This window comes from Pongo pygmaeus, chromosome 15 (assembly GCF_028885625.2).
Source record: "Pongo pygmaeus isolate AG05252 chromosome 15, NHGRI_mPonPyg2-v2.0_pri, whole genome shotgun sequence".
In the NCBI taxonomy this organism is placed as follows: Eukaryota; Metazoa; Chordata; class Mammalia; order Primates; family Hominidae; genus Pongo; species Pongo pygmaeus.
This window is the reverse complement of record NC_072388.2, coordinates 53,161,272-53,232,770: the sequence shown is the minus strand read 5'-3', so window position 1 is coordinate 53,232,770 and position 71,499 is coordinate 53,161,272. Positions and strand designations below refer to the sequence as shown.

General features: G+C 39.9%; 1 protein-coding gene across 4 annotated transcripts; it reads right to left on the bottom strand.

Annotated features, from left to right (window-relative positions):
• Positions 1-20,149: 20,149 nt before the first annotated feature.
• Positions 20,150-49,513, bottom strand: CGRRF1 (cell growth regulator with ring finger domain 1). Of its 4 annotated transcripts, none has more exons than XM_054449313.2 (7): positions 49,192-49,324; positions 40,242-40,338; positions 36,698-36,837; positions 29,194-29,371; positions 28,907-29,054; positions 21,803-21,910; positions 20,150-21,569 (listed from the first exon to the last, which is right to left on the bottom strand). In XM_054449313.2, the coding sequence occupies exons 3-7, from the start codon at positions 36,759-36,761 to the stop codon at positions 21,252-21,254; spliced, it is 816 nt and encodes a 271-aa protein (XP_054305288.1). In that variant the 5' UTR covers positions 36,762-36,837; positions 40,242-40,338; positions 49,192-49,324; the 3' UTR covers positions 20,150-21,251. The 4 variants fall into 4 exon arrangements, with proteins under 4 accessions (XP_054305288.1, XP_063507674.1, XP_054305287.1 ...); XM_063651604.1 differs by lacking the exon at positions 49,192-49,324 and adding an exon at positions 43,916-44,001; XM_054449312.2 differs by lacking the exon at positions 40,242-40,338 and having other exon boundaries at positions 49,192-49,513.
• Positions 49,514-71,499: the final 21,986 nt, after the last annotated feature.

Here is a 71,499-nt window from a genome sequence, read left to right as displayed (position 1 = left end):
CTAAGATCTAGCGTGCTTCCCGAAAAGTGGGCCCAGCTGTGGGAAAGTACTGTCTATATTAAAAATATTAAATAATTGGTGGGTCGCAGTGTCTCACGCCTGTAATCCCAGCACTTTGGGAGGCCGAGGCGGGTGGATCACGAGGTCAGGAGATGGAGACCATCCTGGCTAACACGGTGAAACCCCGTCTCTACTAAAAATACAAGAAAAATTAGCTGGGCGTGGTGGTGGGCACCTGTTGTCCCAGCTGCTAGGGAGGCTGAGGCAGGAGAATGGCGTGAACCTGGGAGGCGGAGCTTGCAGTGAGCTGAGATCACGCCACAGCACTCCAGCCCGGGCAACAAAGTGAAACCCTGTCTAAAAAATAAATAAATAAATAAATACATACATACATACATACATACATAATTGTAATGCCTGCCCTCTTAAGCTTGTTAAGAGGTTTGAAAATAACTGACACATTACTTGGGACATAGTAGGTACTTAATAAGCATTAATTTTCCTTTTTGTTCAACACAAATTTGAGTGTGTTGATTTGGCTAATGTGCAGTGTGGCTCTGCCTCACACAGAGAGATGCTTTATTCACTCTTCGAAGACATGGTCTCTCAAAGCCATGTCATAAGGCCTATGAGAGGATTGCCAGGGCTCGAATCAGGATTCGAGGGGATGAAGAGAGAGAGGGGAGGAAGGAACTGCAGAACTGGTGACAGATGGCATGTGGGAAGGCTAAATCAGGAGTCAGGTCTGCTAAGATAGCAACAGTGAAAGGCAAGCTGGGAAGGCCTAGGAGCTGTGGCTTAGGGAGACTAAACTTGAGTTCAGATCTCATCATAAGGAGCTCAGAAATATCTTGGCGTTGGCAGGGGCACACATTCAAACAGAAAGTCAGCATTCTGTTAGCCCGGGGCAGAGTAGTAATTGCCTGCACGAATTTTCTGATTCTCTAACACCTTTTTACACTAGTGGGGTCATGGCCTGATAATCCAAACCCAAATCACAGCTGCTGGCCAGCACAGGAGAAGCCAGGCCAGAGTGAGCCTCAGGTGAAACTTTGGGACCCTTGGAGAATCTGTTTTCATTTTTCACTAAAGTTCTTACTATTTTGAGGATAGTTTTCAAATTGTCTTCAGTCTCTCAATTTAGAGAATTTTTCCAGAAAAAAAGACTCCTTGAACCCGATTTTAAGTAAATAGAATGCCAGTACCCAAAGGCCATGAACAATTGTGATTTTTTTTTTTTTTTAGATGGAGTTTCACTCTTTTTGCCCAGACTGGAGTGCAATGGCACGATCTCAGCTCACTGCACCCTCCACCTCCCAGATTCAAGTGATTCTCCTGCCTCAGCCTCCCGTGTAGCTGGGATTACAGATGTGTGCCCCCAGGCCCAGCTAATTTTGTATTTTTAGTAGAGACGGGGTTTCACTGTGTTGGTCAGTCTGGTCTTGAACTCCTGACCTCAGGTGATCCATCTGCCTTGGCCTCCCAAAGTGCTGGGATTACAAGCATGAGCTACCCTGCCCAGCCCCGAGCAATTGTGATTCTTATTCTTTAGGAGTCACATTGGAATGTGAATTGGAGAAGCATGCGGAATCCATGAAGAAAAATACATGTTTCATTGTGCTCAAATACACATAACATGAAAGTTACCCTTTTTGCCATTCTTAAATATACATTCCAGTGGCATTAAGTATATTCACAGTGTTGTACAATCATCACTGCAATTCACTTCCAGAACTTTTTCATCATCCCAAACTGAAACTGTATATCTGTTAAGCAGTAACTCCCCATTCTCCCTCCTCCCAGCCCCTGACAACCATCATTCTACTTTCTGTCTCTATTAATTTGAATGCTCTAGGTACCTCATGTAAGTGAAATATAATACTTGTTATTTTGTGACTGGCTTCTTATTTCACTTCTCATAAAGTCTTCAAGGTTCATCTATCTTGTAACATGTATCAGTACCTCATTTCTTTTTCTCATTTTTTGAGACAAGGTCTTGCTCTGTCACCCAGACCGGAGTGCAGTGGTACAATCATGGTTCACTGAAGCCTCGACCTCCCTGGCTCAAGCAATCCTCCCACCTCAGTCTCCCAAGTAACTGGGACTACAGGTGCATACTACTACACTCAGCTAATTTTTTTATTTTTATTTTTTGTAGAGACGGGGTCTCACTATGTTGCCCAGGCTGTCTCAAACTCCTGGCCTCAAGAAATCCTCCCACTTTAGCCTCCCAAAGTTCTGGGATGACAGGTGTAAGCCACTGTGCCTGGCCATCTTTTTTTTTTTTTTTTTCCTTTTTTAAAGAGATGGATTCTCACTGTGTTGACCAGGCTGGAATCAACTCCCGGACTCAAGTAATTCTCCCACCTCAGCATCCTAAGTAGCTGGGATTACAGGTGTGAGCCACCACACCTGGCTCCTTTTGTTGTTGTTACTGTTGTTGTCTCTAGCACTTGGCCCAGTGAGTGGCACATAGAAGACACTCAATAAACTCAATTAAGTAAATGAAGACATGTTCACCTCCATGCAGTAATAAGCAGTGTCTGGCTGCAGGGAGTACTTCAGTCCTTTTTAAAGCAGAGTAATATTCCATGAAGAAAACTTTTGAGGCAGCTTTCTCTGGAATGGAGTCAGATGACAGGGGTTAACTAACTTTTTGGACTTACTTTAGTCAGGGACCCTGTATTTTTGACTGATTTTTAAATCAAAATTTAAATAATCAAAATAACTCAAACCAATTAACTGACACAGTTATTCAAATACAATGTAAACATAAAATCAACCACAATTTCAAACAGAAATGCAGATGGGTTCTCACTTTTTAAAAATAAGCAAATGTGTGAAGTATTAATTATAGGGTGTTTTTTACAGTAGAAAGTCTTATAAAGTATCATAGATAAATTTTCAAGTAAATACATTCAGAAAGTTAAATATAAGCATTGCAAAACCACTCCTATTTAGAGGATTTATACAGGTCAGGATTACAAAAGTGGGACTTCAGATCTTGTGCAGAGATAACCTGCTCCCAGGCTGACATGAGAGAAACAAAATAAAAGTTGCTTATACTGGAAGTCATCAAATACCTATTCTTACCTTGGTTATTGATCCCAGAATTGCTTATATCTTTTTCAACTGAAGGTGAAATGGAAATGTATCCACAGGTTGAAATAGTTCAAATGCAAACAAGTACCAATCTGAGATCATGTTTTTATAACCTAAACAAAGACCAGAATCCCCTTCCCCGAGATTTTTTTAAAAGCAACTTCTGTATGATGAGAGCATCCCACAATAGCTGGCACCATCAGGTTTCTCCTAACCAGGCACTACTGTTGCAAGGGACACATGAGATTTGATATTGTTTAACTCCCCATTTCCACATCCTTGGGATGTTCCCAGTCAGGACATTTATAAGAAACTGACTGAATGCAAATTTAAATTTTATTCCAGGATTTCTCGGAGCCTTTCTTATGCTAATGTTTGTCGTGACTCTTCCGAAGAGTACACTGTGTGACCGTTCTTAAGCTGACTTGAGTACAGAATCTACATTTCACAGGTCTTCTTGCAGTACTGTTGTCACTTGGGATATATTTTGGGAAATGCTGAGTCTGATAATAGGTTATAGCAAAGCAATAAAAATGATGAAAGAATTTGGAAATTGTACCTACAGTTTGATGTTTAAAAACCATGTATTTTTCAGGCAATGTAGGAAAGTGACTAGTTTTTAGAGCACAAGCTTCAGGCAAAACAAAACTGGATTCAAATCCCAACTCTGCCACTTTGTAGCTTTGTAATATGAGCTAATTATTTAACCTTATTTGGTTTCAATTTTCTGTCTACTTTAGGAAATTGTGCCAGAATTATAGGAGATAATATCTAATTATAGCGATTGAAATCCAGCCAGGAGACAAAAAACACACCAATTATTTTATCAGAGATTAACACAAAGAGTTGTTAACTGAAAAATCAAAAGGAAAACACTAAGGTATAACGCTAGTAGCAATTGCAGGAAACGGCTACCATCCACAGAGCTAGGGAAACAGAGTGAAGTTGGAATTACAAAAATGTAGAAGTTTGGAGGAGCCCGACAGATCTGAAACACTGAAACCTCTGAGAAGGGGGTGCTGCTGGGCCTGGGGCTGGGTCCTGGGTGGGGGTGAGGAGGCAGGTTTGGAAAATGTTGGAAAAACTGCAACCTGGATTCAACTGCTGCTCCTGGAATCAACCACTACTGTCAAGGTACAGAAGTGAGGCTGGGGTGATGCTCACAGGAATGAGAAGCAAACAGGAAGCTCATGGGAAACAAACAGGAAAGAGCAAATCCCTTCTTCCTCCTATCTATCTTCCAGTCTCCCTCCATTGCTGTGATTTGCAAAGCCTCATGGGGGCAGCTGGGAAAGCATACATGTGGTTTGCAGAGGCCTAGTCCCAGCATCACTAAGCAAAGTATAGAAGGGTGGGTTTGGGGCTGACAGGTGGGTTTGGAACTGCACTACTGGCACAAATACAAAGAGCTCAGAGCAGAGAAAACATATGATGGCTGTTCCCCCTCCTCCTAATCTGACTCGTTAACTCAGTCTTATGCCTGGTACATATCTGCAGAATTCTAGAGGACCTAGCTGTGATAAACACAGAAGAAATTAAATGCCTGGAGGTTCAACTAGTTAAATAAACAAAGTAGGCTTAACATTGCATCTCACATTTAAAATGTCTGAAACTGAACACTTGATTCCTCCAAATACGTTTCTTCCTCAGTCTTTTAAAAGTGCAACTCAGAAAAGGTCACTTCCCAGCTTCAACTCTGATGTCTTCCTACTGCATAGAAGACAATGTCGACTCCCACCCACAGCCAGTAAGGCCTGTACTCTCTCCAACTCCATCCGTGTTGCTCCTCTTTGTTTATTCAGTTCCAGTCACACAGGCCTCTTTTCTGTTCCTCTAACACCTCAAGTTCTTTTCCACTTTGGGCCACTGTACTTCATGTTCCTTCCACCCAAAATGCTACAGACAGGCTCTCGACAAAGCTGGGTTTCTGTTAACCCTGAGGGCTGAGCTCAACTGAAGGCTTTCCGGAGATACCTTCCCTGACACTGTCCTATCTACAACTACTCCCTAACTTGTCTGTTTCCTTCATGGTACCTTCATGATATTTTTTGCTTTTTGTTTATTGTTAGTCTCCCCTCACCCTTACCCATCCATGTGAGTTGCTCGAGGGCCAGGACCTCTAGTATCTTGTTCATCCTCTCTCTAGCACCAAGGACAGCAGCTCATTCAAAGTAGACCTCCTAAGTATTTTCTGAATGAACTAATGAGTGCTTGAATGAATGAATGGTGTTCTCAGGAGAGAGGCACAAACATGACTAAGACAGTCTTGCCTCCAGGGAGCAACACTCCAACAGAAAAAGTGTACATGTGCTCCAAGATTCACCGACTGTTATTATTCACCTTACCCAAGTCAGAAGCATAAGAATTATCCTAAGCCACTCCTCTCCATTATCAAAAATCAAGTCCTTCGGCCCTTACTGTTCCTCAACTGTATTACTATAGTGGCATCTTAATCCTAATTTTCCTACCTCTAGTATCCCCCAATTCAAACGCTAAATTATCCTCCAAATTTGTATATTTATTTCTAAGTATTCCCCCAATTCAAACACTAAACTATCCTCCAAATTTGTACATTTATTGATAAGTGATTGACATGTCCTAATGCTAATCGAATATTAGTAAAATTTAATTTTCTACGTAGCTAAAAATAAATATGAGTTCTAATACTTTTCCCACACATCACTTTGTAGACTGTTACACTTCAAACCACTTCCCATACTGATATTTTAAAAATACAAATCTGATCATATTGCTATATTTAAAATTACTGCAGTGATTCCTCAATACTTTTAAGATACATTCATTCATTTCACAAGTATTTGTTAAACGGTAAACTCTGTACAAAGCAATGGGAATACATGGAGAAACAAGTCAGCTCCTGTCCTAAGTAGTTTCTAGTCTACTGAGAGACAGAGAGAAGTAAACAAGCAAATAACACACAATGTGGTAAATGCTAAGATGGGCTTAAGCCTGTTATGTTGGCCAGGCACAGTGGCTCACGCCTATAATCCCAGCACTTAGGGAGGCCAAGGCAGGAGGATCACTTGAGGCCGGGAGTCTAAGACCATCCTGGGCAGCACAGCGAGACTCTCTCTCTACTGAAAAAAAAAAAAAAAATTAAAATAGCCAGGTGGCCGGGCGTGGTAGCTCACATCTGTAATCCCAGAACTTTGGGAGGCCAAGGCATGTGGATCACCTGAGGTCAGGAGTTCAAGACCAACCTGGCCAACATGGTGAAACCCCATCTCTACTAAAAATACAAAAATTAGCCGGGCATGGTAGTACGTGCCTGTAATTCCAGCTACTCGGGAGGCCGAGGCAGGAAAATCGCTTGAACTCGGGAGGTGGAGCTTGCAGTGAACCAAGATTGCGCCATTGCACTCCAGCCTAGGCAACAAAGTGAGACTCTGTCTCAAAAAAAAAAAAAAAAAAAAGCCAAGCATGGTAGCACATGCATGTAGTCCTAGCTACTCAAGAGGCTGAGGCCGAATGATCACTTGAGCCCAGGAATTCGAGGCTGCAGTGAACCATGACCACGACACTGCACTCCAGCCTCAGTGACAGAGCAAGACCTTGTCTCTAAAAAAAGAAAAAAAACAAATAAAAACCATGGTATGTTATGGGACATGGAAATGGTGCAGGCTAGCTGGAGTGGGGAGTGTGAAAGGGGAAAACAGAGGTAACAAGGCTGCAAACGTTAAACAGAGGCAAAATCAGGAAGGGGCTTGATAAGATTTCAACTTTTCTCCTGACAGTAAATGGGAGTCATTGAAGGGTTTTAATCAGAAGTAACTTGATTAGTTTTTTATAAAGAGCTACCTGGTTGGATGTGGAGAATGAATGGGTAAGATGGGAGGACTCAAACAGGAGGCCAAGAGACTGTTAGGAGATGGCTACAAAGTCATCTAATGGTGGTAGTGAGAAGCCTAGCATGGAGGTGGGAAGAGAGGCAGGGGTAAAGACAAGATTTGAAAGATATTTAGAAGAGGGTACAAAACAGGAGTGATAAGAAATGACAGCCATGTTTCTGGTTTGGCCAACAGGGCTGGGGATGGTATCATTCATCAAGATGAGGAACTCAGGAAGCAAAACAGACTTATGGGGAACGTGCTGAGTTGAGCTTTGGACATGTTGAGGTTGAGGAACCAGTGAGACAGAGTGGAGATACATGGGTCTAGGGTTCAAAAGAAAGTTCTAGCCTGAAGATAGAGAGTTTAGGAATTGCCAACATGGGAATGGATGGAATCAGCCAAAGGATGGGTGGTAAGAAGAGATTGCTCAGGCCTGAGCACTGAGGTACACCTACCTTTAAAGAACCAGGCTGAGGAAGGTGTAATGGAGACTAGGAGTGTGGAGTAAGTCAGGTTTAGCAGGCAGGGAAAGGGGACAGACACAGAAACTAGTAATACAGCAGTGGAATCAAGATTTGCTGACTGATCGAATATTGGGGGAGAGACGAGGGGCCAGAAGAAGGGGAATGTGGGATTCTGGGAAAATAGCAATGTCACTAACTCAGTAGGGGAAAGTGAGAGAGAAACAGGTTTTGTAGGAAGATGTGTTCTACTTTGGACATGGTGGAGGGGCCTGTGGGAAACATGAGTGGAAACATCCATTAGCCACTTAGCAATGAAAGTTGCAAACTCAGCAGAAAGACCAAAAATAGATAAATTGATTTGAGAAGAATCAGTCTACAAGTAAGGGCTGATTGCAATAAATAAGAGAGAGCATAGACGGGGCACTCTTTGAAAATAGCAGGTCTATGCTTGACTCCTCAGTGTCTATTCCATGCACTGCCAGATACACTGTGGAAATGGTGCTTAACAAGACATTGGTCCCATCAATGATGCATGGGGCCTGTAGAGACCCAGGGAAAGATGCAGTTCATGGCAGTGATATCTGTAGACCACCTGCTTCAGGTGGTGGCTCACATCTGTAATCCCAGCACTTTGGGAGGCTGAGGCGGGTAGATCACCTGAGGTTGGGAGTTCGAGATCAGCCTGACCAACAGGAAGAAACCCCGTCTTTACTAAAAATACAAAATTAGCTGGCATGGTGATGTATGCCTGTAATCCCAGCTACTCTACTTGGGAGGCTGAGGCAGGAGAATCACTTGAACCTGAGAGGTGGTGGTTGCGGTGAGCCGAGATCGCGCCATTGCACTTCAGCCTGGGCAACAAGAGTGAAACTCCATCTAAAAAAAAAAAAAAAAAGAATCATCTGAAGGCTTGTTAGAGAGGTGATTCCTGGGCCAGATCCTAGACCTATTAAATCAGTATTTTAAGACAGATAGATCTGGGGATCTGCATTTTCACCTCTCCCCTAAAAGCAGTTCTTAAGCACCATTGAAATGCAGCGGAACATGGTGACTCAGAAGCCAGAACAAGTAACTTTCTAGGAGGAGAAAAATAGTTATGTGTAGAATCCTTCAAAGTGGGGCCATGAAGAATGAGGAGCAAGGAAAGGTCATGGCATGGGGTAAACAGGAGCTTAATGGGCACTCTTGGGAAATCACTTTAAGTCAATAATCAGAATATAAAAGATGAGGCATAATTAATCGTGAATAAGAAACAAGAAAACAAAAATGACCATAGTGTAGGGTTCAGAGGGTCCCAGACGTAGTAGTATTAGAATTACCTGGGGAACTTCTGACTCAATATGTCTAAGATCTGAGTTGTGATTCTGCTAAGTAGCAGCACTGGGGAATCATTGTTGTAGACTTTCTCAAGATGTCTGGAACTAAGAGAAATAGCAATAGGATGGAAGCTAAATAGGAGTTATAGGGTGGAATGAGAAACAGGGCTGGGGTGGGGGAGTTCTTTAGTACTGGTAATATCTAGCATAATTTGAGGCAGAAGGAAATAAACTGAAGATACAAGAGAAAGGAGATATGCTAGTATTCTTTTGTTCTCTCAAAGACATCACTACTGCAATTACTCCTAGTATCCCAGCATTATCATTTTTTCCCTCTCCACTGATTTGTTTTCATGGGCATTCAAACATGCTGTTTTCTCTCATCTTAAAACTAAACACTGGTAAACCCATATTGACAGTTACCACACTATTTCCGTGTTTCTCCTTGTAACAAAATTCTCAAGAGTTGATTCTATTTGCTGCTTCCCATTCCTCTCTGCCCATACTCACTTGACTTCATTCCAAATGGGTTTTCACCACAGACAGAACCAAAATTGGGCTTATCCAGGCCACATGTGACCTCTGCATTGCTGAATCCAATGGCCAATTCTCATATCTCACATAATCTAATGGTATCATTTGACATAGATCACTCTCTCCTCTCTGAAATACATTATTCACTTGATGTCTAAGAAACTAAATAGTGGTGGCTTTAAAATATGGGTGAAAATTCATTTGTACTTCTTCAATCAAGAGGTGGAGTCTGTATCTGCTTTCCTTGAATCTGCATGGGCTTGTGACTGCTTGACTAACAGGGTACAATAGAAATGATACTATGTGACTTCCAAGGGTGGCTCATTAAAGGACATGCCCCTTAAGATCAGGCACAAGACAAGGATGTCCACTCTGCCCATGTCTATTCAACATTGACATGTGTACATGACATATAAGGGTAATGGAGACTAGGAGGAAAGGGTTAGACAGGAAGTTCTAGCCAGGCAAATTAGGCAAGAAAAACAAATAAAAGGCATTCAAACTGGAAAGGAAAAAGTAAAATTAATTCTGCTTGCATATGACATGATCTTGTATGTAAGTCTAAGGAATCCACTAAAAAACTATTAAAACTAATAAACAAGTCCTAAAATTTGAAGAGTACAATATCAATATCCAAAAATCAATAATCAAAAATCAAGTTATTTCTATATGCCAGTAATGAATAATTTGAAAATGAAATTAAAACAATTCTATTTACAATAGCATCAAAAAGAATAAAATGCTTTGAAATAAATAAATTTAATAAAACGAGTACAACTTTCACACTGAAAACTTTAAAACATTATTTTAAAAAATTAAAGAAGACCTAAATAAACAAAAAGATATCCCATATTCATAGATTGGAAGACTTAATATTGTTAATATGGCAATATTCCCCAAATTGATCTAAAGGTTCAGTGTAATTGCTATCAAAATCCCAGTTGGCTTTTTTTTTTTTTTTTTTTTTTTGGCAGATGTTGACAAGCTGATCCTAAAATTCATACTAAAATTCAAGGGACCCAGCATAGCCAAAACAATCTTAAAAAAGAACAAAGTTGGAGGACTTTTCCTTGCCAATTTTGAAACTTACCACAAAGCTTCTATAAGTGAGAAACTACAGTACTAGCATAAACATAGCCATATAGATCAATAGAATAGAATTGAGAGTCCAGAAATAAACCTTCAAATTTATAGTCAATTCAACAAGGGTACCAAGACAATTCAATAAAGAAAGAGTAGTCTTTTCAACAGACAGTACTGGGATAACTAGATATCCAAATGTAAAAGAATGAAGTGGAATTCACTTTATCACACTGAATATAAAAATTAACTCAAAATTGATCAAAATGTAAAAGCTAAGACTATAAAACCCTTATAAAAAATATAGGTGTAAATTTTGTGACCTTGAGTTAGGCAAAGCCTTCTTAGATATGACACTCAAAACACAAGTAACAAAAGAAACAATAGATAAGCTGGATTTCATCAAAATTGAAAACTTTTGTGCTTCAAAGAACACTATCAAGAAAGTGAAAAGATAGCTCACAGAATGGGAGAAAAATATTTGTAGATCATGTACCAAAAGGGACTTGTGTCTAGAATATATAAAGAACTCTTACAATTCAATAATAGAGAACTGTTACAACCTAATTTAAAAATGGGTTGGCCGGGGGTGGTGGCTCACGCCTGTAATCCCAGCACTTTGGGAGGCTGAGGGAGGCGGATCACGAGGTCAGGAGATCAAGACCATCTTGGCTAACACAGTGAAACTCCGTCTCTACTAAAAATACAAAAAATTAGCCGGGCGTGGTGGTGGGCGCCTGTAGTCCCAGCTACTTGAGAGGCTGAGGCAGGAGAATGGCGTAAACCCGGGGGGCGGAGCTTGCAGTGAGCCGAGATCGCGCCACTGCACTCCAGCCTGGGTGACAGAGCCAGACTCCGTCTGAAAAACAAAAGGGCTAAAGAACTAACTAGATATACAAACGGTTAATAAAAACATGAAAAGATGTTCAATATCATTAACCATTAGGGAAACGCAAGTCAAAATCACAGTTATACCATAAAATGGTGGTTGTCAGGGGCTGGGGGAGGGAGAAATGGGGCGCTGTTTAATAGATACAGAATTTTAGTTTGGCAAGATGAAAATGTTCTGAAGATCTATTGCACGAGAATGTGAATACACTACTGAACTGTATACTTAAAAGTGAGTAAGATGGTAACTTCTGTTATGTGTGTGTTTTCTAACCACAATTTAAAAAATACACCACAATTATACCACTTCAAGGGTATTCAAGTGTGAAGTCAGGTGGTATAGGTATCTTATCCCACTAGCATAGGAAAGCTATAATTAAAAGACAATAAGTGTTGGGGAGGATGCGGAGAAACTGGAACCCTCATACATTGCCAGTAAGAATGTAAAATGGTACAGCTACTTTGGAAAACAATTGGGAAGTTCCTCAAAAGCTTCAACATAGGAAAGCTATAATTAAAAGATAAAAACAAGTGTTGGGGAGGACGTGGAGAAACTGGAACCCTCATACATTGCCAGTAAGAATGTAAAATGGTACAGCTGCTTTGGAAAACAATTGGGAAGTTCCTCAAAAACTTCAACATAAGAGTTTCCATATGAGCCGGTAATTCCACTTGTAGGTATTGAATAGGTCTGGAATAAGCCGCTGTGATATAAAAATTATTTTAAGCAGAAGATATGTGAGTTCCTGAAATCTCTTTTATGCCTAAAAGGAGAGTCTCCCAAAAGAAGTCAAAATAACCGAAACATCATAAATCCCCATCTCAGGAACAACCAGGGAAGGTTAACTATTATCACCAGAGATAAGACGTCTCCATATCACACCTAAATAGATGTTTGTTATGAAAACTATCTATCATTTCTTCCATGTAATCTCCTAAGGGCCCATTTATCTTTCCTGAAAGTCATTGTTTTCCCACAAGTGTCCTTCTTCCTCTTGCCTTCCCCTATTACGACTGTATATAAGCCCCAAATAATCATCCCTTTGAGTCACATTCCATCGTGAACTCGTGTCTGTATGTGATTAAAGTGTCTTTTCTTTTGCTAATCTTTCATTTGTCAATTTAATTTGCAGGCCTCCAATGACTGAATCTAAAAAACAGATTAAAAGTTTTTCCTTCCCCACAGTATATACCCAGAGAAATGAAAACATATATCTCTACAAAAACTTGTACCTAAATCTTCATAGCATTATTCATAATGGCCCAAAAGTGGAAAACACCAAAAGCCCATCAAATAAAAAAATAATAATAATAAAAAAAATTAAAAAAAAAAAGCCCATCAAATGCTGACTGGATAAACACAACACGGTATAGCTACAGAATGAAGTCTCATCCAGCAATAAAAAGGAATAAAATACCGATTCACACTACAATATGGATGAACCTTGAAAACATGCTAAGTAAAAGAAACCAGTCACAAAAATCTTATATTGTGTGATTCAATTTATGATTCTACATTTGATTCCATTCCATGAACTGTCCAGAACAGACAAATCTATAAAGACAAAGTTAGTGCTTGCCTAGGGCTGGGAGGATGGAGGGATTGGGAATGACTGCTAATAGGCATAGGGTTTCTTTTGGGGGTAATAAAAATGTTCAAAATTGATTGTGGTGATGTTTATAAAATTCTGTGAGCACATTAAAACTATTGAATGGTACACTTTGAATGGGGGAATTGTATGGTATGTAAATTAGATCTCCACAAAGCTGTTTTTAAAAAAGACAAAAACAGCCATGCAGCTTTTGTTTTGTTCACCACAAACACTTGATCTTAGAGCCCTGAGCCTCCGTTAAAGAAGTCTGACGACCCTAAAGCCACCAGACTGTCACAAAACCCAAGGCACATGTAAAGGCCATGTGCTGTCCTAGCTCAGCCCAGCTTTTGCATCATCACAGCCCAGGCACCAAATACCTGAGTAAAGAAGCCTTCAGATAATTCTAGCTTTCAGGCCTTTGGGTTACCCCACTAGCCATTCAAGTCTTCCCAAATAAGGTTCCAGGCAAGCCTATCTGCGCCACAGCCTGTGCCAATACCTGACCACAGAATCTCTGAGCACAATAAAATGGTGGTTGTTTTACCCATTCAAGTCTGTTAAGAAGAAATAGATCAGTGTAAAGACCACTCTTCTAGTTTTCCTCCTATCTCACTGTCTACTCCTCAGTCTATGGGTTCTTCCCTAATCTCCCTGAATGTTGGAGTATCCCAAGTGTCAAACCATGGGCCACTTCTATTCCTATGCTCACTCCCTTGGTGCTCTCAAATGGTCTTTTGGCTTTAAATACCATGCTAATGACCCTCAAATTTATATCTTCAGCCTGGACCTCTTTTCTGAACTCTAGATTAGTATATTCACCTGCTTATTTGACATTTCTACTTGACTTCTGGCATCTAAAACTTAACAAAAACACAGTTGTTCTTTTCCTCCAAACTTGCTCTTTTTCCAGTCATCCCCATCTCAGTAAACTCCAACTCCCAGCCTTGCAGTCATTAAGACCTCTTCACTGCAAACTGGCTTACTCCCTGGCCCCCTTCAGGTCTACACCAAAATTCCTAAAGAGTTATCAAATACAGTGTAACCCAGTCTGTGTCCCTCACATTCCCTACCTACCCATCCCAGCTTTGATCTCCTCCATAGCACTCACTTCCACCTGATCGTCTTTTACTAATTGGTCTCTTTCTCTTTCTACTAGAACGTAAGCTCCATGAAGGCAAGGAATTTTGCCTACTTTATTCATTCCTGTATCCCCAGTGACCAAAGATATATAATATCTTTGACACTCAATAATTATTTGTTTAGTTATTGAATGAGTAATCAAATGAGTTCAGGGGCAAGCAGGGATGAAATCAACACCATAAGTAAAGTGTTAGCCTCAAAAGGAGATATAATACATCTCTTCTCTTCAGGAAGAGAAAAAAAATGTCTACCGATTTTGAACATCTAAGCAAAGAAATGACAGTAGAACCAATCTTACATGGGGCTTACTATGGAGGTCACAAGTGTAAGCACTTTACACATATTCATGGGTGTAATCCTCTCAACTGCCTGTGGGCAGGTTCTATTATCATCACTTTATAGATAAGGAAACTGAGGCAGAGTGAGGTTAAGTAACTTCTCCAAGGTGACTAGCCATTAAGTGACAGAGCTGGAATAAAAATCAAGTTATCTGACTTCAGGGTCCATCATAACCTCCACACCATACTACATCTTGAAGGTTCTTTACTGAGGGTGATATAATAGTAGTGGGATACAGAAGTTGAAAAAAGTAGGAGAGGTCTGAAATAACTATTTGGGAGTTCAGTAGGGAGTCCATTAAACTAAAGAATTGTTGAGAAGCATTGAAGGCCTGGTGCAGTTAAACTATATGGCTTTGCAATGGACTCCATTAAGTTGGGAAGAAAGGGTCACCGAAAGAGGAGGTGGCTATTCACCCGTCAAGTCTGCTTAGATGTTGCCCTGGTTCCAAAAGCTGCTACTTTTGAAAAATAGCATCTACATAAAGCAAATATTTTATCTAATAATCCATTGAAATAAATTTATAGTTGTTCTCACAAAATGTCACTACTCACATCTACTGACAAATTCTGACACAAGCCCCTAGGAATCAGTGTACTTGTTTTTACTTGACAACCTACCAAATCCTTCATATTTACAATTACTTCAGCTGCAACAAGAACTAAAGGCAAGTCATCTTTAAGTTATGAAAACGATGGATAAATAGATAAAACAAAATGTGGCATTCACATCCAGTGGAATATTATTCAGCCTTAAAAGGAATGAAATTCTGATGTAAGCTGACATGGATGAATGTTTAAGAAATGGTAAGTTTATTTTTTTATTTTTATTTTTTTTAAATCAATTTTATTTTATTTTTATTTTTTTCTTTTATTATTATTATTATTATTATTATTATTATTATTATACTTTAGGTTTTATGGTACATGTGCGCAATGTGCAGGTAAGTTACATATGTATACATGTGCCATGCTGGTGCGCTGCACCCACCAACTCGTCATCTAGCATTAGGTATATCTCCCAATGCTATCCCTCCCCCCTCCCCCCACCCCACAACAGTCCCCGAAGTGTGATGTTCCCCTTCCTGTGTCCATGTGTTCTCATTGTTCAATTCCCACCTATGAGTGACAATATGCGGTGTTTGGTTTTTTGTTCTTGCGATAGTTTACTGAGAATGATGATTTCCAATTTCATCCATGTCCCTACAAAGGACATGAACTCATCATTTTTTATGGCTGCATAGTATTCCATGGTGTATATGTGCCACATTTTCTTAATCCAGTCTATCATTGTTGGACATTTGGGTTGGTTCCAAGTCTTTGCTATTGTGAATAATGCCGCAATAAACATACGTGTGCATGTGTCTTTATAGCAGCATGATTTATAGTCCTTTGGGTATATACCCAGTAATGGGATGGCTGGGTCAAATGGAATTTCTAGTTCTAGATCCCTGAGGAATCGCCACACTGACTTCCACAAGGGTTGAACTAGTTTACAGTCCCACCAACAGTGTAAAAGTGTTCCTATTTCTCCACATCCTCTCCAGCACCTGTTGTTTCCTGACTTTTTAATGATTGCCATTCTAACTGGTGTGAGATGGTATCTCATTCTGGTTTTGATTTGCATTTCTCTGATGGCCAGTGATGGTGAGCATTTTTTCATGTGTTTTTTGGCTGCATAAATGTCTTCTTTTGAGAAGTGTCTGTTCATGTCCTTCGCCCACTTTTTGATGGGGTTGTTTGTTTTTTTCTTGTAAATTTGTTGGAGTTCATTGTAGATTCTGGATATTAGCCCTTTGTCAGATGAGTAGGTTGCGAAAATTTTCTCCCATTTTGTAGGTTGCTTGTTCACTCTGATGGTAGTTTCTTTTGCTGTGCAGAAGCTCTTGAGTTTAATTAGATCCCATTTGTCAATTTTGGCTTTTGTTGCCATTGCTTTTGGTGTTTTAGACATGAAGTCCTTGCCCATGCCTATGTCCTGAATGGTAATGCCTAGGTTTTCTTCTAGGGTTTTTATGGTTTTAGGTCTAACGTTTAAGTCTTTAATCCATCTTGAATTGATTTTTGTATAAGGTGTAAGGAAGGGATCCAGTTTCAGCTTTCTACATATGGCTAGCCAGTTTTCCCAGCACCATTTATTAAATAGGGAATCCTTTCTCCATTTCTTGTTTTTGTCAGGTTTACAGACAAGCAAATGCTGAGAGATTTTGTCACCACCAGGCCTGCCCTAAAAGAGCTCCTGAAGGAAGCGCTAAACATGGAAAGGCACAACCGGTACCTGCCACTGCAAAATCATACCGAAATGTAAAGACCATCGAGACTAGGAAGAGACTGCATCAACTAACGAGCAAAATATCCAGCTAACATCATAATGACAGGATCAAATTCACACATAACAATATTAACTTTAAATGTAAATGGACTAAATGCTCCAATTAAAAGACACAGACTGGCAAATTGGATAAAGACTCAAGACCCATCAGTGTGCTGTATTCAGGAAACCCATCTCACGTGCAGAGACACACATAGGCTCAAAATAAAAGGATGGAGGAAGATCTACCAAGCAAATGGAAAACAAAAAAAGGCAGGGGTTGCAATCCTAGTCTCTGATAAAACAGACTTTAAACCAACAAAGATCAAAAGAGACAAAGAAGGCCATTACATAATGGTAAAGGGATTAATTCAACAAGAAGAGGTAACTATCCTAAATATATATGCACCCAATACAGGAGCACCCAGATTCATAAAGCAAGTCCTGAGTGACCTACAAAGAGACTTAGACTCCCACACATTAATAATGGGAGACTTTAACACCCCACTGTCAACATTAGACAGATCAACGAGACAGAAAGTCAACAAGGATACCCAGGAATTGAACTCAGCTCTGCACCAAGCGGACCTAATAGACATCTACAGAACTCTCCACCCCAAATCAACAGAATATACATTTTTTTCAGCACCACACCACACCTATTCCAAAATTGACCATATACTTGGAAGTAAAGCTCTCCTCAATAAATGTAAAAGAACAGAAATTGTAACAAACTGTCTCTCAGATCACAGTGCAATCAAGCTAGAACTCAGGATTAAGAATCTCACTCAAAACTGCTCAACTACGTGGAAACTGAACAACCTGCTCCTGAATGACTACTGGGTACATAACGAAATGAAGGCAGAAATAAAGATGTTCTTTGAAACCAACGAGAACCAAGACACAACATACCAGAATCTCTGGGATGCATTCAAAGCAGTGTGTAGAGGGAAATTTATAGCACTAAATGCCCACAAGAGAAAGCAGGAAAGATCCAAAATTGACACCCTAACATCACAATTAAAAGAACTAGAAAAGCAAGAGCAAACACATTCAAAAGCTAGCAGAAGGCAAGAAATAACTAAAATCAGAGCAGAACTGAAGGAAATAGAGACACAAAAAACCCTTCAAAAAATAAATGAATCCAGGAGCTGGTTTTTTGAAAGGATCAACAAAATTGATAGACCGCTAGCAAGATTAATAAAGAAAAAAAGAGAGAAGAATCAAATAGATGCAATAAAAAATGATAAAGGGGATATCACCACCGATCCCACAGAAATACAAACTACCATCAGAGAATATTACAAACACCTCTATGCAAATAAACTAGAAAATCTAGAAGAAATGGATAAATTCCTCAACACATACACCCTCCCAAGACTAAACCAGGAAGAAGTTGAATCTCTGAATAGACCAAAAACAGGAGCTGAAATTGTGGCAATAATCAATAGCTTACCAACCAAAAAAAGTCCAGGACCAGATGGGTTCACAGCCGAATTCTACCAGAGGTACAAGGAGGAGCTGGTACCATTCCTTCTGAAACTATTCCAATCAATAGAAAAAGAGGGAATCCTCCCTAAATCATTTTATGAGGCCAGCATCATCCTGATACCAAAGCCTGGCAGAGACACAACAAAAAAAGAGAATTTTAGACCAATATCCTTGATGAACATTGATGCAAAAATCCTCAATAAAATACTGGCAAACAGAATCCAGCAGCACATCAAAAAGCTTATCCACCATGATCAAGTGGGCTTCATCCCTGGGATGCAAGGCTGGTTCAATATACGCAAATCAATAAATGTAATCCAGCATATAAACAGAACGAAAGACAAAAACCACATGATTATCTCAATAGATGCAGAAAAGGCCTTTGACAAAATTCAACAACCCTTCATGCTAAAAACTCTCAATAAATTAGGAATTGATGGGACGTATCTCAAAATAATAAGAGCTATTTATGACAAACCCACAGCCAATATCATACTGAATGGGCAAAAACTGGAAGCATTCCCTTTGAAAACTGGCACAAGACAGGGATGCCCTCTCTCACCACTTCTATTCAACATAGTGTTGGAAGTTCTGGCCAGGGCAATTAGGCAGGAGAAGGAAATCAAGGGTATTCAATTAGGAAAAGAGGAAGTCAAATTGTCCCTGTTTGCAGATGACATGATAGTATATCTAGAAAACCCCATTGTCTCAGCCCAAAATCTCCTTAAGCTGATAAGCAACTTCAGCAAAGTCTCAGGATACAAAATCAATGTGCAAAAATCACAAGCATTCTTATACATCAATAACAGACAAACAGAGAGCCAAATCATGAGTGAACTCCCATTCACAATTGCTTCAAAGAGAATAAAATACCTAGGAATCCAACTTACAAGGGATGTGAAAGACCTCTTCAAGGAGAACTACAAACCACTGCTCAAGGAAATAAAAGAGGATACAAACAAATGGAAGAACATTCCATGCTCATGGGTAGGAAGAATCAATATCATGAAAATGGCCATCCTTCCCAAGGTAATTTACAGATTCAATGCCATCCCCATCAAGCTACCAATGACTTTCTTCACAGAATTGGAAAAAACTACTTTAAAGTTCATATGGAACCAAAAAAGAGCCCGCATCGCCAAGTCAATCCTAAGCCAAAAGAAATGGTAAGTTTAGACAGACACAAAAGGATATTGTATGATTCCACTTACATGAAGTACCTAGAATAGTCAAATTTATAGGGACAGAAAATAGAATGGTGGTTGCCAGAGGCTGGCGGGAGGGAGAATGGGTAGTTATTGTTTAATGGGTATGGGGTTTCAGTTTGGGATGATGAAAAATTCTGGAGATGGATACTGGTGAATGTTGCAAAACAATGTGAATGTAATTAATGTCAACTAATTTTACACTTAAAAATGGTTAAAATGGTAAGTTTTATATATGTATATTTTACTACAAATGAAGTTATGAAACATGGAATAAGAATGCAGCCTTGGTGGAGTCTACTTCTGATGAGAAACCCACTATGTGTCTAGGACAGTTAAGGTACAAAGAGATCTATAGAGAGGCAGCGGAGCTAGGATGGAGTCTGAATATTCCCCCAATTTACATGACAAAGAGAGTTTTCAAGATTGTTATACTGCTAGTTAAGGGCAGCAGGGACTGCAGCTTTGGACTATCCTGCTTCCAGTGGCAGGGTTGGAACAGAGTCTTAGGAACTTCGGGGCAGGGCAGGGGGGCGGCAAGTAGGGGGGTTCTAATTAGCCATCAATGCTCTTTTTATGCTCAAATATCTGACATCAGGAGTCTTGCCTGATTCTTTGTAGCCCAGACTCTCAACAAGTATCTGGCTCCTAGAAGGTATTTATTACATAGCTAGTGAATGTAGATGAAAGTTTGATTTGGTTTATATAATGGAGAATAGATAATGTCTTCTTCAGAGTGCTATACCTGGTTGGAATGGAATTATATAAAAATACAGATACAAAGGTAAGGCATTATTCTTAATACAAACAGGACAAAAAGAGGCTTGAAAAATCTCCCTGAAGGTCACAGTTTATTTGCCATGATCTGCTTTCTTGGTGAGTTATGATAATTCTCACTGAAAACATGGAAAGCTCTGATTTACCTTTTTCTTTTAGTTATCTTGGAAAGAGAAAAGGGTGGGGTCTTTCTGCCTACCAAGTTTCTCAATTCTTACAAAGACAGAACAATGGATGAACAAAGTAATTTACTATTCAGAAGGATACGGGGTTTATTTGGAATAAAAATACACTAGAAAAAAATAGTTATTTGTTTCTTTTAGTGACTTTTCTAGCTCTATAACCTCCACCTCCCACCTCGGTTCTGGATGGATTTGCTGTGCAGGCAGAAATCTAAGGTAAGGCATTAAAGGTCTCACAGATCTTCCCTGGTAGATCACATTCTGCTAATCTAATCACACTTGACTATCAATTTAATAAATTTAATTATCCAAAAAATCTTATTATCCAAATTTTATATATCTGCCTCCTATAGATGAGTATCATTTTATAATACACTGAGAACAGTCAAGAATTATATCTTGTATTTATGATTTAAGAACCTATATTTAAAAACTATGACCTGTATTTATGTAACTATAATAAGGGACATTAGAAACCAAACAGATGGATATTTATAAAAACTGTTATTTCAAGAAAAGATTTAAAGAAGCTCATTCCAACTCCTTTGTATAAACTAGGGAACACACAATTACTTTAAGTAGAATTAAGTTTTTTCTTAATTGCACTCCAGATTACATCAAAGGTAAAACATTTAGCGATCTTAAGACTTTAACCTCCTCAAATTTTCAATGGATTGCCTTTCAGAATGATTTTTCTAATTAACATGAGAGGAAATCTAGCTAACAAAAGGCCAAACTCTTAGATTCTTTTCAAGAGTTGAATGAATTTTTATGTATCAACACAGGTGGATTCCAATATTCATTCACTAAGCAGAAAGGAATAATTAATTTTTATCATCCAAGTACCATACAAATAGGAAGTTAAAATAGAATTTTCATTGATGGTCAGTACAATAGATTCCATGTTATGATGAATTCCAAGATCATCAATTTCTGCATGTTTAGTAGAAAGTGTACTTTTCAGTGTTACAATGTCTTCAAAGAGTCTTCAGTTTGTCTTTATCTTGCTCTTTTTGACTGCAAAGTGCAAAAGATTCCTGAACAAACTGCCTGCACATTGGGCACTGCTGAAAATACTTCACACAGCCATCACACAGGCATGTGTGTCTGCATGGTAAGAGCACCCAGTTCACAGTCCCATTCTGGCAAACAACACAGTCCTTGCTGTTCTCTTCCGATGGCTCAACTTCACTTTCAGAGAGTCCCACCTTTTCCAACAAACTTCTGTCTGTGTTTTTTTCTTCTGAAGAGGAATTGTTGGAGGGAGTGAAATTATTTGCAGACATGAAAAGTTGCTGAAAATCAAAGAAATAAATTTAAAGATTATTATAAATAACAATTACTCTTTAAAACTGGGGGTCATAAGAAGCGGCTCAAAATTTATGAGCTAGCAAATTCAATTGCAAAGAATAGTTAGTTATCTTCTATAATTATTAACTGAAAAATATAATCATCTTTTCATAAATGGCCATTCTTTGAAACTCTGTAAACAAAAGAGACAGAGATAAGACTACAGAGTACGACTTACCTTAAGATCATGAAATTGACCTTGAGCCAAGAGTAAATATTGATACAATATTCTGCAGGATAGTTTATAAGTCCTATCAGGAATATGAATCACTGACACCATGGAAATCTAAAATAAAAATTGAACACTGGTCAGTATTTAAAATATATTATTTCACAAATACGTGAAAAATGCTTTTCAACTGCTTCTAGACACTGTCTTCTGCCAAAAAAAAAAAAAAAGAAAAATCCTTCTCAAAAATAAAAGGCTGATAAATTAGAAAATTTACGTCAATCTGATTAAATCAAAATCACTGCAGAGGAATCAGTTACTGACATATTTTTGGCAGAGTTATTTTAATTGTACTCAAATTTACAAATTTAATGTGATCACAATGGACAAAGGAATCTTTGAGAGGACTAAAGAAGGAAATGGAGAGGAATTAAAATCAGTATTAAACGGTCTTTTAAGAAGCTTGGACGTAAAGGGACCAGAGAAAACACTTTTGCTTAGAGAGCTACATGCATTGACTCTAAAATTCTCATATAGAAAAATGAACACAAAAGAACAGCTAGAAAAATACTGAAAAGAGAGAGCTATGAGGGCGACTAGCCCCATCAGATAATAAAACAGACTACAAAGCCTTTAAAATTAAAGCAGTATGGTACTGGCACATGAATAGACAGATGGATGAAACAGGATAAACAGTCCAGAAACAGACCTAACTATGTACAAAAATATAATAAAGGTGTGATGTCAAATCACCAAAGAGTTTTTTTTAATAAACAGTATTGGGACAATTGGATAGCTATTGGAAAAATATATAATTAGATGCATTCCTCATAGTGTACATAAGAATAAACTCCAGACACATAAGAGATCTAAATGTAAAAAATAAAACTGTACAAGTACTAGAAGAAAATCAACAAATTCCATTTTAGTCTCAGTGTAAGGAAAGACATTAACTACAACTCAAAGCCCAGAGGAAATACACTTGACTATATAAGAATTAAAAATATACATGATAAAAAGCACCATAAACAAAGTCAAAACACATGACAAACTAGAATAAATATTCACAAGGTGTGTCACAAATTAAAGGTGAATATTCCTAATTTATGAAGAACTTTTAAAAACTTAAGAAAAATGGCCAAAATCCTATAGAAAAATGGGCAAAAGACATAAAGGGACAATTCAGAAAAAGATATAAACATGAGCCTTGACCATATTAAAAGATGTTTAATTAAAATTAACACTGCACCATTGTTCACTCATCAAAGTAACAAAAATCCAAAAGCTTGTCAATACACTCTGTGGAAATACACTCTCATATATTGTTGGTGGAAATGTTTTTTTCCAAAAAGGTACAATTCCAATGGCAATATCTAACAAAACAACATGCATTTACACTTCAACCATACAATTCCAACAATATTAAGATATGCATATATGAATTATTCAGCATAAGATTATTTGTTACTGCAGAATACTGGAAACTACCTGAATGTCCAAGCACAGGAGACTGGCAGAATAACTATGGAATATGCACAGCATACACACAGTGCAGTGCTATGCAGCTATTAAAAAAAAAAAGTGAAGACAATCTCTGCAAACTGGTGTGCAGTGATTTCCAGGAGATTTTCTGAAATGAAAAAAAGCAAAGTACAAACCAGCATACGTAGCATAGAGTATGTGCTATCTTTTGTGTAAGAAAAAAGAGAAAATAAAAAACAGGGAGGAAAAATCGGAAAACAACAACTATCTCTAAGGACTGGGGTGTGTGGGAATGGCGTGGAAGGGATATGGAAGAAAACAACATGAGTATATTTCTTTATATGGTTTTCTGACTTTTGAGAGAACTAATCCAAGTAATCTGTGGGCACAGTTTGACTACAAACCCTCAGTCTTGGCAGGAAGCAGGGAAATGGCAGTTTGAGCATCAAAATAATTAAATTCAGCCATGAATTATAAAACACTGGGGGGAAATTCATGAGGCCATAGAGACAACAGATAAGCAAACAAACAAATGCGAGAGACAGGAAGTCTCTTGCTTATAGAATGCCAAGAACTGACTGGAGGGCTGCAGTTGGAAAATAATTATTTTGCAACCATCACCGTAAAGATGAAATCTGGCAAGAATCATCAATGGATGTTAAATCTAGGACAAAAAAATTTTTTTAATAAACAGCAGGATATTTACATGATCTTACAGTGCCTCCTCACAGACCAACGGGTAGAAAAAAACAGAAGAGTGGAGAAATTAGTTAACACCTTGACTAAGAGATCAAAATTAACACGACCAATTAGAGAAAAGAACATTGCATGCTTCTAGAGGTGGCACTCTGAAAAGGACACATCACCTGGGCAGCTCACTGGCTACAGATGTAAAACTTTGATCTGATCATAAGAAAAATCAGACAAACAAAATGAGAATGTTTTAATTTACAAAAAGGGTGTGTGTGTGTGTGTATGCATGTGACTATACCCTTCAAAAATGCTCATGTCATAAAAGACAGAGTATGGAAATGTTCCAGGCTAAAGGAAGCTAAAGATCCATGACAAATACAAAATCTGGCTCTAGACTAGAACCTGAACTGCAGAAGAAAATTGGTTGTGAATTGGATAAAATACTGTATCAATGTTAAATTTATAAAGCAGATGACTATATTGTGGTTATATAAGAAAGCATCCTTATTTTTAGGAAATACACACTGAAGCATTTAGGGGTAAAGAATCATCACGTATGCAACTTATTCTCAAATCGCTGATTTAAAATATATATACGATCATATATATGTGTATGTATAAACATATGGGTAGGCTGGGTGTGGTGGCTCACGCCTGTAATCTCAGCCCTTTGGGAGATCACGGTGGGAGGACTGCTTGAGCTCAGGAGTTTGAGACCAGCCAGGGCAACACAGTAAGACCCTGTCTTTACAAAAAAAATTTTTTTAAATTTAGCCTGGCACAGTGGTACATTCCTGTTGTCCCGGTTACTCAGGAGGCTGAGGCAGGAGGATCACTTGAGCTCAGGAAGTTGAGGCTGCAGTGAGCCATGACTGTGCCACTATATTCCAGCCTGGTGATAGAGCAAGACCCTATCTCAATCAATCAATCAATCAATACATACATACATAAATGGGCGAACAATAATGCAAAGGACAGAAATGTTAACAATAGGAGATCCAGGTACAGGGTATACGGGTACTTTTTTACTTTTTTATTTTTGCAACTTTTTGAAATTATGCACAAATAAAAAGTTTTAAAACTCTATTAGTTGCAAAAACACAATATTCTTTACAAGTTTATAAAGATTTATTAATTTAGTAATGGCACCAGAGGATTTTAATACTAAATCAAAATGATGGGGTTAGTAGAAAATAGTAGTTATCACTTCATACTAACAATTTTGTCGTCTGGGAGCAGTGGCTCACACCTGTAACCCCAGCACTTTGGGAGTCCGAAGTGGGTCGATCATGAGGTCAGGAGCTCAAGACCAACCTGGCCAACATGGTGAAACCCCATCTCTACTAAAAATACAAAAATTAGCTGGGTGTGGTGGCGCTTGCCTGTAGTCCCAGCTACTCAGGAGGCTGAGGCAGGAGAATTGCTTAAACCCGGGAAGCAGAGGTTGCAGTGAGCTGAGATTGCACCACTGCACTCCAGCCTGGGCGACAGAGCGAGATTCTGTCTCAAAAAACAAAAAAACAAAAAAAAAAAATTTTGTCATTTGATTTAATATTAAAAGTCTCTGAAGCTATTATCATACTAGTTATATATGTAGTTGTAGGTAAATATTTGATATGGAAAAAATGTTCGAATATACTATTAAGTGAAAGCCGGTCACAAAATAGTACAAAATGTATAATTTTATCCTGTTTTTTTAAAATTACATATATAAAGATTTGGAAAGATACAGAAAAATACTCACAGTGATTATTTTTGGATGATAGAATACAGATTATTATACTTCTCTCCTTTTGGCTTATCTACACTTTCTAAATTTTTTTCCTGCCACAAATGTATTATTTGAATAATACCGAAAAAAAGCCAATGTAATTAAGTAAAAATGAAAACATTTTAAAGTCAAAATTTTGTAGTAACAATTCCTGCTTTCCTTTTTTTAACCTAAAACAACAAAGTGGTTCCTAACTGTACTACCTAAATATAATTCTTTGCTGTCAAAATAAAAATGATATTTTATTAGTAAGTTTTTAAAAAAATATATAGTCCCTGACGCGCAGATAAAATACTGAAAAAACACATATGAAAAAGAAATAGGAAATGGTCCATTTGCTTTTAAAATTATAAAAACAGAGAACATTAATACAAAATACACTAATAAATATATTTGAGTGCCAATATTACCCCCAATCTGAGAAATAAGACAAGAGAAGCAAGGATTAACAGGAAAAAAGGAGGGAGCCCAGAGATGAGAATAAAAGACATTCAAAAGGACCCAGACACAGAGACATATACAAAGCACCAGAGAAGATGGCTGTTAACCCTTGGGAGACACTCAGGCTTCCCTATGGGAACAAGCCTCCCACAACTACAGCTGGGCCACACAGTCTTCATCCAGTGTGATCAGAGACCTGAGAGCAAACTCTTCTCTGGCCTACAAGGCCATTGACCCGAAAACACACACACAAAAATGGTTAAAATGGTAAACTTTATATATAAAATATATATATTTTACCACACAGATACACAATCACTCCCTGTTTGGACAGGGGAAAAAAGTCAGAAAAAAAAAAAAGACCCAAGCACCTAGACAGCACTATCAGTGAAGGGAAAAGGAATGCAGTGGGGAAGCTGGGAGAGAAAATGACTGTGATCTGATCCTTTTGTGTTGAACCAAAGGAAAAAGGAGAACAGAACCCAAGAAACTTAGAAGAGATGGGGCAGACAGTGGGGGCAGAAGGGCTTCCTTGCCCAAGTACACAGGGTCAAGAACAAAGAAGCTAGAAATACGAGACACCAATTTAACAGGCTTTATTTATCTCTAACTGAAACGGAGAGAAAGCAGGGAGGAAGCCAGAAGGCCTCTCATGCACGCTAAGGTGCATGCGATGTATAGCTAAGGTGTTTCGCTGTCAAGTTCTATGAGGCTCATTAACATTGACTAGTATCACTTTTTTTTTTTTTTACTTATCAAACCTTTATTGAACCCCTATTGTATCCTAGGCACTGTACTAGGTTCTGGAAATACACTACTGCTGTTATGACTTTTGTATTTTGTATTTTTATTGTATATATTTAAGGTGTACAACAGGATGTTTTGATATATATATACCTAGTGAAATGTTTACTATTATAATGCAAATTAATATATGCATTATCTTACATAGTTACTTCCATTTTGCATGTGGCAAGGGCACCAAAAATCCCAAAAGCAATACCATATTAACTATAGTCCTTATGCTGTACATTAGATCTCTAGACCTGTTCATTTTATATATCTGTAACTTTGTTTCTAGTGACCTATATATCCCCATTTCCTTCCCCTCTGCTCCCCATGACTTGGAAAAAATAAGCTCACCTCAGCTCAATGGAACTTCAGTTTGAAAATATTAAAAACCAAAAACCTAGATGTTTAACTGCAAATGAGGAAGAAGGGTCTAGATTTCCCAAAGAGTTTGTACCTTCCAAAGCTCAATGTACACTTGTTGCAGGAAGATATTCCTGCTAAAAAAAAATAAACTCAAAAAACAAAAACAAACAAACAAACACAAAAAGCTCAGAGTCAAGCCCTTGTTCCATCTCTTACTGCCTGAATGACTGGGATTTTTCTTGACTCTGTTTCAGTCTGTGAAAGGTGAATATTTGCCCTATCCTAAGAAACCAGGTTGTTGGAAGAAAAAAATAAGTTAATGTTTGTGAACACACTTTGCATATTACCAAGTATCACAAAACAATGTTACCATATGTTTATTAATGAATAATCTATATTAAATACTTCAGAAAAGTAGTCAATTGTGTGTAAGGACATTTTTACCATGATATAATTTCATCAAAAGTTTATTTCATGTCTAAGTTTCTATTATACTCAGATGATTGTCAAAGTTTCAGTCCTCTTAGATCTCTAAGATACTTTTAACTTCCTAATAGGAATCAACTACCAGACTGAAAAAATAATTAGCACATAATGAGGAAAGCAGATTACTATAATTACTGAAAATACAGGGACCAGACATATAAGATATAGGTGCAGCAGGGACCTTGATGGAAACAAGGTGACTGCAAGCAGGCAAAAAAACAGTGGATACTATCTTAAAATTGAGCACTTTAGATCATTATTGTGCTTATTTATTCAGTGCTAAACATGTTCAGAATAAACATGCTTCCCAACAGACTGTTTCTATACAGCAAATATGAGAGAATACAGAATGATGAAATTAACTTAATTCAACCATTATATATCTTTTATTTCCCAAATAAAGTCATATTACTGTGATCCATAAGGCAAAAAATGAGTCATACTCTGAAGGTACTGTTACATATATAAAAACCAAATAGGTGTATACAGCCAAATAGGTGTTAATGATGAAATTAACTTAATTCAACCATTATATATCTTTTATTTTCCAAATAAAGTCGTATTACTGTGATCCATAAGGCAAAAAATGAGTCATAATCTGAAGGTACTGTTACACATATAAAAACCAAATAGGTATATAGTTTCTTTTTTTTTTTTTTTTTTTTTTTTTTTTGAGATGGAGTCTCGCTCTATCGCCCAGGCTGGAGTGCAGTGGCGCAATCTCGGCTCACAGAAAGCTCCGCCTCCCGGGTTCACGCCATTCTCCTGCCTCAGCCTCCCCAGTAGCTGGGACTACAGGCGCCCACCACCACGCCCGGCTAATTTTTTGTATTTTTAGTAGAGACGGGGTTTCACCGTGTTAGCCAGGATGGTCTCGATCTCCTGACCTCGTGATCCGCCCGCCTCGGCCTCCCAAAGTGCTGGGATTACAGGCGTGAGCCACCGCGCCCAGCCTAGGTATATAGTTTCTAGGCCAAATGCACATCCTCAGAAATTAAAATAAAACTTTTTCTATTTATCAAATAATGAAGAACCACCATTCAAATCACTTAGAGGTAATGCTTTCAAATTTTTCAATTACTTACAATATCATAAATTTCCCGGTCATCCTCATCAGCTAAGGTCAATAGCGCTACCAATGGATAGCGAGATCTGGGTACTGTACCAAAGTCTTCAATTTTTGTATCTCTTGGCAACTGGCAATATATTTCTTCTTTGCTATCCTTTTTAATACTTTTTGAAAACGTAAAGGTAAATTGCCACTACAACCATAAGAACAAAAATATACCAAAAATGATCAATAAGTTAGCAACACTTTATCCATAAGAAGTCTAATTTTCAGTGCTAATGGGTATATCAGATAAAAGGATACAAATACTGTTCCTGATAGAGATATTCACTATACAGAGCATCTTCTAATGCTTGGGGAGTGCTTATTCTGAAGCAATAAACGTGCTTCTGCAGAGCTTCATATAATTTTTGAACACTGCACCCCCAGTAGCATGTAAGGAGGCTATCTTCAAGGCAATCTGTTGTCAAGGTTATGCCAGCTGTAAAAATCAAAGGAGAAAGAATGAAAGTGATTTAATGCAACTTCTAATACAATCATACAGGATGAGTAACAAAAGTTTCCTTCTGGATGCTGGCCAGGATGATGGCAGTTAAAAGAACTTGTTAAAGGGTATGCCCCCTATAAATGAAGGAACTGGCCTCTATAACAAGATATAAAAGCTCAATGTCTACACATTTTTTGAGAGCTATCAAAAAACTATTTCTTACTATTTATCTATTTAGGCTTAGAAACTGTCAACTTAATTTTCTTTTTTGGTGACTCTAAGACATTTCTCATCTAGATTTTTAAAACTAAAATACATTTCACTATTGATAACCTACCACTCTCATAGTGTATATGATCCTAATGACAAGAAACAGTGCAGCAGAATAGAGCTGTCCTCTAAAGTGGATATGTACAACCTATATGGTCCACAACATGATCACTGTTGTAAGAAAAATATTAAAAAGAAATTGAGCTTTACTAACATTAATATATACATTGACAACATTAACATACAGGCTTGTCACAGACTTAATGTCCCATGTAATATGCAAAATATCCTGAGGAATAGAGTGGGGATTCCAAAACATAAAGAGTTTAATAGTGGTATCTTAATTCAGTTGTTCACTTTCAACTTAAGAAGATATAACAATTTGAGTAGACCTGATTAAATGGATATACAAATTGTAAGTAGACATGAAATTATATTATATAGTTTTATTTAACACTTGCATAGGACTTACTTTGTGTCACCTATGTGATTTCCCCCTCCTAGTGGTATTTGTAGCAATATCACATTCAAGGGTAGCAACATCCAGCCTTTCATACTGCTGGGGGTGCAAACTGTAGCAGCGCAAACTGTAACATGTAGTACTCCTTGGCAATGATATACTGACTAGATCAAAAGGGCATGGTTTTGGTCATTGTTCCTGGCTCAACAGTCTTGGTGTCTGATTTTGGCTCTCCAAACCTGCCAGCAATTCTGTAAGCTACCCAATATCCTTTTATTGAAGTTGTTCCTGTTGCTTGCTAATAAGAATTCTGATTGGTATATTACCTATTTTTTAAAATGTGATCAAGAGTATATGTTAGAAGAAGATATATAAATACAAGCAGATGCTCCACAGGATACCAAAAACTGATTTTTGCAATTTTACTCTCAGTATTTAGTAGTATGTATACAGAGTCTGAGAGTCTGAGTAGCATTGATACATGGCCACTTCTAATCATATTTAAGCAAAAATTTTAATCGGTAGGAACTTTGCATAGGTTAATTGGAGCAGGCTTTGATTTCAAATTTTTATGATTCCAATCATCAGGTATTAATTCAAGAATGAAAAATTCCATTTGATATTAAATAGCTGAAGGAAAACATTTTATTTATACATACACAAATACATGTATACACATACACACACACACATAAAATCACACATATTTTTCCCTTTGTCACTGTAGAACCACACAACATGAGGGAGAAGAAAAAAGCTGGAGGTAGACATGAAAGGAAAAAATAGAAAACGCATATTTTAAAACGTTGAAAAAGAAAAAAACAAGAAACACAAAATGATTATTTATTATTGTATTACCAGCAAAAATGTGAAAAGATATATGTACAAGGCTACTCATTATAGCATTAGTTATCATAGCAAAATGCTGGAATAAACCCAAATGTTCATCAATGAGGATTAAATGAATAAAATATAGTACTCTACAATAAAGTACTAAGGAGGTATTAAAAGTGAATAGGGAGGCGGAGGTTGCAGTGAGCCGAGATCTTGCCACTGCACCACAACCTGGGTGACAGAGTGAGACTCTGTCTCTTAAAAAAAAAAAAAAAAAAAGAATTGAGGTATATCAGAGTATCTGCACACACTATTATGAAATGATCTTCAGAATATATTAGTAAATGAAAAAAAGTAAGGTAGAGAAAATTAAATATATATGCTACTGTTTATCTCACAAGAATGGATACCCATATATATGTTTGTTTACATTAAAAAAGAACAGGCTGGGTGTGGTGTTTCATGCCTGTAATTCCAGCACTTTGGGAGGCCAAGATGGGCAGATCGCTTGAGCCAGGAGTTTGAGACCAGCCTGGGCCAACATGGCAAAACCATGTCTCTACAAAACATACAAAAATTAGCTGGGCATGGCGGCACGCAACCGTGGTCCTAACTTCTTGGGAGGCTGAGGTAGGAGGATCACGGCTGCAGTCAGCCATGATCACACCACTACACTCCCACCTGGATGACAGAGTGAGACCCTGTTTCAAAAAAAAAAAAAAAAAGAACAATGGAAGGATAAGCCTTTTAAAACTCAACTTACAGCTTACAGAACATATAAAACTACCCTGTTTATTTGCTTTGTAAAAAGAAAAAAAAGCCAGAGTCCCAAAGATTCAGAGCTACTTAAAAGACCCATTTATAGACTTTGTATACTTAAATAAAGTGGGAAGAGTATCAGAGACCTTTGACAATTGGAGATTAATCAGATTTTTAAATGTCTCTGAAATTAATTTAAAAAGAACTACAGAATCTACAAAATCATACTCTCCGTATTTTACAAACTTGTCCATTACATAAACTGAGGGGAGAATGTAATGATTTCCACTATCTGAAGATAGTGTCAGTACCCCTATCAAAACTATTCTCCCTTTACCTTTTCCACTTTTTTGCAAAGAGTTTCAATTTTTATATAATTTTTGCCTTCTAAAACTCAGTATGCACACAACATCATTTTAGATCAATAGCATTAACAGAATTGGGACATAGCTGTAAGAAAATTCAGAATCAAACTAAGTGAAGCACATGGGTGTGACATCTCTCAAACTGTCCTTACCCCGACTATCTATAACAGGCAAATAAAGCAGAGTGTAAGAGACAGCCTTGCAAAAAAGTGAAAAAATAAGGACTGTAGAAAATGTGCTAAGCCACTAAAAAGGGAGAAACGATGGGGCGGAAAAGCCACAAACCTTCTTGAGGAAGGATCCCTGTGAGAGAAGTAGTAATAAAACAAGGAGACCATTTATGAGGATAATAAAGCCAGAGTATTGGGAGATGAAAGTTTTAGGTTGTAGGGAATGGAAGTTCACAAACGCCTCCAAACATGCCATGTACATTGTGTTTTTTTCCTAACCCTTTTGCTTTAATGTTAGCTCTTACCAGAGTGAATAAGCTAAAATACAAGGAAGCTATTTACAAAAAGACAGCAGAATTCCTGAATCAAATTAATTCAACTCAACTAATATACACTGAGTACCTAACTTTCAATTTCATTAAAGACTCTATATTGCAGACATGGAAACACAAATCCAAATATATCATTACATAATAACAACAACAAAAAAATCCCAACAACCCACCCCTACTAAACAGAACTAAATGACTAAGATTAAAATGGATTCTCTGGTTTTCTTTTTTTTAATTATAAATTTTAAAATATGGCCAGGGCGCAGTGGCTCACGCCTGTAATCCCAGCACTTTGGGAGGCCTAGGTGGGCAGATCACAAGGTCAAGAGATTGAGACCATCCTGGATAACACAGTGAAACCCTGTCTCTACTAAAAATACAAAAAATTAGCTGGGTGTGGTGGCATGCACCTGTAGTCCCAGCTACTCAGGAGGCTAAGGCAGGAGAATTGCTTGAACCTGGGAGGCAGATGTTGCAGTGAGCCAAGACTGCACCACTGCACTCTAGCCTGGGCGACAGAGCGAGACTCCATCTCAAAGAAAACAAAACAAAACAAAACAAAAATCTTAAATATAAATAAAAAGCATGTGTGTTTTTTTGTTTTTGCTTTTTGAGACAGGGTCTCACTCTGTTGCCCAGGCTGGAGTGCAGTGGCGTGATCTCAGCTCACTGCAGCCTCAACCTCCCAGACTTAAGCAATCCTCCAGCCTAAGCCTCCTGAGTAGCTGGCACTAACAGGTGTGTGCCACCACGCCCAGATAATTTTTGTATTTTTAGTAGAGATGAGGTTTTGTCATGTTGGCCAGGCTTGTCTTGAACTCCTGGACTCAAGGATCCTCCCGTCTCAGCCTCCCAGAGTACTGGGATTAAAAGCATAAGCTACCACGTGCAGCCTCTGGTTTATTTTCAAGTTAAATCAGGCCTCTAGATTATTCACCCTCTTCTGCTATATGTCAGGCAGTTTGGGTACAGTGGTGAAAAAAAGATTTTTAAACTATCTACACATCAAATGAAATAACTTTTTTAAATGTCACAAATATTGTTACAACATTATTTTAATGTTCTGTGTAGACATCTTTAATGATACCCACTTTTCCACAGTTTAAACAAATGAATTTTACTCTGCTGAGTATAACTCCTATCAAAATCCTTCTATTTCCCCATAGGAGAAAGATAATAAATGATATGCATCAGTATTTTAAAGATTAAAATATTTCAGTGTTCATGCTGTATATCCACACATTTAAATAATTTTTCATGACTTCAGTAATACTACCGTTGGTTAGCAACTAGTGTGCAGGCATAGCTAAGAGGGCTACTTACTGGCTATCTTTTCATTTGCTTCAAACATTTGCAGGGCTGGCTCAATTTGTGACTATTTCTGCCTGAAAAGCAGATTGATGGATTTCCTCACACTTTCTGCCTCACCAGTGCCCTGTGTTTTGTTCACAATGTATCAGCTCTTCTCAGTTTTTCAGTGTATTTTCAGACCTGTGGAACTGTACTGCAGGAAGGAAGGCCTTGCAGCTGATAGGTTTTTCATTGTGGGTCCTGCTCAAGAGCCAGATGTGACTTTGTAGCAGGTTCCAGCCTGTGGCCACAGAGGTGGGAGGTTATTGAACCACCACTATTCTGTACACTTGATTTTTTATTTTATTTTTTGAGACAGAGTCTCACTCTGTCACCCAGGCTGAAGTGAAGTGGTGTGATCACGGCTTACTGCAACCTCCACCTCCTGGACTCAAGCAATCCTCCTACCTCATCCTCCCGAGTAGCTGGTAAGCTGGGTGTACACTTTAATCAGGCATGCACAACCTACTATCTTTTAAACAAATTAGTTTTCTCTGTGTCATATCTCAAAATCTGGTTTTCCCAAGTAAAAAATATCAGAATGAACTGTTATCTATTATAGGGAGGGAGCGGGGAGGGGAGTGGCCGAGATCCTAGTTTCCATCAATTCATAGGGTAATAATATTTACAGCTAAAGAGGATGAATAAGAAATTTTGTACTTTTTGCGGCCAAGAACGGTGGGTCACGCCTGTAATCCCAGCACTTTGTGAGCCTGGGGCAGAAGGACTGCTTGAGGCCAGGAGTTTGAGACCAGCCTGGGCAACACAGCAAGACCCCATCTCCACAAAAAACATTTTTTTTTATTTAGCCAGGCACGGTCACGCACAACTGTAGTCCCAGCTACTCAGGGGGCTGAGGCAGGAGGACCACTTGAGCCCAGGGTGTTGGGGTTGCAGTGAGCTATGATCACACTACTGCATTCCAGCCTGGGCGGAAGAGCAAGATCCTGTCTCAAAAAAAAAAAAAAAAAAAAATGTATTTTTCCTCACAAATCAAGACTTACTTAAGCCTGATGATCTATATTGACTAAGTAAACTGATTTCTGACCAGTTATTAGATTCTGAGAGTTAGAGGCAGGAAGGATGAATAGACAAGAATGGTCCATAGACGTAAGGGAGCAGGATGTTGCAAAGGAAGGTCAACTCTGTAAAATACTACAGAGATAGCATTAACTCAGCCCTGAAAGCCTCCCACTGGATTTGATGACTGCTGGGGGTCGAAACTGCAGGGCAGAAGTCGTAATTAGTGACCTCAGAGAAAGCCATTTCAGTAAAGGGATACAGGGAAAAGTCAGACTGCACTGCACTGAGGAGTAAAAATGAAGCAGGCTAAGAGACGGAAAATGCAAACAGCTCCTAAGAAGCTGGCTGTGAGGGGAAGAAGAGAAATACAGCAGTAGCTAGAATAGGATGAAAAGCAGAGAAATATCTGGCTTATTTGTTTTCAAGAAACCAGAAATGTAAGCAAGTATAGAAGGGACAGGGTCTTGGCCCAGAAAAAAAGCTACAGAACTGTATCTAGGAATGCCTACTCTTTATTTCTATTGAACTGTCACGAAAGAATTTCAAAGTCCAAAAGTTCAAAACTGAATTCATTGCCTTTCTTTGGAAACTTGCTATTCTTTCTGTACTCCTCATTTTTGTAACAGGATCTGGCTATGGAGGACCCACAGTAAGAACCTGAGTCTTCTTAGACTCCTCTCTTACCTGTCTCATCCTATGCTTTACCATAACTACTGTTTCTTTAATGTATCACTCCATTTCTCATCCAATTTCTCATCCAAGAGGTAAACACCTATCTTTCAAGATTCTACTCAAAAAAAAAGGAGGAAGGAAGAAAGAAAAAAAAGTAAGAGAGACTCAGCATATTCTTTTTTATGAAGGCTTTCCTGAATATGCCTCTTCACCTTAACAAATTTAAGCATCTCTTTCTTTACAATTCTAATGGTTCCTATATGGTCCTGCAGACAACTTATTTTTCCAAGCAAGTACAAAAGCAAACAACTGCCATATATTACCTACCATCTACAAAAGAACATGTTATATCAAAATAATTTATACCAAAATACCATAGTTTCAGATTAAATGACAATCATTCTGGCCAGGCACGGTGGCTCACACCTGTAATCCCAGCACTTTGGGAAGCCGAGGTGGGTGGATCACCTGAGGTCAGGAGTTTGAGACCAGCCTGGTCAACATGGTGAAACACTGTCTCTACAAAAAAACAAAAATTAGCCAGGCATGGTGGCACATGCCTGTAATCTCAGTGACTTGAGAGGCTGAGGCAGGAGAATCGCTTGAACCCAGGAGGCGGAGGCTGTAGTGAGCCGAGATTGTGCCATTGCACTCCAGTCTGGATGACAGAGTAAGAATCTGTCTCAAAAAAAAAAAAAAAAAAAAAAGGTAATTGTTCTTCAAAAGGTTAGCAACCTTACGTTAACTATATTTAGACATAATACATCATTTCTCACTTTACTACAGACCAATAAAAATAGCATAGTGTCCTAATAGACTTCACTATTAACACCTGTAATACTTCATTCTGCTCCTTTGTATACACATCTACCTGTTTACTAGGTGATAAAAATTCTTCAGGAGTAAAGTTTGTAACTTCTTAATCTTTATATCTGTCATACACAGTACAGCACCTGGAACAAAACAGTTGCCCAACAAATGTTTGTTAAAAGTCTAATGAAGGGAAAGAAATAGAGAAAGAAAATAAAAGGGCTAAAAAAAGAGGGCAAACAATGAGAGAAAATCTTTGGAAAATAGCCACCAACTTGTAATTGAAGCTGAAGATGGATTAGTGATCTCTACGCCAAAAGGATTCTTGACTTGTCTCATTTGCTTTTTGAAAACTCTTGTGCTGAACTGGGTCTCTTCTGAATTTCTCAGAATTACTGGAACATCCCAACCAAACCTAAAAAAAGGTAAAAAATAAAATATTATTTTAACAAATGATGAAACTTTGTGTTACGTGTAAAATCTGTTGTGCTTCATTAGCGATTCCTTTTAGCATTAAGTATCAGAAAAAGAGGTTAAATTTCTCAATTTACGTTATTTTAGAGATCCCACAGAACTGCAAAACAGTTGGCCCTCTGTATCAACCAACTGCACATCAAAAATATTTGGGGACGAGCAGGAAGAATAAAAAATAACAATAAAAAATACTACAAATTCAAAACCAATACAGTATAACAACTGTTTACACAGCATTTATATTTTACTAGGCATAAGTAATCTAGAGATAATTTAAAGTATACAGAAGGACGTGTGTAGGTTATACGCAAATACTATGTAATGTTATATAAGGGACTTAAGCATCCTAGAATATGGGGGGTGGGTATCCTAGAATCAATCCCCCTCGGATATCAAGGAAGCACTATGTATTGTTCAGCTGGCTGAATCAACATATTCTTGAAAACAAAGAGTTCTATTGTTAATACTGTTGATAACACCAAAGGAGTATGGAGATTATAGATAAATTATACTTAGTATAACAGCAAACACACGATGAACTTATTGAATTTTTTTAAATGTGAAAAATAAATATATATTCAAGAGGCAGACTATTGGCTGGGTGTGGTGGCTCATGCCTGTAATCCCAGCACTTTGGGAGGCCAAGGTGGAGGATCACTTGAGGTCAGGAGTTCGAGACCAGCCTGGCCAAAACATAGTGAAACCCTGTCATTAATAAAAATACAAAAATTAGCTAGGCATGGTGGCGTGGACCTGTAGACCCAACTACTTGGGAAGCTGAGGCAGAAGACTCGCTTGAACCTGGAAGGCAGAGGTTGCAGTGAGCCGAGATCGTGCCACTGGACTCCAGCCTGGGCAACAGAGCAAGATTTCGTCTCTCAAAAAAAAAAAAAAAAAAAAGAGGCAGACTAATATGATTTATGGGACAACGGAACTTTTTTTTTTTTTTTTTGAGATGGAGTTTCACTCTTGTTGCCCAGGCTGGAGTGCAATGGTGTGATCTTGGCTCACTACAACCTCTGCCTCCCGGGTTAAAGTGATTCTCCTGCCTCAGCCTCCCAAGTAGCTGGGATTACAGGCATGTGCCACCATGCCCAGGTAATTTTTGTATTTTTAGTAGAGAGGTGGTTTCACCATATTGACCAGGCTGGTCTCGAACTCCTGACCTTAGGTGATCCGCCCACCTCAGCCTCCCAAAGTGCTGGGATTACAGGCGTGAGCCACCACACCCAGCCAGGACAATGGAACTTTTAAAACACCAACTATAGCTCTTCATTTATATATCTTCTACTTTTAAATTTCATGTAAAAATGTAAACTCTGACAATGCCCATGGAACAGATTTAAAAGGAAAATGAAAGGGGCTAAATTCAATTCCTAGTAAAATTAAAAAACAGCTAGTTTACTCAATTTACATAAAATAATCTAAAATTAATATACACCAGTTAAACTAGGAAACTTTAGTTTAAGACGGCACAGTTAGGGGCCTATTTGATGCACTCCCTTCTCTCCAAATACATATCAGTGATAGATAAAAAATAAAAAGAAAAATTAAAAAGACCCCACAGATACCTGAGTCCCATATGCTTTAAGAAAAAAAAAGACTCCGCTGAAATGAGTAAAAAAAACTATGGTATATTTAAAGAAAAGAATAGAAGTATTCAGCACTGAAAAGGAACAACTTATTACTACAATCAAATGGATAAATTTCAGAAACATCATGCTATGCAAAAGAAGCCTTACACAAAAGAATAAATGCTGTATGCTTCTCTAATATAAAATTCTAGAGCAGGAACAACAAATTTATGGTAGAAATAAAAATGAGAACAATGGTTGCTTCCAGAAGTACAGGAGTAGGACTGACTGGGAAAGAGCATAAGAAAATTGACGGTAATGTTCAGTATCTTGACAGAGGCTTTAGTTGTATAGATGATGTGTTTGATAACACTTGGTAAATGGTACACTTAAGATTTGTACATCTTGGCCGGGCGCGGTGGCTCACGCCTGTAATCCCAGCACTTTGGGAGGCCGAGGCAGACGGATCATGAGGCCAGGAGATCGAGACTGTCCTGGCTAACACAGTGAAATCCCGTCTCTACTAAAAATACACACACACACACACACACACACACACACACACACACACACACACACACACACAAAAAAAAAATTAGCCAGGCGTGGTGGTGGGCGCCTGCAGTCCCAGCTACTCGGGAGGCTGAGGCAGGAGAATGGTGTGAACCTGGGAGTCAGAGCTTACAGTGAGCCAAGATCACACTACTGCACTCCAGCCTGAGCGACAGAGCGAGACTCCATCTCAAAAAAAATAAATAAATAGAAAATAAGACTTGTGTATCTTATATGTAAATGTTACTTCAAAAAACTATAAACAAAAACAAACACTGAACTCTAGTCAGTAATATGTAATGTTTTAGAACTTACAGGTGAAGAGTACAACTTACTTTGAAGGGCATCGTGAAATAAGATAGACCAATGTGTGGATAAAAGAGTGGATTAATGTGGACAGATATGTAATAGAGAAATTACAGTAAAATGCTGATCGTAGACTCTAAGTGATGGGCAGATGTGTGTTCACTGTATAATTCTTTCTAGTATTCTGTATGTTTGAAAATTTTTATAATAAAATGCTGGGAACAAATACCTTTATGGACCCCAAAAAAGCAAAGAAACAAAGTAATGAGTAAGGCTATGCCATGATTTCATGGTTCTCAGTCTGGCAGCAGACAGTGGCAACCAAGCCTTCATGTATTAAGGAGACCAGCATAGGCTGTCTTCTCCAGACAAGGGCCAGAGCAAGGTTTATAACTTGGAACCAGGAGGTGGATTAGGTCAATACCAAAATAGGCAGAACTGTCGTTATAAGACTTGGTCCTAGGCTGGGTGCACTGGATCCTGCCTATAATCCCAGAACTTTGGGGAGGCTGAGGAGGGAGGAATGCTTGAGCCCAGGAGTTCGACACCAGTCTGGGCAACAATAGTGAGACCCCATCTCTACAAAAAAAATTGAAAATTAGCTGAGCATGGTGGTATACACCTGTGGTCCCAGCTACTTAAGAGGTTGAGGTGGAAGGATCGCTTGAGCCTGGGAGGTCAAGACTGCAGTAAGCAGAGATTGTGCCACTGCACTCCAGCCTGGGCAACACAGTGAGATTCTGTCTCAGAAAAAAAGGCCAGGCACAGTAGCTCACGCCTGTGATCCCAACATTTTGGGAGGCCGAGGTGGGCAGACCACCTGAGGTCGGGTCAAGACCAGCTTGAAAAACATGGAGAAACCCCATCTCTACTAAAAATACAAAAAAAATTAGCTGGGCATGGTGGTGCATACCTGTAATCCCAGCTACTTGGGAGGCTGAGGCAGGAGAATCGCTTGAAACCAGGAGGCAGAGGTTGCAGAGAGCTGAGATCATGCCATGTACTCCAGCCTGGGCAACAAGAGTGAAACTCCATCTCAAAACAAAACAAAACAAAACAAAACAACAAAAACCTAGTCCTGGTCTGGAGGTCTAGGAATCTGGGTATAAATAACTATAAAATGTTTTTGCAATCTATCCATCTGACAAGGGTCTAATATCCAGAGTCTATAAGCAACTTAAACAAATTTACAAGAAAAAACAACCCCATTAAAAAGTGGGCAAAGGACATGAACAGACACTTCTCAAAAGAAGACATTCATGCAGCCAACAAACATACGAAAAACAGCTCAACATCACTGATCATTAGAGAAATGCAAATCAAAACCACAATGAGATACCATTTCACGCCAGTCAGAATGGAGATTATTTTAAAAATCCAGAAATAACAGATCTTGGCAAAGTTGTGGAGAAAAAGAAACACTTCTTTTTTTTTTTTTTTTTTTTTTTGAGATGGAGTTTCGCTCTTGTTGCCCAGGCTGGAGTGCAATGGCATGATCTCAGCTCACCACAACCTCCACCTCCTGGGTTCAAGCGATTCTCCTGCCCAGCCTCCCAAGTAGCTGGGATTCCAGGCATGCACCACCACGCCTGGCTAATTTTTTTTTGTATTTTTAGTAGGGATGGGGTTTCTCCATGTTGGTCAGGCTGGTCTCAAACTCCCGACCTCAGGTGATCTGCCCACCTCGGCCTCCCAAAGTGCTAGGATTACAGGCATGAGCCACTGCGCCTGGCCTAAAAGAAACACTTCTGCACTGTTGGTGGGAATATAAATTAGTTCAACTATTGTGGAAGACAGTATGGCGATTCCTCAAAGATCTAGAGGCAGAAATACCATTTGACCCAGCAATCCTATTACTGACTATATATCCAAAGGAATATAAATCATTCTATTATAAAGATACATGCATGTATATATTTATTGCAGCACTATTCACAATAGCAAAGACATGGAATCAACCCAAATGCCCATCAGTGATAGACTGGATAAAGAAAATGTGGTACATATACACCACAGAATACTATGCAGCCATAAAAAGGAACAAGGTCATGTCCTTTGCAGGAAAATGGGTGAAGCTGGAAGCCGTTATCCTCAGCAAACTAATGCAAGAACAGAAAATCAAATATTGCATGTTCTCACTTGTAAGTGGGAGCAGACAGTGAGAACACGTGGACACATGGAGGGGAAACAACACAGACTGGGGCCTATCAGCGTGGGAGTTGGGGGAGGGAGAGCATCAAGAATAGCTAATGGATGCTGGGCTTAATATCAAGGTGACTGGTTGATCTGTGCAGCAAACCACCATGGCACACATTTACCTATGTAAAAAATCTGCACATCCTGCACATGTACCCCAGAACTTAAAAGTTGAAGGAAAAAATAAAATAAAATACTCAACTAAAAATAATAATAATCATAATAATAATTGTAAAGTGGAAAAACAGTGAGGGTGATAACAAAGGGAGAAAAGTAAAAAAAAAAACAAAACGAATCTTCCACTAAAATTTAGGTTGAAAACTAAAGTTTCAAAACACACAAGTCTAACACTGAGAGACAACCAATAAAATTAACAAATGAAATAAAAATTCACTTTTGATGACTCTGATTTTATAAAAGAGTTGGGTAAGACTGCTCTGGTCCTGCCTAACAAAGCTGAAAAGCAAGCCTCTAACAGACTAAACTATTTCTGAGTAACTTAACAGTGTAAAGCTCAAGAATATTTAGAGGAATACAAAAATATCCAGCACCTAGTAAGGTGAAATTCACAATGCATAGCATCTGATAAAAAAAAAATCAACAGGCATGCAAAGAAGCAGGAAAATATTACCCACAATGAGGAGCAAAACTCTATAGAAATAGATCCAGAAATCATACAGATACTTGAATTAGTAGACAAGGATATAAAAATAGCTCCTAGAACTATACTCCATATGTTTCAGAAGAAAAGTAATGACTGCACATATGATATAGAGGAATGGAAGATATTTAAAAGGCCCAAATCAATATTTAGAGATGAAAAAGGTAATGTTTTAGATAAAAAATATAGTGGATGAGATTAACAGCAGATTAGGTATTGCACAATAAAAGATTAGTAATCTTGAAGACAACAGAAAGTACTGAAATTGAAACACAGAAAGGAAAAAGACTGAACAACAACAACAAAAAGCATCAGTAAGCCAACTTTTAGGCAGCCATGTAACTGAAGTCTTAACATATCACTGAAGTTTGCAGAGGACAGATAAAGTAGTTGAACACATAATGGCCAAAACCTTCCCCAACATGTTGAAAACTATAAAAACCTACAGACCCAAGAATCTCAATGAGCTCCAAGCACAAGAAACAAAAAAAATTACCTAAGGTACATAATAATCAAATTGCTTAAAACCAGTAATATAGACAAAATCCTAAGAAAAAGAAAGAAGATATGCTACAGTAGCCAAAGAAAAGGAAAAAAGGATATACTACATATAGAGGAACAAAGATAAGAATGACAGTAGCTTTTTAATATTAATAAGAAGTAATGGAAGGCAGAATATCTTTAAAGAACAGGAAAAAAATCTTGTCAATCTAGAATTCTATACTATATTTTTCCAAAGCAAAATAAAGACTTTTTCAAACATAACAAAAGCTAAAAGAATTCATCACCAACAGACTTGCACAACAAGAAAAATTAAAATATGCCTTGGGGAGAAGAAAAATGATACCAAATAAAAATCTGGATTGATACAAAGAAATAAATAGCAGTGAAATGGTAACTACGTGAGGAATTATAATGCTTTTCTTATATCTCTTTAAAATATTACCTGAAGGTAGATGGTGATAAGTTAGAGATACATTATAAACTTTCAAGCAACCACTAAAATAAAGTTATTGCTAATAAACCAACAAAGGAGATAAAATGGAATCACATAAATTATTTAACTAATGTAAATGAGGGCTGAACAAGGGAAAAAGAAAAAACAGACTAGTAAAATAAAAGAGGGAAAAAGAAACAAAGAACAGACAAAACAAACAAAAAATGAATAGCAAGATGGTGGAATTAAATCTAACAATATCAATAATCACATTAAATGTAAATGTTTTAAACTCCCTAGTTAAAAGGCAAAGATTATCAGATTGGATAAAAACATAAGACCTAGCTATATGGTGCATACAAGAAACCCACTTTAAATAAAAAGACAAAAAGAGTTTACAAGTAAAAGGATGAAAAAAAGATGTATCTGCTAACACTAATCAAAAGAAAGCTGAAGTGGCTACATTAACACCAGACAAAGTAGATCTCAGAGCAAAGACTATTACTAGGATCAAAGAGGTCCATTTCATAGTGATATAAGGGTCAGTTCATCATGCACACAAAATAATCCTAAATGTTTATGTACCTATTAATAGAACTTCAAAATATAAAGCAAAAACTGATACAACTGCCAAGAGAAATAGATAAATCCACAATTATAGTCAGAAATTCTAATATTTCCCACAACTTCAATAATTGATAGCTCCAATATATAGAAAATCAGTAACGACATCAAAAACTTGAATAACACTATCAACCAATTTGACTTAATTAACACTTATAAAACATCTCACCCGGCCGGGCGCGGTGACTCACACCTGTAATCCCAGCACTTCGGGAGGCCATTGCGGGCAGATCATGAGGTCAAGCGATCGAGACCATCCTGGCCAACATGATGAAACCCCATCTCTACTAAAAATTAAAAAAAAAAATTAGTTGGGCATGGCAGTGCGCACCTGTAGTCCCAGCTACTCTGGAGGCTGAGGAAGGAGAATTGCTTGAATCCAGGAGGCGGAGGTTGCAGTGAGCCGAGATCGTACCACTGCACTCCAGCCTGGTGACAGAGCAAGATTCTGTCTCAAAAAAAAAAAAAAAAAAAGTCACCCAACAATAGCAGAATATATATTATTTTTAAGTGCATTAGGACATTTACCAAAGAGAGAATATATTTGGATTATAAAACAAGTCTCAATAAATTTACAAGATGTCAAATCATAAAAAGTATGCTAACCACAATGGAATCAAATTATAAATCAGTAACAGAAATATCTTTAAAATTTCCAAATATTTGGAAACTCAATAACAAACTTCTACATAACTTAGAGGTCAAGAAAAAAAATCAAAAGGGAAATTATTTTAAATTATGACCCGAATAAAAATGAAGACATATGTGTCAAAATGTGGGGAATGCTGATAAAGCAGTACTTACAGGGAAATTAGAAGGCACTAAACATTTCTGTTCCATCTCCTGGAAAAGAAGACCAAATATGGCATGTTCTCACTTATAAGCGGGAGCTAAATGATGAGAACTCATGAGCCCAAAGAAGGGAACAACAGAAACTGGGATCCACTTGAGGGTGGAAGTTGGGAGGAAGAACAGGAGCAGAAAAGATAACTATTGAGTACTGGGATTAACACCTGGGTGATGAAATAATCTGTACAACAAACCCGTGACACGAGTTTACCTATGTAGCAAACCTTCACATGTACCTCTGAACCTAAATGTTTAAAAACAACAACAACAATAACAGAAATCTCAACATTATAAAATACAGGCCACCAATGAGTCCAAGTTTCCATCAAACAAACAAGTATGACTTAACGCTTTAGATGCAGAATTTCTTGAGAGTATACCCAGATCAATAAATATGATCTGATCTAGTGTTACATTCTATTCTCCGGCTTACAATCCATCCTCACATATATTCCTCAGGATTCCACAGATATAAATTAGCAAAATTTTGCAATTCTTTTTAAGGATAGACTATTTCTAGTCAGATCAGATTTTGTCCCTATACTAGGCAGCATGCAGAGATCTGGGCCTCACGACAAGATAACAGAGGTAGCTCTTAAGTGTGGATAGCCCTTTGCAAAGCAACTGCCCTAGGTGAGGTTATTACAGGATCTTCAAGCAAGAGAAGGCTAATTTTCGAAAGTAAGCAGCTTCTGTCAACAATGGAGGCTCAGAGTGACTGGAGTTTTTTTCAAGATTCTCAGCTCTGTCCATGTCTACCTAGATGTCCCCATTCCAAGTCTCAGGGTTCTACTTCTTTCCAAACAATATTCTAAATGAGGCACTGACAAAGGCCAGGTAATTCTATTATTATCGCAGTTTAAACTGTGTTCAGGCACCTGCCACCACGCCTGGCTAATTTTTCTATTTTTTGTAGAGACCGAGTTTTGCCGTATTTCCCAGGTTGGTCTTGAACTTTTGGGCTCAAGCAGTCCTCCTGCCTCAGCCTCCCAAAGTGCTGGGATTATAGGCAGTGAGCCAAGATCATGCCACTGCACTCCAGCTCAGACGACAGAGCAAGACTCTGTCTCAAAAATAAAATAAAATAAAATAAAATAAAACTGTGTTCAATTTTTAGCAAGTCTTTCTGTGGCTACACAAAATAAAGTGCTTTAGAACCATAGAAACGTTCTGATTCTCTAAGACCTGACTGATCTAACACTTTGAAGACCTGAGTTTGTCATTTTCTTTCTGTTAGTGCTCCAGTGAACACAGAAGCACCTATCTCACTTCTCCCTCAGTCCCTGTAGTCATTACTGCCGTTAACAGTCAAGCACTTTAGCCACTTGGTCCTCCAGCACACAGCTTCAGAAATAATTTTATCACAATCAACCAAATGTATCAATTTGATTGTGATGCCACTACATGTTGTGGGTTACTAGATTATTTCCCATTGGCAAAGAGCTAAAGAAATTACCAAACAGACCCCCTCAAATTCTATCTTTGAAAGTTTTCTCACCAGGATCCCATTCTTAGTGACAATTTCTTTATCAGTCAGGGTCCAGGCAGGAGTCTGAAAATGCATCCGTTATTTTAACAGAGAGATTTGACTTGATTTTTAAAGTTGCCAGCATCAACATCAAGAGAAATTTTCATATGAAAAATGTTAACCATATGTTGAAGAACTGAAAAGGCAAAAAGAGGACACTGAGTTACTACTTATGTGATAAGAAGCAGTAACAGCAGGAAGCAGCTATCACTCCTAGGACAAGGGAACAGAGAAAAGAAAATAAAGAGAATTTACTATAGTTTAGAAATGTGGAGGAGACTTTATGGAGCTCAGGACTCAGGTCTGAGGAAAGGATACTGGTATCTTTAAGGGAGTGCCTAAGGCTGATTCTAGCAGAGTAGGAAAGCATAAACTGGAACAAGTGGGACCAACTATTAATGCCAGAGTGAGGCACTATTATGGCAAGTGACAGACAAGAAAAGGAATCAACAGGAAGCAGCAAGTCCCTTCATCCTCTTCCAGCTTTCCAGTCTCCCTCCCTTGTTGGCAAAGCCCAATAGGCAGTCAGCTTGCAAAGAAGAAATGTAGTTTAGAGTTCTGCCCTAGATTCACAAAGCAGAGGGTGGTATGAAGTTGAGGTCAACAGCTTAATAAAATGTGGTCAACAGGAGGCCAGGAGTAGCTACTGGAGTCGCAGTCCTGATTATTTGAAACTGTTAAAGGACGTAAATGGACTTTTGGGCTTCTTTGTGCTCAGTGCCTGGAGGAAGCTATCAGAGATCACAGAAACCACCACATGGAGAAAGAAAAATACTATATTTCCAGTTGCATGCTTCTTTGCTATTGCTATTGGGATTCTAATAATCATATGCTCCTGTTTTTTCTCCACTCCCACACAGTGCAGGCAGACATGGCAAACAGTGGAAAGAAGCAAACAGTGAAAAACTCAGAGCAGTACTAAGGGAAAAACCATGATAGAAAACACATGAACAGTAGAGATGGTATTATGGGAGGTTAAAACAAAACAAAACAATGACAAGGGTGAAAAACATGCGTATTAACTAGTTTACCCTTCTGACTGGGGTACTATTGGTACTATTAGAAAGATGTTTTTATGAGATTTAGATGGTGTCCAAGTTTTCATCATTTCTAGTCAATAAATACGTGGCCTTGGCTTAAGTTAGCAAATAAACATAGTAAAAAGTTTATCTACATGGGCAAAGCTAACTCAGATGGAGAGAATGGTTGGGTTAGGCACAAGATGACTGGTTAGGCCTAAATTAGGATGGAAGTGACTGGATTTACATGGTCTTGTGGCCTCAGCAGTGCTTAGCCCAGACTTCCAAACATTCTATGATTACATGGGCTTCCACTCTTGTAAAAAGTCTTACCTAAATGGGGTGATTTGACAATTGTTAAATTTTCAAACCAGGTCTTAAAGCTGGCAGAGCCAGGATTTGAACCTATGTTTGTCTGACTCCAAAGTCTGTCTGTTAACCACTACAAACATGAGGCTCCTGACTACCCTCTTCCCAATACTAAAGATTGATATCTAAGATATCTAATTAGTTGGCCTATTTAAAATAAAAATTAAAGCACATAAGGCATTTATCAACTAGTTACTATTTTCCTTAGTGGAGGAAAATTATGCTTCATTAAGAGAATAACACTAACATTATAGTCATTTAAAAATCTTGTGTTAAGACTGCTTTTCTCACATGGGCAACAGCTTCCTAATTCCAATTACAAACTTTTGTGTAATGAACATTAGCAATAAAATCTGATGGGTCAAGAATAACCAATTGTGTAAGATTGGTCTTTGTTTTCCAATCATACCCCCAGATATAAGGAATTTGTATCTTCAATCCTCACCCACCTACAAGGCAAGGAATTCTATGCTCTATTGCTGGTAGGGTGAGGAGCAGTGTGGACATGTTAAAACTTTGGTCACTTCCTAAAGATGGCATATATTTTCAGAAACTGTCAAGGGCCCGTGTTCTTTATTCAATCACATATATGTGACCAAAGGCTATTTTAAAACTCGTTTTACGTAGCCTTCTTTATTCACTAACATGTTCTCTGCCCCTATGCTCATGCTGTCTTCTCTGAAATGCCTTTTCTTCCCTACCATATACATTTAACTCCATTTATTTTTCAAAATGCTCATTCTCCAAAATCCAGCTCATGTCCCTCTTCAACAGAGTCCCCTCTGACCTCTTCAGACCATGGCTGTTGTCCACTTAGAACTGCTGTTTGATCTTTTTGTAATTATTATCTTCTCAAAGGGATTTTGGAGGCTGCAGCCTAGAAAAACTGTTGTGGGCTAGTTATACAGTTTCAACTCGCTGTTATTTACAAGGCTTGTCTAAACATGATACAATAGCATCTCCTCAAGAGAGAAATTGAACCTCTAGGCTAGAAGAATTGCTCAGCGGTTATCTAGCAGACCATTCTCCTTGTCCCAATAGGCAACTGTCCTACCCTCGGTGTAACGTATTTCTAAGGTCTCTTCCAGCTCTAAAAGCATGATTTTACAATTCTATCGACTAAATATTACTTCAAAAGGTGTGGAATGTATACAGAAACCATTAAATTGTCAAACGGTAACAGTTCAGTTACAAGTTACTCTGAAAGATCTGAGGCTAAGGGCTCCATTCAGGTCAGAATCACAACTGTTAACCTCGCTTACTGTCCAGTCTGTGCACTGTAGCACAGGTGACTAACTCATCCAGGACACACAGTAGGCCCGAATCCGGGACAGAAGCCTACTAGAGAAGCACTTTCTCCCAACACTAAGCCCAAGCCCAAGCCCAAGGCCTTCCTGGGTGCTTTATCGCCTAGAAACAAAGCTGAGTACAACACCCCAATCCGGTACCACCTCAAGATGCCCCAGCGACGCGGACCAAACGGTGATGCAGGGCAGTGACGCAGGTGCAGCGTCCACCTTGTTTTCCTCCCAGAGAAAGTCGGAGTCCTAGGCACCCGGGGACACCGAATCCCCGACGTCCTCCGGCCCGCGGCCCTCCGGCTCCTGTGCCCCCTGCTGCTCTTCGCGACCCCACTCTGGCGGTGTCCGCCCCTTCGTCTCTCACCCCTGAGACACTTACCATCCCAATACCAGGCCGGTGGTCACGATGAAGCAGGTAAAGACCACCGCGATGTAGAAAAGCGGCGAGTATTCATAAAGCGTTACCAGAAACACCGCAGCCATCAGGGTCTTGCTCTGGCTAGAGCCCGGCTCCAGCCGCGTAGCCCAGCCCAGCCCGGCTGAGCCCAGCCCGCCCGGCCAGGGTAAAAGCCACTACGGTGCCCCGGAGCGGACAAACTTTGTAGGTCCGCACTCGCCTGGGGTTCTCGTAAGCTAGACTTTAGGGCAGCCTCGCGGGCAGCGGGAGCCGGCGTGCCAATCACGGCGCCGCCTGCAGGACACGCCACGCCCCTCCCGCTCCCGTCCCGAGCTATTGGCTACGCAGACCTGGGATGGAGGGGACCCGACTCGCACCACCCCCGACTCCCAGGATTGGTACCCAGCGGGCGTCTTAGGCGCTGTGGCCCAGTGGTCATTGCTGTTCCGCCGGCAAATTCCATGTAGACTTTGGGGCCAACTCTGTCCCAGCCTTAGGCAATGTAGGTTTTCTGATGTCAGAGAGAGGCGCAGTCTGAAATCTACGTGCATCGTTTCTAAATCCTGAAACCCTGCCTATTACATCTTAGGCAAATTTGGGAGAAGGTGGAGGAGGAGGAGGAGGAGGAGGAGGAGGAGGGCGGGTATCTTGGGTTCTACAAAATGAAATAACCATAGGCACAGTGAAAACACAAAAAAAGGAGTCTCTACCACAAGCAATTTATACGAGACTTGTCAGCCTTTTCAGATTGGACTTAATCATAGAGGAAAATCAGCATTGCTTATCCAAGATTCTCTTAGAAATAAAGCATCCACTTCCTCCCACATCCCCCTCCTTTTCTCCTCTTCTTGGACTCCTCAAATTAAAATTAGCCAAACATTTGAACCTGTATTTGTTTCCACTTTAAGAATAATTTTTAAAAAACTTTTTTAACCACACAGAAGCTTTTTAAAAAGTACAGAAAGTAGCTAAATGGTCACTCCCTTGTCTCAACCCTGTGAGTCAGCTCCATCAACGTGGCCTCCCCGAAAGTCTTTCATAACACTTCATTGACACCTCGTTGGTTTGCATTTAATCCTAAAGCCACATCTAGCTATATCAGAGAATGGGGATATATAGTCTTATTATTCATGAGCAGCAACACACCCTGCTACAAATCAGGAGTGTTGTTACTGAGGAGGAAAGAGAATGGACATTGGGATAGGTAACTAGTAGCCTCTGTCACACTCCTAAATCACCAGTAAAATTCGTGATGAGAAAGATGAACTAAGTTTGTCCTATGGCCTCACATATTCCTTGGCAAATGACCACGTAGTCTCTGGAGCAGCACTGTTTGAGAAGCTTGCTTCTATAACACAATTTTTAATTACTATATATCTGATTTGTGAAAGTATATAATTTAATCAGCTCTCAATTGTTGGACAATTTTTCATAGCTATAAATAACACTGCAATGAACATCCCTACAGCTAAAGTATTTCCTTAGGATAAATTACTAGAGGTGGAACTATGGTTTTAAAAAAATGTACATTTTAAAGATTTTGTAAAAACACTGCTCTCCAGAAATGTACCAATTTGTATTCCCAGTTTTTCATCCACAGTTTTGCCATCATTTGATATTGTTACTTAACAAAAATATTGGCCAATCTGGAAGGCAGTTTTATTGTAACAACAATAAAAAAACAAGAATTTTTATAATGAAATGAAAATGTAGGAAGTTCCAAGTTAGAGTGGCATTAAACACATACATCTAATTTTTCTTCCTTCTCAAGTCCACTAAAACTACAGTAAAGAGATTAAAAACATAAGTCTACAAAAACAAGAACAGGAAATATAAAATAGCAGCAACATATTGGGATGATGAATGAGCATAATTCACTAACCAATACATGAAAGCCAAATCCCAAACCAGTTGTGGAGAAAACTGAGACCCAAACTGAATTACTTTGAAGAATTCTCAAAAAGAACAAGATCTAATACAAACTTAACTAGAGTCTCTATCATTTCTCACTGGGATATCTGCTATGGCCACTGAAACTTGTCTCTCTAGTTCCAGCATAGATTTTCCAATATATTCTGCACAGTGATAGCAAAAATGATTTTTCCACAGCACGTACTTTACTCCGTTGCCAAAAACCCTTGATTGTCATGTTCTATTTCCTTGAGGACAAAGTTCCCAAGATCCTTGTCTGGCATACTCACTTCTTCATGACTCAACTTCTGATTTTCCCTCATTTACTCATTCGGAAAATGTTTATTGAGTGTCAGATATGTGCCAGACACTCTAGAATACAATTAGGGATACAATAACAATCAGAAAATGACATATCCTTGTTTTTATGGAGCTTAGTATCTCAGGGAAGAGATAAATGTTAACCAAAGAATCGTGAACAAAATATAAAAGCAGAATTATGACAAGTGTTGTTAAAAAGAGAAACATGGGCAGCCAGCCATGATGGCTTACGTCAGTAATCCCAGCACTTTGGGAGGCTGAGGCAGGCCAATCACTTGAAGCCAGGAGTTTGAGACCAGCCTGGGGAATATGGCAAAACCCCGTTTCTACTAAAAATAGAAAAATTAGCTGGGTGTGGTGGTGCACGCCTGTAGTCACAACTACTTGGGTGGCTGAGGCTCAAGAACTGCTTAAACCTGGGAAATGGAGGTTGGAGCAAACTGAGACTCACTGCACCACTGCATTCCAACCTGAGTGACAGAATAAGACTGTCTCAAAGAGAGAGAGAGAGAGAGAGAAAGAAAGAGAAATATGGAGCTATGAGAGCATATAATGGGGAGAATGAGGAGGATATAATGTAGAACAGGGAAACCTTCCCTGAAGAACAGATAGTTGAGATGAGGGCTGATGGAGAGAGGCAAAGGAACAGGAGGGGAGGAAGAGCATTTAGGGCAAAAGCTACAGAACATGCAAAGGCCCTGAGGTGAGAAACTGAAAGACTAGTATGGTGAAAGCATAGCGAGTGAGAAGGAACAGGGTATGTGATGAAGATGGACTGATAGGTAGGGCCCAGACCATACAGGAGTCATGCCATTTTAACTACATAAATTTACACTAAGAACAATGAGAATCCACTGACAAGATTGAAGGGGGCATGTGTGACAATTTTGTAACAATCACTTTGGCTATTGTATAAAAAACTAATTGGAAAGAGGCTGAGGCAGATATGAGTGAATATAGAGACATCAATTAATAGATTCTTTCGAAAGGCCAGGCAAGAAATTTTACTAACACTGATTAGCAAGTCATCAGGACTTGCAGCAAAGTGAATTATCAATTAGAAATGGTTTTATTTGTGAATGACAGAAAACCAACAAAAATAGTATCTTAATATGAAGATAAAAGTGTATTTCTCTCTCAAGTGAAAGTCCAGAGTTAGGCAATACAGGGCCAATATAGTGCTCCACAGTGCAAGGGACTCAGGCTTCTATTTCGCTCTACCATGTGCAGCTCCCATTCCTAAGACCACCTCATGATCCAAGATGGCTGCTCCAGTTCCAGCCATCAGGTTCATATTCCAGTTAGCAGGGAGGAGGAAGGGGAGGGAAAATGAGACACCATTTCCATTTAAGGATACTCTAGGGACACACCATACATTTGAATTCAGCGTCATGCCCACATTTAACTGCAAGAGAGGCTGGAAAAGACAGTCTTTGTTCAAGATAGTCATGTGCTTGGCTACACTAGAGTCCTACTACTTATAGATGGAGGGAAAAATTTAAAAGAGAAGTAGGAGTCTCTGTCATAAAAGTATATAAGACTTCATGCTAGATTGGACATGGCATATGGGAGACAGGCAGGAGTTGAGGTTTCTGGCTTCTTTCCCAAGAAGAATGGATGTCTATCTTTCACTAAAATTGGATTCTAAATCTCGTCTCTCATCATTCATCCTTGTTCCCCTTCCCACATCCTCTCCTTATTACAAACACTAATCTTAGCCCAACTGAATTACCAATCTTCTAAAACACACTAGAGATATTGCAGATGTAGATTTTCAAGGCCTGAAGCTCATACCATTTGGGGGACCCGTTCCAAGAAGGTGAACATAAAATTACAATTACAAAATTAAGCATAACGCCTTGGAAAGGCCCCAGGCAAATGAGGGGCCCCCAAACTTAAATAAACTTCATTCACACTAGGATATTTTAAGCTGCACCTTTACTTTATCTATCACCAAGATTAAACATTATAAGATGTCATAGGTTTTTAGGTGCATCCTGACTTCAGAGAAGTTAAAATTTGGGGTTGGGGATGGGGAAGAGGACACCAATCTTTAACTTAATGAAATAAGCCATTTGCAGATCCCAGAATTAGACATGCATATTTCTTCCCGTGTCTGGAAAGCCCGTCTTCTTTCCTCCCCTTCCTTCTCCTGGCTAACTTTTAGTTACCTTTAAGGACTCAGTTCTGAAGCTCCCTTCTCCAGCAAGCCTTCCTGGATGCTTCCAAACCCTTGGGGAGATGCCTCTCCCAAAGCACCCAGTATGGAACTGTATGGGAGCCCTCTTATTTCTGGTGTGAGCCCCTGCTCACTAGTGTATTTAGCCTGCTAGGAACCCAGCTCTCTGAGCACAAGAATGACACATAATTGATGTTTGTGCCACCGGTACCTAGCATATGTCGGGTAGTCACATTACTGAATTAATAAATAAACGAAATAAGCTTTTCTCCATGAGATTACTTGGAAGCACAAAGTATCTATATTAGAGTTTTTTTAAAAGAAGTTTGACTCTCAGATGAACAGGAAGAATGGCTGTTCTTTATTATCTATAACTGATCTAGTTTAGCTTGAAACCCCACCCTAGACCCAGCATGGTGGCTCATGCCTGTAATGCCAGCACTTTGGGAGACCAAGACAGGGAGATGGCTTGAGCCCAGGAATTGAGACCAGCGTGAGCAACATAGTGGGACCCTGTCTCTACAAAAAATTAAAAAATTAACTGGGTGAGGCAGGAGGATTGCTTGAGCAAGGGAGGTTGAGGCTGCAGTGAGCCACGATTGTGCCACTACACTCCAGCCTGGGTGACACAGCAAGACGCTGTCTCAGAAAAAAAAAAAGCAAAGCAAGACCCTGTCTCAAAAAAGAAGAAAAAGAAAGAAGCCCCACCCTACTATTAGACGGGGTAAAAAGAGAAGACAATGTGAGCTTAAATTTATCAATAAAAAGTATCTTAGGCCAGGTATGGTGGCTCACGTCTGTAATCCCAGCACTTTGAGAGGCTGAGGCGGTCAGATAACTGAGGTCAGGAGTTTGAGACCAGCCTGGCCAACATGGCAAAACCCCGTCTCTACTAAAAATACAAAAATTAGCCCAGCATGATGGCGGGCGCCTATAATCCCAGCTACTCGGGAGGCTGAGGCAGAAGAATTGCTTGAACCCGGGAGGTGGAGGTTGCAGTGGGCCGAAATTGTGTCACTGCACTCCAGCCTGGGCGACAGAGTAAGATTCTGGCAAAAAAAAGAAAAAAAAAAAAGTATCTTAGACTCTTCAAGTTTAATTGCACGTTTTAGGAAGCTGGTCTCCTTTAGGAAAATGTTTAGTCTCTCCTCTCTCTTCTCTTGATTCTTCCCAAGACAGTATCTGATTGTACAAGGTGTTCATATGACCTGATGGTGGAGGTCAGGAAAATGAGACCTCAGCTCTGCATGACACCTGTAGGTCCTCACTAAGGGGAAGCGGGTTTCATCTGGTTTTTTGTGGTACCAGGCCAGCCCTCACTGCGGAGATTCAGGGTTCCAGCAATTTACCTCTGGTTGTAAAACCCTCATAAGCTATGGTTCCTTAGCTCTACTAGCTCACCAGACTGCTTACCATCTCCAATGTTACTTACTGGGGCAATATGTAAACATGTAGATTCTCACATATGTCACATGCAGGCTACTGAGAAGCAGCAGTTATCTCAGGATGCCCAATCAGGCTACCTCAGCCACTGAACGCCATTGCTCTAGCACCATGGTGAAGGTAGTGTGAAGCAAGCCAAATGCAAGGCCTCTCCTCCTTTCCTAGAGGGAAAGTGGACTACCAGCTCCAATCTCTTCAGTTTCTCCAGTACCCCACCCATTTGTTTTTTAATTTTTTTTTTTGGAGACAGAGTCTCATTCTGTTGCCCAGGCTGGCGTGCAGTGGAGCAATCTTGGCTCACTGCAACCTCCACCTCCTGGGTTCAAGCGATTCTCCTGCCTCAGCCTCCCGAGTAGCTGGGACTACAGGCACCCGCCATCATGCCTGGCTAATTTTTTTTTAAGTAGAAATGGGGTTTTACCACATTGGCCAGGCTAGTCTCAAACTACTGACCTCAAGTGATCTGCCCGCCTTGGCCTCCTAAAGTGCTGGGATTACAGGCATGAGCCACCACACCCAGCCCCAATAGCCCACCTATTTGGATCCTTCCACTACAACCACCTGCTTCCCTGAGATTCCAGCCTGGAGGGATGTGGGGACAAAACTGTCTTTATTTTATTTTAATTTTTGAGACAGGGTCTTGCTCTTTCACCCAGGCTGGAATACAGTGGTGTGATCACAGCTCACTGCAGCCTCAACCTTCTGGGCTCAAGTGATTCTCCTGCCCCCGCCTCTCAAAGTGCTGGGATTACTTACTCTTTATGTAGAAACATTGCTGGAAAAGATGGTCCCGATGCAGACCCCAAGAGCGGGTTCTTGGATCTCGTGTAGGAAAGATTTTGAGGCAAGTCAGAGAGAACAGTGAAATAAGCAAGTTTATTGGAAACTACTGTGTTACAAAGTAGGAGTCTTCAGCAGGAGAAGGAACATTCCATTCTTTGTTAGTGCCTCTATACTTATAAGAAACTAAAAGGAGCAATAATAAACTTGGAACATGCAGATGTGCTCGCTAAAGAGAGCTAGGGTAGGGGCTATTGGTGTTACAGATGACCATTAATCCTTCAACCTAAGCCTCCTAGTTAATGGTATCTTTAAGTAAAATGGGCTGCACTGTTAGGACATCTGGACATTCTGAAGGCTTGGTGGGAGATGCTCTGTTTGGTTATAAATACTCTGCATTTATAAGTGGTGGTCAGCTTGAGATGTGACTATTTTCAGACCAGAAGTATTAACCTTATAAGTGCCTTGTGAGTGCTTAGTTACTCACTCAAGATGAAGTCCCTCTGTTCATGCATTATTAAACCAGAGGCCTGAAAAGCAGGGGTTTCTCTAACAGGAACATCTATTCATTTTAAGTTTCCTCCAAAACAACCCTTGTTGCAGAAATCATAGGCTCTCCTCTGACACCCATAGCCACCTACACATTCCTTCCAGAGCACATATGCTCTTTTCCCAAGATATAAGCCCTGGGTCTGGGGTGTTGTAGTGCAGAGATCTAATTGTCTTGCGGCTGCCCAAGACAACATTTCTGTCTGTAAGTTTCCCTAATAAATCACACAAAACCAACAAATTGGATTTGTCTGCCTCCTTCTTTGGTTTCTCTGCTCCTTGGGCTTTTTATGGCCTTTTCATGGAACAAGGCGGAAGCCAGAATGGGTGGATATGATGCTGCACCTGCTGTAGCCCTTTCTCCTCTCCACACTCCAGCAGATCCCAAGCAGAAGACTTTCCTTCCCTCCCACTTGGCAGGTACTTTCCTTATGTCATAGCCTCACTTTCCCTGCCGTATGGCATACATTAAATACCACTCTTACTGTTGCCAAAGTCTCGATTTTGAAATGTTAACTGAAATTTAAAAGTTTATAAAGCCTTTATTTCTTGGTAGTGTCAGGCTTTTTCAAGATGACTGTGTTTCTTGAGATTCAAACATCTTATTTTAGAAGTCAAAAGCTGCTTTTTTTTTTTTTTTTTTTTTTTTGAGACAGAGTCTCGCTCTGTTGCCCAGGCTGGAGTGCAGTGGCATGATCTCAGCTCACTGCAACCTCTGCCTCCTGGGTTCAAGAGATTCTCCTCCCTCAGCCTCCCAAGTAGCTGGGATTACAGGTGCCCACCACCATGTCCAGCTAATTTTTGTATTTTTAGTGGAGACGGGGTTTCACCATATTGATCAGGCTGGTCTTGAACTCCTAACCTTGTGATCTGTCCGCCTTGGCCTCCCAAAGTGCTGGGATTACAGTCATGAACCACTGTGCCCAGCCTAGCTTTTTCTTTTTAATTTCTGACATCACAGTTCTATTTCTCCTTTAATGCTGATAGATGCTTCTGACTGACCAAGGAGAAGACCCCATAAGAGAAATGCAAAATATATATATATGTATTTTGAGACGGAGTCTCACTCTGTCACCCAGGCTGGAGTGCAGTGGTATGATCTTGGCTCACCACAACCTCCGCCTCCCAGGTTCAAGTGATTCTCCTTCCTCAGCCTCCCAAGTAGCTGGGACTACAGGTGCAAGCCACCACATCCAGCTAATTTTTGTATTTTTAGTTGAGGTGGGGTTTTACCATGTTGGCCAGGCTGGTCTCAAACTCCTGACCTCAGGTGATCCACTCGCCTTGGCCTCCCAAAGTGCTCAGATTACAGGTGTGAGCCACCGAGCCCGGCCAAAAAATGCAAAAATATTAACATGTTTTTGAAAGTTATAATCTCCCTTATGTTATTTTATCTTGGAGCTGCCAACTCTTTCATTCATATTGTCTTTCTATAGTCCACATTCTTTCCTGGAAGGTCAGAAGGTCAGATCTCAATTTGGAAATATAAATAGGTAGGAATATAAATAAGTGTCCTAAATTTGAGTTTCAAACATGAGAAACTGGCAAATGGAACTGAATGTGCAATTTTTATATGAGGTCATAGATAACAGGAATTGTGAAAAATCTTATAGTACTTTGGCAGAACCTAACAGCTTAACTCTTTATAGCCTGTTGAACTTCCAAGTTCCTGAAACTCTTATTGTTTCAGGTGTTGGGCTTCTGTTATCTATACATACTAAGTGGTAGGAGGCTGCCTGAAGCCTGCTCCAACTGAGCTGACACTGATGATTAATGTGGTATTTAGTCTGTGGCCCAAAGCTTAGGACATTCATCTAGAACAGTGATTCTCAACTTGGAGTGTTCCTCCCTGCCACTTCAACATTTGGCAATGTCTGGAGACATTTTTGTTTGTCACAACTATGAAGCTGCTACTGGCCTCCAGTGGGTAGAGGCCGGGAATGCTGCTAAACATCCTACAATACACAGTGCAGCCTACTCACAACAAAAAAATTATCCAATTATCCAATGTCAATATTGCTGAGGTTGAGAAACCCTGGTACAGAAAATTCTATTGGCCCTGGGCACTTTGCACCAAATCACTGTTTCCACCTTGGTCCAGGCCATGTCTTTTCCTGGGTTACCACAGTAGCCTCCTGAATAGTGTCCTTCTTCTGCCTCTGCTCTCCACAGTCTATACTTTTTCTTTTTAAAAAATACTTATTTAAGGCCAGGCACGGTGGCTCATGCCTGTAATCACAGCACTTTGGGAGGCCGAGGTGGGCAGATCATGAGGTCAGGAGTTCGAGACCAGCCAGGACAATATGGTGAAACCCCGTGTCTACTAAAAATACAAAAATTATCCGGGAATGGTGGTGCATGCCTGTGATCCCAGCTACTCAGCAGGCTGAGGCAGGAGAATCGCTTGAACCCGGGAGGCAGAGGTTGCAGTGAGCTGAGATGGCATCACTGCACTCTAGCCGGGGTGACAGAGCAAGACTCCGTCCGAAAAAAAAAGAAAAAAACTTATTTAAAATTTAATTTAATTTTTTATTTATACACAGTAATGTTCATCATGTTTGGTGTACAGATCTATGAGTTTTCACAGATGTATAGAGGTCATGTAACTGTAATCACAATCAAGATACAGGAAGGCAGCTCAGTTTTCAAAGTCTCTACTTTGCTGTCTGAGTCAGCTTCTTTGATTCAGCCTGCTTAGGTCAGAGTCAGACAGTAAAAGAGAAAAAAAAGAAGTAGAAAATTTGGGTGTCATTCTAGTCATTCTACAAGTTTTGACTTCCAGTGGTGCAAGTCCTGAAGTTAAGATCTAATATTATGTGCTGTCTTGACATCTGGTGAAATTGGGAAAGGCTTAACCTCAAGTTCCTTTCCCCACTCTGCTCCCATGGATAAAGTCCCCTAGCCAAATAGCCCTCCTTATCAGGAGTACCAGGCACAGTGTCTGCTTGAGTAGTGGGTTTCAGTTCCCTGCCAGCCCACGGGATTATTTAAACAAGCCCATCACATCCTACTGCAGGAACCAAAGAGCTGTAGAGGAGGGAAAAATAGCTTCCCTTTACCCTTCTAGGTTCTTTGGCTGGCCCCAAATTAAATTGACATGCAACAGATTAAGAGGAGAAAAGCCATATTTAATAACGGATGTGCACATGAGAATCCCACAAAATATGAGACTCGAAGAAGAGTCAGATGATTGAAGCTTATATAGCATCCTGAGCTACAGAAAGGAATAGTGGCTCGGGGCTTCTGAGGGGTGATGATGATATAAGTTATGGAAAAGCGAGGGGAGGAAATTTTGCTGAATAAAGTTGTCTTGTTATACAGATAAAAAGTCCCTTGGGTAATAAAAGTTGTCTTAAAGCAGCCTTCAAAAACACAGGTGATAGTCTGTCTGGGCATGGGTCCACCTCTAGTCTCCTCCCCTGCAATCCAAGTTCATCTTCCCTGGTTGATATGGTTAATAAGATTCCCAGAAAGGGGATTCATGACAATCGAATTCCTTTTGGAGGATTCATCTTCAGGCAGACTGGGGGATGCTCAGAGAAAGCCTCTGCCTGCAACCCTTGTTCCCCACGTGTCCTCAGTTCAAAGTAATCTACACACCAAAGCATCATATTTGGGGGTGGCATTCCCTGAACTCCTTTGGAGTATCCCACCCTCTTGAGTATCCCACTCACTACAAAGCCTGCCTTCCACAGCTCCTGATTGTTCATTCCGTTCCCAAGTACAGCACCCTTGGGCCATGCTGTGTCCTCTTCCCCTTTGCTGGAAGTATATAAGACCAATAAACTGCTGTTGATCTCACCTGTCCAGTGTCAGGTGGGGTGTGTTCAGCCATCCCCATAACCCTAGGGTGGGCAAAGTCCTTGTGATCACTTAAGGAGGCTCTACGTGATCCAGCCCTCCAATCCCAATATGACCTCATGTCCTCCTACAACTCACCCCCAGCTCATGCTGCTCCAGTCATTTGACTATCTTCTTGTTCCCTAAAACAACATACATGCTTCTGCCTCATGACCTTGGCAGTGAAGTTCCCTCTGCATAGGATGTTCCTCCAGATATCCACATAGCTAATTCCCACAGTTTCAAAATCTCTCTCTCTCTCTCTTTTTTTTTTTTTTTTTTTTGAGACATGGTCTTTCTCTGTCACTCAGACTGGAGTGCGGTGGCACAGTCTTGGCTTACTGCAAGCAGCCTCGACCTCCTGGGGTCAAGCAGTCCTCCCACCTCAGCCTTCTGAGTAGCTGGAACTACAGCCACACACCACCATGCTCAGATAATTTTGTTCGTTTTTTTTGTAGAGACAGAGTCTAACAATGTTGCCCAGGCTGATCTCAAACACCTGGACTCAACGGATCCTGCTGCCTTGGCCTCCCTAAGTGCTGGGATTACAGGCATGAGCCATTGCACCCAGTCCCCCCTTTTTTATTCTCAGTTTCAAATATTTGCTCAGACATGACCTTCCTGGTGAGGACTACAACTATCCTATTTAAAATCACAAATCCCTCCTCCTTTGCACTCCCAACCTCCCTTTTCCTATTTTTTCTCCCATAGCACTAATCACCTTCTAACATACAATATTGTTTACTATGCTCTTGTCTGTCACTTCCTCATTTCCACTAGAATGTTACTTCCAGGAGAAAAGGGCTTTGGACCTTAGCATCCAGGAAGGATACAAAATAGGCCCTCAGAAACTATTTGTTGGCTGGGCGCGGTGGCTCATGCCTGCAATCCCAGCACTTTGGGAGGCCAAGGCAGGTGGATCACTTGAGCTCACAAGTTCGAGACCAGCCTGAGCAACATGGTGAAACCCTGTCTCTACTAAAAATACAAAAAAATTAGCCGGGAGTGGTGGCATATGCCTATAATCTCAGCTACTCAGGAGGCTGAGGTGGGAGGATCACTTGAGTCCAGGAGGCGAAGGTTGCAGTGAGCTGAGATCACGCCACTGTACCCCAGCCTGGGCAACAAAGCCAGACTTGTCTCAAAACAAAACAAAAACAAAAACAAAACAAAAAACTATTTGTTGAACTAATGAATGTGTGGGAATATGTAAAGAAAATTGTGAAAAGAAAAGAAAATTTCAGGACTTTCCAAATTCATCATGCCAAAAGGAAAAGCTCAGCCCTGGAAACTGAGTCACATAACACAACTGTTTTTCTTCTTTAGTGCATGACTGTTGCTTCCTGACCTTTGCGTTGAGTTGTTATACATTAACCAGAATCCCTGTTCTTCATTCAAACCTAGACTAAATGACTTGGAGATAGACACCTTTGTGATTGTTAACTCTTTCTAATAGAATGTGAAGGAACCCTTTTAGAGAGTAATCAGTAGTAGCCAATCAAATCTTATGTCTGTATGTTAGCCTTTTTATGGAACATGTTGTAATTCTGTTCAGCATGTCCATTTTTGCCTAGGCAAACAACCTTCACTTTCCCCCACATAGGAGAACTACTCACCATTCTTTGGTGTCTGTGTGCCCATGGACAGCCTGTTACCCTCATACCTTGCACTCGAATAAACTCTTAACTGGATCCTGATCTTTTAAATTATTTTAGGTTGACAATACAAACATACTAGCAAGGCTGCTAATTCAGAGAATGAAGAACTTAGAAAATTTCAAGCCAGAAATGATTAATCTAATTCTGATCTTTCCCCAGTTTTTAATTAGAATACTCCTTTTCTTTCTACCCTGATCTTGTCTTATGTCAAATCTTTTCGTGAGATAAAGCACATTTCGGTGAACTCGACATGGCTTAATACTGATGGATTCTTGTGTTTGTTACAGAGGTGACCTAGGGCTATTTCCATGGCAGAAAAGTGCCGGAAAACATTCTGGAACTTGCTCCTTACCCTACAATAACCCAAGCCAGAATGGCATTCCCAAACCTCATTGTAAACAGAAATATGTTTTTCTGAATAAATATATTCTATAGACTGAGTGCAAATAGTCTATATTCATTTCACACCTCTCATATACTAAATCACATTTTCATCAATTTGGCCTCCTTGTCAACACATCAGTCTCTGCAGCCTGTTTCGGGTCTGTATGAGACCAGCCATTTTATAGCTCATACTGTTTGGAAAACTTTTTTTTTTTTTTTTTTTGAGATGGAGTCTTGCTCTGTCCCCCAGGCTGGAGTGCAGTGGCACGATCTTGGCTCACTGCAAGCTCTGCCTCCCGGGTTCACGCCATTCTCCTGCCTTAGCCTCCAGAGTAGCTGGGACTACAGGCACCTGCCACTGTGCCCGGCTAATTTTTTGTATTTTTAGTAGAGATGGGGTTTCACCGTGTTAGCTAGGGTGGTCTTGATCTCCTGACCTCGTGATCCGCCTGCCTTGGCCTCCCAAAGTGTTGGGATTACAGGTGTGAGCCACCGTGCCTGGCCTGGAAAACACTAAAAAAAAAAAAAAAAAAAAAAAAGAAGAAGGAAAAGGGTGTTTGAGCCAAGGGGAAACTTCCGCTTTGCCCTATGAAGTTTTGCTGAAAAATCAACTGACAAAAGGCAAATTAATTGGAGATAGGCTATGTAAATGTATTTAATATTGCCTAATAAAAAAGCCCCACCAGCTCTTTTCAGAAGTTGAGTTAGGGAATTCTCTGTCTGTCTCGTGCTGCCTCCATTATGCCTGGACATAAACTCCAATGAAGCCTTGTCTAGGGAAACTATTTTGGCCTCATGTCAATTCCTATTGCATTGAGAGCCCCAAAACTTGTGGTCAGTAACATATTCTTTGGGGGCTCATCCAAGATCACAGGACATGGAGAGCCTTTCTCTGTCTGAGAGGGTGACTTGTGAGGTGACAGGACTGCTGGAAAAGATCCCTTTATGGCTGACAAGCGGCTGCCTGAAGTTCTGATTCAGCGTCACCGCAATGGGTGAGTCTTTCTCCGGCCTCCTGGAACTCCTTGCCTTCCCCACACAGACGATGCCTTTCTCCCTTCCCTTTCCTCCCTCTGTCTCCTTTCCTCTTCCTATCTTTTCTGTCACTCAGGGTGCTTTGCCTCTCCTCTCCTAATCCTTACTGGTTTGGGTTGCTTGAATAGACATCTGTGAGGGATGGGTTGAAACAGCCTCCCTAGTTTACTGGTCTGGGTCACCTGAATAGCCATCCATGCAGGAAGGATGAAAACAGTTGACTATCCGGGTCTGATCAACTCAGCAGGCATTGGGACAGGTCACATCCCTCCCTGGCCTAAGTTGTTGTGGGTTCAAATCCCAAGAAAAAAATTATCTCTCTCTCTTTTCCTCTCGCCCTCTCTGGCACCCTGAACTTTGATCCTGTAACTATCTGAAATCCCTCATTATGTCACTTCCCTAGGCCTGTAATCTTTTAGAGTTTCTGTCTGTACAAATGTATAGTCCTGTCGGTTTGGGGAGACTGCCTGAGACACAGTGCTGGGGACGCCCATCTAGTCTTCAGGAAGGCACCAGGGATGCCTGGGTGTGACTGCCAGTATTGGTTCTCTGCATAATAGGAAAAGTTCAGAGTTCAAATGGTTAACCTGCAACTATAGAGATAAGTAAACTTAACTCCATAAATTTAAATTTGGGAGGCTTTCACCTATGGTTCCATAAAACAGAAAAGATGATTTTCTTTCATAGGCACCTTGGCCCCCACAGGTATGGCACAGAGAGCAGGGTCACCTGAGCCATTCAGAGAAAGATAACCCAAACCTCTGGCATGCTGGTAAAAGGGTAAGGATTCCTTACTAGCCAGGCTTCTGGCCTCCCTCTCTCTGTGCAAACCAGTTAAGTAATAGTGAAAATCATTGTTTGTCTCCTCTGCAAGGTTTTAATGAATGGGAACAGGGATTTGTGTGACAAGTCTTAGGTTGTAGTGAATCTGGTGTACTTTGCGCTGTGAATTTGTCTTTCTATGTCATTCTGTCAAGGAGAAGCATACCACAGGATAGAACGCAGGCTTAGGACTTATAAAAGCCCGCTGCTTTCAGCAGCCTGGCAAACTGGTTAGTTACAAACTTTGCTGTGGATCCCCGAACCAAAAAGTGGATGAGGTTTCCCTCTCATCTTGTTTTATGTCCTTAGGAGCATGACCTTGATATCATATGGGGATACTCTCTCGTGATCTCTTCCATCCAGAGGGCAGGAATGATCAGGTTCATATCAGGAGGCCAGTCTGAAAGGACCGGGAGGTTGAGATGAGCCAGGGGTGAGTTTTGTCTTAAAATGTCCCATCCCTATGGGGCTTTTGTCGTCTTTTGCTATCTTAAGCTCATTTCTGAGAGTTAATTCTTGGGGACCATGAAGATGCCTCCTTTACCATCTCTCTAGAAATACCTTTAGCTCATATGGTTAAAAAAAAAAACAAACCTGAAAGATTACCATCTGGGCTCTAAAAGGCTTTTGGATTGAGTCTCTATCAGAACTAAGTACACCATTAAGAGAAAAAGGACTTTAGAGATAGCATATTCTTAACAATTTTTCGAAAAGATTTAAATTAAAAGAAGAATGTATAATAATGTCATGATTAGCCTTAAAAATCATGTCAAGCAGTGGCCAGGCATGGTGGCTTGTGCCTGTAATCCCAGCACTTTGGAAGGCCGAGGTGGACGGATCATGAGGTCAGGAGATTGAGACCATCCTAACACGGTGAAACCCCGTCTCTACTAAAAAATACAAAAATATTAGCTGGGCATGGTGGCGGGCGCCTGTAGTCCCACCTACTTGGGAGGCTGAGGCTGAGGCGAGAAATGGCGTGAACCCAGGAGGCGGAGCTTGCAGTGAGCCGAGATCATGCCACCGCACTCCAGCCTGGGGGACAGAGCAAGACTCCCTCTCAAAAAAAAAAAAAAAAAAAAAAATCATGTCAAGCAGTTAAAAGCCTGTGTAGGCTTGAAAATGACTGCTCTAGTTTCCTTCGGAGAAGAGCATGGTAACAACCCCATGTGTTAGCTCAGTAGCTAGGGCTTTCCCCCCTTCACTAGCGGCTGCCTGGGTTCAATTCCCAGGGAATGAGTCTTTTCTGGTTTGTTATTTGTGTGATCTTTGCTATTTATTGATTCTTTTCCCCTCTATAAACAACTTCTGACTTTCTGTCTTGAATTTTCCTTTCTCTAAGCTACCTTTGGGGTGATTCTAGATCATGTAAAAACCACTTGACATCTCTTTGAAGACACCTCATACACTCGTGGTTAAGTCATAGCTTGAGTTAAGGCTTATTGGTTTCACTAGGGAAAATACCTTTGGAGGGACTGGAGAAGGGGGAGTAGGGGGTGGGGGACATATACATATACATGAAAGGTTTAAAAGACAGAGGTGACCGGGTGTGGTGGCTCACGCCTGTACTCCCAGCACTTTGGGAGGCCGAGGCGGGTGGATCACTTGAGGCCAGGAGTTCCAGACCAGCCTGACCAACATGGCGAAACCCCATATCTACAAAAATACAAAAACTTAGCTGGGCGTGGTGACGTGCACCTATAATCCCAGCTACTCAGAAACTGAGGCAGGAGAATCGCTTGAACCCAGGAGGCAGAGATTGCAGTGAGCCAAGATCACGCCACTGCACTCCAGCCTGGGTGACAGAGTGAGACTCCTTCTCAAAAAGTATACGAATATTTTTAAATCTTTTGTTATCTGGGACAAACAGCCGACTCCTCTGGCTTTTTTTTTTTTTTGAGACAGAGTCTCACTCTGTCACCCAGGCTGGAGTGCAATGGCATGATCTCAGCTCACTGCAACCTAAGCCTCCCAGGTTCAAGTGATTCTTCTGCCTCATTTTCCTAAGTAGCTGGGACTAAAGGTGCACACCACCATGTCCAGCTAATTTTTGTATTTTTAGTAGAGACAGGGTGTCGCCATGTTGGCCAGGCTGGTCTCCAACTCCTGGGCTCAAGTGATCTGCCCGCCTGGGCTTCCCAAAGTGCTGGGATTACAGGCATCAACCACCACATCTAGCCAAGTTTTTTGTTTTGTTTTGTTTTTAAGAGTTCTATGGTTAAAAGTCAGCTAATTTTATAAGGCTTTTAGGCTTTTTTCTCTTCTTAGGTCTTGTTTTTTGGGGGGAAAAAGTGTTTTTTTCCTTCTCAGTTGAGTGAATCATTTCTCCACTTACTTCTGTCTTCTTGCCACCCTGTATATCCACATGAGAGGACCTAAGGTAATTTCTGACAGCCTGGGACTCCTTGGGAGAAACATGGGAGGTGCCACCGACCCTGTTTTGGGAGAAAATTTTGTTGTCCTCGTGGAACCTCAAGAATTGTAAGAAGATAGTTTCCTCTTAAAATCGAAGGGTTTGCTCTGTTTTGCATTGTGTTACCTGACCTGTTTTACTTTTGGGGGTATCAAAAATTATTTTGCTTTGTGAGAAAACTTTTAGCTTTTGTGTTTAATAGCTAGGTAGGCAATACACTTTTAGGGATGGCTAATGACATTTGCTTACAGTGAACAGTTATTATTACAGGGTAATACTCCTTTCTTTGCACATTTAGATGAGAAAAACAGGCTCTTGGGCACCTGGAAAGTATGAAATGTGAGATGGGCTGATTACAGAGCTGGCTGACAGGCATTTGGTTGTCCAGCAGCTTCAGAAAATGTCCTTACAATGAAAGACACTGTGGGCCGGGCACAGTGGCTCAGACCTCCCAACACTTTGGGAGGCCGAGGTGGGCAGATCACTTGAGGTCAGGAGTTGACCAGCCTAGCCAACATGGTGAAACCCCATCTCTACTAAAAATACAAAAAAATTAGCCGAGCATGGTGGCATGCGCCTGTAATCCCAGTTACTAGGGAGGCTGAGGCAGGAGAACCGCTTGAACCTGGGAGGTGGAGGTTGAAGTGAGCCAAGACTGCGCCGCTGCACTCCAGCCTGGGCAACAGAGGGAGATTCTGTCTCAAAACAAACAAACAAACAAACAAGCAAAACAAAAAACAATGAAATACAGTGTGAAAGCATTACACTGTCTCATCCTGTAGTGGTTTCTTCTTTTTGAGAACCCAAAATTTGGTATAAAAATGAGCTCCTTGGCTTCTGGGGTTCTGTTCTGCCTTTCATCCATGCCCACCTATTAGGTCTTAGAAACTGCATGCTTTCTGGGCCCTGTTCCTTAAAAGGCTCCACTCTAAATCCAGTAATCCAACTTTTAAAATTTACATCTTTAAGGAAATCTCAATGTGTAAGAATGTCTGCTTTTCCTGGCCATCTTAACTTTTACTCAGGCCATTTTTTCTTGGTTTGAGTAAAATGTGAATTCTGTATCTTGTTTACCTGAGTTGTCTTTTGAAAAATGCAAATTTAGAGTTGCCTAGCTGACAACTGTTTAAGGCAGAAAACAGGTAATCAAGACACTGATAGTCTAAAATGGGAAAGAAAAATTTAACTGGCAAATGAAAAATGTGTAACCCTACCATACCTGCTTCTGCCTGTCTGTGTCTGTGCTTATATGTAGTGTGTGTAATGTTTATATAAAAGAGCTCTCATCAATTGGCTTAAAGAAAATTCAGTGCTTAAATAAAATATTTGGTCAAAAAAAAACTTTAATGCATTTTAGTCCACATTATTTTAGTAATCTTTGGTACAGTTTTACAAATTATTAATAAAATAAAACATCTTCAAAATTTAGGCATTTTATCTAAATTAGGCAGGTCAGATACTGTCTTTACTAGATGCTTTAAAGTCATGATACTGTCTTTACTAGATGCTTTAAAGTCATGAACTCCTCCTCTTGCTACAGGTAGTTAGACAGGCATGGATGGGGCAGGAGAGGGCTCTCCCCCACCCACTAGGAACTTGGAGTGATGGTTTGACAATTATCACATTGCCTCTTAAAAGTGATAAATTGGGAGCTGATGCCAGGGAGAGACTATTTCCTAATGGTCCCCACCTGTTCCACTAAAGTGTTAACTGAATGCGGGTGCCTGGGAGAAACAACTTCCTAGGCATGCCCATTAAGAGACAAAATGGCGGCCAGGCACGGTAGCTCACGCCTGTAATCCCAGCTACTCGGAAGGCTGAGGCAGGAGAATCACTTGAACCAGGCAGTCGGAGGTTGCAGTGAGCTGAGATGGCGCCACTGCACTTCTGCCTAGCGACAGAGCCAGACTCCATCTCAAAAAAAAAAAAGAGACAAAATGTTAAGAGTATTACTTTGGGAGGAGGGGGCACTCCCCCGGAAAAAGGAAGAAAGCCTCAGATGGGCATGCATACAATATCCTAAACAAACCGTGTGTGCGCACTTCCCAGGGGTAAGGGGACACTGTGGGCGTAGGCAGCCCACCCTAAGGGAAGGAAGAATCGTGGGAAAGGAGCCAGCCTGTAAAGGCCCTAGGATCAAGGTTAAACACTGCTTGGCCCTCTTCCAAGTTGTACGTACCTTCTTTTCTTTCCTCACTGTTCTAAAGCTTTTTAATAAAATTTCACTTCTGCTCTGAAACTTGGCTCGGTCTCTACTTCTGTCTCTGCCCCTCAGTCGAATTCTTCTGGTCTTGGCCTCCCAAAGTGCTGGAACTACAGGCTTGAGCCACCTCACTTGGTCTGTTATTTTATTTTGATCCTTTTCAAAAGGCAGTTTATAATCAGCTATAAGACTGATGGATACTCTTAAATATAGTTCTCTAATCACTTTGGAGAGTGGGTCATTAGAATGGAGGGAAAAACTTCCAGGGCTCTCTTGGAGAGCTAAGGTGTCAAATATCAAGAACAGAAGTTAATTACGTGGACTGAACTAATGAAAGATTAAAACAATCATTTTATGACTTTGCTTGAACTGTTGCTGATCCTTTTGATTTTTGGAATCAAGAAAACTTTTTTTTTTCTTTTGAGCTTTTTACGGCTTTTAACAATTGAGTAAGGTATAATCCTGTGAACAAAAATTGGAGCATTCTTTCTTTTTTTTTTTTTTTTGAGATGGACTCTCGCTCTGTCACCCAGGCTGGAGTGCAGTGGCGCAATCTCGGCTCACTGCAAGCCCCACCTCCCAGGTTCACACCATTCTCCTGCCTCAGCCTCCCCAGTAGCTGAGACTACGGGCGCCTGCCACCACGCCTGAGCATATTTCTTTCTATCTGACTTCTCCAGAATTTGGAAACTATTCCTGAGTATTCTTAACTTATAGCAATACAGTTATTTGCATAATTATTTGCATAATTGCAATAAGAATCTGTTTCTTTGATAACAGAACACAATTGGAAACACTCGTTATTTTACCAAAGCTTTCACTGAAATGACATGCTTTCAAATATAAATAGACTAGGGAATCAAAGTTGACTTATACAGCCCATAGGAGTCCTTTAGGAAAACTGGCCTCATAGTCTATGCAGTCCCTATACAGAGTTCCCAACCTGTGGTATGTACAGAATGTCACTTTCTTCTTATTTTTTATTATATTTATTTATTTTGAGACAGGGTCTTACTCTGTCACCCAGTCACTGCAACCTCCACCTCCCAGGCTCATGCAATTCTCCCACTTCAGCCTCCTGAGTACCTGGGACCACAGGTGCACACCACCATGCCCCACTATTTTTTTGTAATTTTTGTAGAGACAGGGTTTCACCATGTTGCCCATGCTGGTCTCGAATTCCTGGGCTCAAGTGATCTGCCCACCTCGGCCTCCCAAAGTGCTGGGATTACAAGTGTGAGCCACTGCACTCATCCAAGAATGTCACTTTCTAACAGGCCCAGAAGCTCCAAGTTATCTTGGGATGTCCAGAGGAGAGGAATTCACCCAGTTTATACAGGTATTTGCAGCCCAGCCTGCTCAAGGCTTTAAAAAGTCTCATCTGAGATTCCTTATGGAAAAAGTTCCAACAAAGCCAATTTAAAAGATAATTATTCTTGCTGCACTTTATACACATAATAAAGCCAAGTATAATAAAACTAAAACTTATTTTACAAATTGGTCCTACCTTGATTTGTCTCTGATAAAAATGAGAGACTGGAGAGAGAAATATTATAATACACCTGCTGGTAGACTCTAGTCTTGTCTGTTGTTTTTGAGTATTTTTAAAATATTATTTTCTGCTGGGTGTGGTGGCTCATGCCTCTAATCCCAGCACTTTGGGAGGCTGAGGTGGGCAGATCGCTAAGGTCAGGAGTTCAAGACCAACCTGGCCAACATGGTGAAACCCCTTCTCTACTAAAAATACAAAAAAAATTAGCCAGGTGTGGTGGCACGCACCTGTAGTCCCAGCTACTCGGGAGGCTGAGGCATGAGAGTCACTTGAACATGGGAAGTGGAGGCTGCAGTGAGCTGAGATCAAGCCACTGCACTCCAGTCTGAGTGACAGAGTGAGACTCTGTCTCAAAAAATAAATAAAAATAAAATATTATTTTCTACAATTTAGACTTAATCTTAAAACCTTTCTGGGCTACAAGTCTCCAAAATAATGTTTTCAAATTTTTCTTCTATTTTTCTGACTTATACTCAATAGAATTGCTACTACCTTTTTTTCTGAGGCCCTGCAAGCTGAAGCTTATTTGTTGTGATACAAGCAAGAAGAACATGTCAGATTGCCACTGCCTTCCTCCTCCGTATCTAAAGATGCTTTGAGTCTAACATCTGGATAGATTATACCCACCATTAACGTTTGTTTTTCTTCTGTTTCCATAGAAATGCCTCTTATTAAAAGTCTGTTGTCTTATATTTCCGACAACAGGAGACTATTCACTTAGATTCCAAATGGCATCTAATCTCTTCCTACAATCATTATTAAACTGAGCTTAAGTATTTTATTTGTTATCACTGGGTGCTATTTGGCTTTTAAAATAATTATTTGTTATATTCAATAGGGGTACAGATGTTAAAGTTTATGTCTTCCAGGGTTCAACTATTCCAAGTCCCTTCAAGTCTGTAGAACAGTCGGTGAGAGATTTCCATGCCCCCCAGGGTTAAGCAGGGATGACAACCCTGTTCAGCAGGAAGTAGCTTTAGAAGATGAGATCTTTGGCCCTTTCTCCTTAAGAATAAGGAAGGTAAAAATCTTATAAGGGGAAATGAAAAACAGTAGAAATGGGGCTTGGCTTCAGCTCACCCACACTACAGCATTTTTTTTCATGCATTTCCACTCATGACAAACCCACACCACTACCTTACTGCTAATAGTCCTTTTATTTAAAGAATTCCAGTGACTGGCCTTAGGCAATAACCAAGG

Coding starts and splice junctions, on each gene's coding strand:
- CGRRF1 (XM_063651604.1), bottom strand. CDS start 43,967: ATGGCCTCCCGAAGTGCTGGGATTACAGGTGTGAGTCACCGCGCCCGG. Junction 29,055..29,193: donor CTCTATCAGGAACAGTATTT/GTATCCTTTTAT, acceptor GTTTTCAAAAAG/TATTAAAAAGGATAGCAAAG. Junction 21,911..28,906: donor ACCGGGAAATTTATGATATT/GTAAGTAATTGA, acceptor TTTTTATTTTAG/ATTTCCATGGTGTCAGTGAT.